Source organism: Salvelinus alpinus, chromosome 4 (assembly GCF_045679555.1).
Source record: "Salvelinus alpinus chromosome 4, SLU_Salpinus.1, whole genome shotgun sequence".
NCBI classification, from domain to species: domain Eukaryota; kingdom Metazoa; phylum Chordata; class Actinopteri; order Salmoniformes; family Salmonidae; genus Salvelinus; species Salvelinus alpinus.
In genome coordinates, this window is record NC_092089.1 from 44,174,326 (window position 1) to 44,245,075 (window position 70,750).

General features: G+C 41.7%; 5 protein-coding genes and 3 non-coding genes across 17 annotated transcripts in view; 3 read left to right on the forward strand and 5 right to left on the reverse strand.

Annotated features, from left to right (window-relative positions):
* LOC139573639 (pleckstrin homology domain-containing family F member 2-like) overlaps positions 1-6,381 on the forward strand; it is a 24,593-nt gene extending 18,212 nt beyond the window's left edge. For 4 of the 6 annotated variants that reach the window (XM_071397316.1, XM_071397318.1, XM_071397317.1 and 1 more), the window contains exon 2: positions 2,939-6,381. In XM_071397316.1, the coding sequence (XP_071253417.1) occupies positions 2,950-3,696 (747 nt within the window). In that variant the 5' untranslated portion in view covers positions 2,939-2,949 and the 3' untranslated portion in view covers positions 3,697-6,381. Of the gene's footprint in view, positions 1-2,902 lie in introns of all 6 variants that reach the window. The other 2 variants (XM_071397314.1, XM_071397320.1) reach the window with 2 other exon arrangements.
* A 6,505-nt stretch (positions 6,382-12,886) lies between these two features.
* LOC139572592 (serine/threonine-protein kinase pim-3-like) lies at positions 12,887-17,389 on the forward strand. Its single transcript, XM_071395291.1, has 7 exons — positions 12,887-12,920; positions 13,146-13,529; positions 13,615-13,709; positions 16,187-16,237; positions 16,385-16,763; positions 16,968-17,144; positions 17,298-17,389. Exons 1-7 carry the CDS (start codon positions 12,887-12,889, stop codon positions 17,387-17,389), a joined length of 1,212 nt encoding a protein of 403 aa, XP_071251392.1.
* Positions 17,390-24,194: 6,805 nt separating this feature from the next.
* LOC139573640 (T-cell differentiation antigen CD6-like) lies at positions 24,195-35,698 on the forward strand. 4 transcript variants are annotated; one of them, XM_071397322.1, is made up of 14 exons: positions 24,195-24,292; positions 24,397-24,503; positions 25,624-25,704; positions 26,871-27,170; positions 27,446-27,760; positions 30,594-30,653; positions 30,796-30,942; positions 31,464-31,577; positions 31,704-31,820; positions 31,963-32,109; positions 32,346-32,429; positions 32,546-32,680; positions 32,882-32,983; positions 35,554-35,698. In XM_071397322.1, the coding sequence occupies exons 2-14, from the start codon at positions 24,452-24,454 to the stop codon at positions 35,694-35,696; spliced, it is 1,797 nt and encodes a 598-aa protein (XP_071253423.1). In that variant the 5' UTR covers positions 24,195-24,292; positions 24,397-24,451; the 3' UTR covers positions 35,697-35,698. The 4 variants fall into 4 exon arrangements, with proteins under 4 accessions (XP_071253423.1, XP_071253422.1, XP_071253424.1 ...); XM_071397321.1 differs by having other exon boundaries at positions 24,258-24,503; XM_071397323.1 differs by having other exon boundaries at positions 24,258-24,503; positions 30,799-30,942.
* Positions 35,699-36,345: 647 nt separating this feature from the next.
* Positions 36,346-40,918, reverse strand: cfap418 (cilia and flagella associated protein 418). 2 transcript variants are annotated; one of them, XM_071397325.1, is made up of 6 exons: positions 40,579-40,918; positions 40,202-40,298; positions 39,844-39,899; positions 39,332-39,400; positions 38,671-38,766; positions 36,346-37,124 (listed from the first exon to the last, which is right to left on the reverse strand). In XM_071397325.1, the coding sequence occupies exons 1-6, from the start codon at positions 40,758-40,760 to the stop codon at positions 36,965-36,967; spliced, it is 660 nt and encodes a 219-aa protein (XP_071253426.1). In that variant the 5' UTR covers positions 40,761-40,918; the 3' UTR covers positions 36,346-36,964. The 2 variants fall into 2 exon arrangements, with proteins under 2 accessions (XP_071253426.1, XP_071253427.1); XM_071397326.1 differs by having other exon boundaries at positions 39,332-39,397; positions 40,579-40,915.
* On the reverse strand, positions 39,672-39,753 carry trnas-aga (transfer RNA serine (anticodon AGA)). Its single transcript has one exon. It is a non-coding gene; the product is annotated as a tRNA-Ser (tRNA).
* trnas-aga (transfer RNA serine (anticodon AGA)) lies at positions 40,918-40,999 on the reverse strand. The gene has a single exon. It is a non-coding gene; the product is annotated as a tRNA-Ser (tRNA).
* Positions 41,000-44,189: 3,190 nt separating this feature from the next.
* On the reverse strand, positions 44,190-44,261 carry trnae-cuc (transfer RNA glutamic acid (anticodon CUC)). Its single transcript has one exon. It is a non-coding gene; the product is annotated as a tRNA-Glu (tRNA).
* A 2,567-nt stretch (positions 44,262-46,828) lies between these two features.
* LOC139573642 (CD83 antigen-like) lies at positions 46,829-50,267 on the reverse strand. Its single transcript, XM_071397327.1, has 5 exons — positions 50,092-50,267; positions 49,633-49,760; positions 47,916-48,150; positions 47,643-47,746; positions 46,829-47,541 (listed from the first exon to the last, which is right to left on the reverse strand). The coding sequence occupies exons 1-5, from the start codon at positions 50,126-50,128 to the stop codon at positions 47,389-47,391; spliced, it is 657 nt and encodes a 218-aa protein (XP_071253428.1). The 5' UTR covers positions 50,129-50,267; the 3' UTR covers positions 46,829-47,388.
* Positions 50,268-70,750: the final 20,483 nt, after the last annotated feature.

Here is a 70,750-nt window from a genome sequence, read left to right on the forward strand (position 1 = left end):
ACAGGTGTAGACCTTACAGTGAAATGCTTATTTACAAGCCCTTAACCAACAAAAAAAGAGAGGTATAAAATAACAGTAGCGAGGCTACATACAGGGGGTACCGGTACAGAGTCAATGTGCGGAGGCACAGGTTAATTGAGGTAATATGTACATGTAGGTAGAGTTAAAGTGACTATGCATAGATAATAACCATAGAGTAGCGGGGGGTAGACTTTTGACTAGATGTTCAGGGGTCTTATGGCTTGGGGGTAGAAGCTGTTAAGAAGTCTTTTAGACCTAGACTTGGCGCTCTGGTACTGCTTGCCATGCGGTAGCAGAGAGGACATCTATGACTAGGGTAGCTGGAGTCTTTGACAATTTTTAGGGCCTTCCTCTGACACCGCCTGGTATAGAGGTCCTGGATTGCAGGAAGCTTGACCTCGGTGATGTACTGAGCCATACGCACTACCCTCTGTAGTGCCTTGCGGTCGGAGGCTGAGCAGTTGACATACCAGGCAGTGATGCAACCCGTCAGGATGCTCTCGATGGTGCAGCTGTATAACTTTTTTAGGATCTGAGGACTCATGCCAAATCTTTTCAGTCTCCTGAGGGGGAATAGGCTTTGTCGTGCCCTCTTCACGACTGTCTTGGTGTGTTTGGACCATGAAAGTTTGTTGGTAATGTGGACATTAAGGAACTTGAAGCTCTCAACATGCTCCACTACAATGAATAGCATTCTCATGTAGGTGTTCCTTTTGTCCAGGTGGGAAAGAGCACTGTGGAGTGCAATAGAGATTGCATCATCTGTGGATCTGAGGCGGTATGCAAATTGGAGTGGGTCTATGGTTTCTGGGATAATGGTGTTAATGTGAGCCATGACCAGCCTTTCAAAGCACTTCATGGCTACAGACATGAATGCTATGGGTCGGTAGTCATTTAGGCAGTTTACCTTAGTGTTCCTGGGCAAATGGGGCTTTCTGGTTTCATGCCATGGTTCTGTGAAGCTGCAGATGGATTTCCCTAAGGATAGAGAGAGTGAGGGAATTAGATTGGGAAAGACAGATGGTGTCTTCTGGGCAGAGAGCGAGGTTAAGGAGGCAAGCGAGTAACGGAGATTGTCATCGTTAGGAAAGTTAGATAGGAGCAGCTTGGTTTTTCTACTGGTACGTCAGAACCTGTTATTATATAATGTCACAGTGCAATTCTCTACTGGTACATCACAACCTGTTAGAATATAATGTCACAGTGCAATTCTCTACTGGTACATCACAACCTGTTAGAATATAATGTCACAGTGCAATTCTCTACTGGTACATCACAACCTGTTAGAATATAATGTCACAGTGCAATTCTCTACTGGTACATTAAAGGGATAGTTCACCCAAATGACATATTGGTTTCCTTACTCTGTAAGCGGTCTATAGACAAGGTATGACAGCAATCCATGCTTTGGTTTAGTTTCTGTTTCAACATTTTCCAAGTCATGGGACTGATATTAGCATTTTTTGTGCTTCATGTTCATAGCATCAATAAGTGACTTTATTGAGCTTTACAATCAAGATACTTTCAGATGATTTGGATATGATGCGTGGGGGGGAAAAGCTATCGGTCCCATGACTTGAATGGGATTTGTGCCAAAAATGCTAAAACGTTAGCATTTGGAAACCGTGCCAGACAAACTAAACCAAAGTATGGATTGTCATACCTTCTCCATCGACTGCTTACAGGGCATAATTAAGTAATTTCAGTGAACCATCCCTTAAAGACCCATATTAAACTCTTTCTGATTTTAACACCCATCTTCTGTGGACACCATTATTCTGCAGCTATCAACCTTCATTAAAATGGTTGTCCAGGTTCTTTTTTGCGGACGATGGGAGTTATTAATACTAAGCATTTGCTTCTCTGTGTGTTTGTGTGTGTGTTCCTTGAAGCAGTGTTTCCCCTATATTAATTTAGCAGCGGTGCCGCCACTGAAAAAAGAAATACAAATAAAATACAGATATCTGCCGAGACGCACTTTTAAGATCAGAGTGACAAGTTACAACAAGTTGCATATCTTCCTCAGATTTTCAGCAGCTCGCCCGAGAACCTCCAAGGTAACTTGAAATCCTGGAAGTGTAGCCAACCCATAGAGAGAGAGGATTTGAGAGCCCAAGAGCCCGTTTTAGCATGGGCAGCGCTATTGAGGACTTTCACCATTTTGAAGTAGTTAGCAGGGTGGGAATTCTCATGAGTAAAGGAAGGATCACATAATTCCATCCAGGTCATCAGGAGGGATCAGCCAATGAATTATACTTGTGTGAAAACATTCCATTACTGCAGGTGGCAGTAATGTATACCTGTTCAAACAGCACACTTCAGGTGGCAGTATGCACCCTTTCACTTTGTTACTTCAAAATGGAGATGGCATCAATGGCGCTACCCATGCTCTCACAGTTGCCGTAATGGGACAAATACAATGTTGCGTCCTCTAACTATCTTTTAGCCAACCTTAATAATAGCTGTATGTGATAATTGTTAGCTAAGATTACTTTTTGGGTTAATATAGAATGGTCTGGTGGTGTCATTGAGATCAAGAGAGAAAATGAAACTGTCCTCGATTTTCAGAAGCGTTTTAAAGGAAGATAACATAATTACATGTTAATGTATTTTGGAGTAGGATGTCCAATAAAAAATCCTCCTTTTTGAGTGAGCTTATCTTTTAAGTTAATAAAGCAGCTAAGTGAATGAGACTTCAGGCCTAGTCCATGGACATTTTTGAGAGGTTCTCAATTGAAATTCGTCTGTATTGCCTGACATATTTCCTATATCGCTTTTCATATTCTTAAAATACAATTAGTTGGATGACACTTTTTTTCCCACTTTCAATCTTTGTATCACAGCTTTGAAGGGGTATTTGCAAAACATTAAAATACAATAGTTTTCTCTCTCTCCCTCCTCTCTCTTTTTGATCCAGGCGAAGCTAAGATGGTGGACCGGCTGGCGAACAGCGAGGCCAACTCCAAGCGGATCCAGGTAGTCGAGGGCTGCTTCGGCGCAGCGGGCCAGCCACTGGTCATACCGGGCCGCGTACTCATCGGTGAGGGTGTGCTCACCAAGCTGTGTCGCAAGAAGCCCAAGGCGCGCCAGTTCTTCCTGTTCAACGACATCCTGGTGTACGGCAACATTGTCATCCAGAAGAAGAAGTACAACAAGCAGCACATCATCCCGCTGGAGAGCGTCACCATCGACACGGTGGCTGATGAGGGCGACCTGCGGAACGGCTGGCTCATCAAGACACCCACCAAGTCTTTCGCTGTCTACGCCGCCACCGCTACTGAGAAGTCAGAGTGGATGAGCCACATCAGCAAGTGCGTGGGCGACCTGTTGGAGAAGAGCGGCAAAGCGCCGACTGGCGAGCACGCAGCCGTCTGGATACCTGACTCAGAGGCCACTCTCTGCATGCGCTGCCAGAAGATCAAGTTCACGCCCCTCAGCCGCCGCCATCATTGCCGCAAGTGCGGCTATGTGGTTTGTGGCCCGTGCTCTGACAAGAAATTCCTGCTGCCCAGCCAGTCGTGCAAGCCGGTGCGTGTGTGTGAGTTCTGTTACCTGCAGCTGGCCTCCGCAGGAGGGGGGACGGGCTTAGACCCACGCTCGGACTCCTACAGCCGGTCAGGGTCAAAGTACAACAACGTGTCGGACGACGAAGATGAGGAGGACAGCAGTGACTGAGAATGGCCCTCCTGACAGCCTTCCATCTTCCCCTTTTAGTAATCAATTAGCAATATTCCATTTATAATTATCATTTTTTCTTCGCACAGCAGTGTTATGAAGAAAAGTTATTTTTTTCTACTAGCTGAAATAAATGCTTTTTAACGATAATATAGTGAAATGCCTGATGGGAATTGTAAGTTCGGTAAAAATATCCCACGCACTATTTGTAGTATGGCTGCTTCCTGTATGGCGTGCTCCACAGTCATCCTCTTTGTTCTCCATTAAACAGTGGACCTCACAACAGGAGAGAATGATGCTAGGAGTAATGTAGCACCTCTCATTGTCCTCTCTGCTAATGTCATCCTCTTCTATTATATTCTTGATTTCATTTCCCTTTTTTATTTTTTAACAGATGAACCTTAAGAGGTACATGCCTCAATGCGGATATTTCTGCAGGGAGAAGCGATTAGCATTCAGTCACACTTCACATGGTCAACCTACCCATTTAAATATTTCAGGTAAAATACCTATAGGTGCTTTTTTTTCTAGGTTTGTAGCTGCTTCAGTATTTTCTAGCCTAAATAACCCCTCCTTCACTAACCTCTCAAAGGATTACAGTATCAAAGCCAGAAACAGAAACAGCCTGATCTGTTGATCTGTCTTTTGTAGTTATTTGCTTATGACAAATCAGCTAAAGCTTTATGATTGTATGGTGAAGCTCCTCTAGGTGTGTATGTCTTAGCATACAGTGGTGGCCAACGTTCAGTTTTGAAGTTGAAGAGTTTTTCTACACAGCTTAGCTTGTAATAGCATGTATTTGAAATGCAAATATTCAATCATCCCAAAAATGTACCTCACACAGACCTTAATTTTCACACAGTGCCTTCTGATTAAGTGAGTTGTCTGGGCAGGCCTGTTTTAATGAGATATTGCATCAGAGTAGACCCTACTACTGTAACTTCTGTTTTGAGGCTGTGTTCTGTCGGTATAACCCTAAGCTGATTGGCTGTAGGGAGAAGCTTTATAGAGTACTGTCCAGTGTTGGAGATAGTTATGTGTTAGGTTTTGGTTCGTCTAGGGTATTTGGCAAGTTTCTGGCTGGAGTCTCCACTGAGTGCCTCTAGAGTGCTGTGAGAGCAGAAACTTGACCTGTGATGATCAGGAAATCAGCCCATTGTCTTACTGTGGTCTCCTCAGTATGTGACTGCTTCCTAACCTGCCCTCAAAGTTCCAGGGTATCCTGACCTGTCAGAAAATAAAGCTGAACTGAACTTGCCTGAACAGAGAACGGGAAATCATTGCATAACGTACAGGAACTCTACAGGAAGTGTCTACCATCAACTTCTCTGAGGAACCAAGACTGCCCCCCCCCCGTGTCCCTCTTCCAACTGAGCTTCCCTATAAGGTATGGCCATTCTGTGTCAGCTGACACTGACATGTGAAAGGCTTGTTGGAGGACTAATAATGACCTACCCGCAACCACCATCACTTTTTCACGCTGTGAAGCGAATGGGAAATGCACTAACCATTTCAGGTTTTACACTCTGGGACAGACAGATCTAATTCAATCACTTTCAGTCTGGGCATAGTTTATCTTCCTGTGTTTCCATGGGAATCCTTTCTCTCCTTTTTTAAAGCAACTTGTTTTTACACCTAAGCAGTCAGGCTCACAGGTGGCAAAGACTTGAACTAATTTGCAGTCTTTCAGTGTAATATGGAACGTTTATCCTGAGATGTGTGTATTTGAGTGACAGAACTGACAAAAGGGATCATTTCTTTCCTTTTTTTCTTTTTTTTTTAGCTTCTCTAAGAAGTAACTGTAGAGCCCTATAAAAGTCCATCTCTTTGGCAAGCAATAAGACATGAGACAAATCTCCTACCCCATTGTCTCTGATTATCAGGTTGTATTGTTGCAGAAGCAGATGCTCAAAATACTACATCCCTCACTCTATTGAAGGTTTATCATCATACTCAAACAACAAACAGATATTGGGCACATCTATATTAATGCAAATCCTACCATAATCTGTAGTTTCCTTAATCAACACTTTTTTTTCATCTTTCACCTCACTTAAGGAATATTTTGAAATGACTTCTGTTGATTTTGTATATTTGTATAGTGTTTGGGGTTTGTTTTGTACAGTATACTATGTAGTTATACAAATGCCGCTGTTTCAGGTCTCTTGTGCTCGTCTCACCTTCATGTATGGACCGGATTCAACACCTGCACTTTACTCCCTTTCTCTAGAGAGAGGTCGTAAACAAGAGCTACAGTGCCTCTGAGACCATAGACTGACAGGACTGGATTTCCTGTCTGACATCACCTCAGGAGAGTGAGCTAGGGGTACCTACACAACCTGAGAATTAACATTGTACACCCGTTAAGCAAAAATTATGTCTGAACACAGAACTGAGGGAACAATGTGAGATTTCTGAAAGGGCGCATACCATACTTTTTTGAGTTTGTTTTCTTTGCCTGCTTATCTGGTTTGGTTTGTTAACCTCAAGTCTCATGGAATTTAAGTTCTCTCCATTGTTCTCGGGTGGTGTTTTTTGTTGTCTTTAAGAATATTTTTTTTCTGTTGCCATTTAAATTCTCGTTTTCAAAGTCTTAAGGGCTTAAACCTGAATGTAATACAGCATATCATCATTGGATACTAATTGTCTCTGAATTGAAATATATAAATACCATATTGCCTAAAATCTGTCTCTTCTTTGGCTTGTTGGAAAAAGTCCTCATGGCTTCAGAGGGGAATGACTATTTACCATGGTGTTTAGAGGGAGCTTGCTAGGTGGTGGCGACAGTCTTCTCGGGGAGCTGAGAACTGACTGCCCCATGACCTCATAGGCTGCCTGATAGTCACATGGCCTGTAGTGCTCGTAACAATCATGCCATAATCCAGCAGCCAAACTGCTCTGTCAGTGCAGTTTTCAAGCTCTGTTTGTCCAGTGACTCAATGGGAAGCCCAGAAAATTCTCAGACTTATTTTGTTTTCCTTATGCATATCTTAACATTTGTGATCAAGTCACTTTTAGTTATGTAGTAGAATTTAATTAGCCACTGCTTTCTATTCCGAGCATCGCAGAATTCCTTGTGTCTCCGCATTGTGCAACTGTAACCAGTTCTTACACAATGTTGAGGAATCCTGCCAGGCTCTGCACCAAGCATTTCTGAATGCTATTTTACTCATTCTGAAGATGCCATGTTCATAGCTGTCCTTTCATTTATCTGTTCGACATCTTACATTCATCCGTTTCTGATGAATTATCAAGAGGCCCTCAACTGAGCCTGTGGTGTCTTAACATAAAGTCAAATAAAGTTAAGATTATAGGGATGGTTGTTTGTCACATTTACCAATCCCATTCCCTGAAACAATAAATGATGTATGAAGCTTAACTTGTCCAACAAGTGCAAAAAACGTTTGAAAAGATCTGGAATAGGAATATTTTACTGTCCATCTCCCCGCAGGTACAGGTCTATCAAAACGTTCAGGTTGAAGTTGGTTAAATGCCTCCAAATCCCTCTTGATACACCATCCAGCCCAAGTCCCTCTGATACACCATCCAGCCCAAATCCCTCTGATACACCATCCAGCCCAAGTCCCTCTGATACACCATCCAGCCCAAATCCCTCTGATACACCATCCAGCCCAAGTCCCTCTGATACACCATCCAGCCCAAGTCCTGCTCACTACAGCCCCTGGCTAATCTCCACCGTACAGTTCCCATGGAAACCGCAGAGGGCTGCAACCTGGCCTGGATTATGACCCCGTTGTTGCAACTTAAACTTATCCAGACAGAAGTCAAAGTGCTATTGAGTTTTTACTGAGACTTCACAGCAAATCATTTTTTTGAAATCCCATTGAGAAAATAGGAAGGTTTAGTATTTGTATGTTGATACTTTAGATTTTTGTAATAATGTTGCATGTGGTGTTATAGATAGCCCCCTTTTCAGGCCAGTATAAACTTGTGGTAGTTATACATCTTAAGATTTTTCTTACTCAAATGATGTCAAGGATATTGACTGGGACCAAACTAAACCTAATAGTCCAAGCTGGGGGGGGATTCAGCCCCAGCATGGCAACAAAAAATTGTGTACAACATCTTCAGAAAAGCAGTATTGATTGCTTAAAACCTACGACATCAAGCTGAGGAAACAACAGACAATCAGACTGGGAGCCATCTGCACTGATGTCCATCCGGACTCTAAAGACTGGAAGGTCGACAACCAAAGACTGGGTGGAGGAAGAGAAAAGAGGTATCGATTAAGCTAGCTGCCAGTGGGATGTGACAGTTTAACACGCCACTAAGAAAGCAAGATGTACTTGCTCAGGTCCGGTTGGGTGGTGTGATCAGCGGGGAGCTAGACCACTTTGTCTGTGAACAACATGCAATAAATGCACAGACAACTGTTGAGTGGGGTGTTCGGTGTAAAAGTGAGAACTGCTTGTGTGTGACTGCTCTCTTACAGATGGGAGCGATTGCTGGTCCTGATGCTGTAACTTCGAAAGCTGCAGGGCACTTTCTACTGGCAGACGCTTAAACTGGACGCATGTAGCCTACTGTCGCAGTCTTCTACTAGGGACAGTGTTCCTACTGAGAATAGAAATTGACATTACCGCAGAAGGCTGGTGTGTTAGACAGTTTATGCCACACATGCTATACATCCTCTATTGCAGCGGTTTTGAGCTGGGGGATGTTGGAATGCCTTCTCCTGGCGTTCTCCTTTTCTACTTTCTTTTTGACATAGGGGCGCAACAAAATGCGATATTTAAAACTCATTTTCATTTTCTATCTGAGAGTACCTTATTCGTACTGCTTTGTATGAGAAACTGATTCAAATGAATAGAGGTGGAAAAGCAGTTTTTAAAAGCAGCTGTATGTGTTCCATGTTTCATTCTACAAAGCCACATTGTTTCACTCCACATGTATTAATAGCCTTACTGTTGTAACAACTAAACACCCGTGCTCAGTTAGCCTGCCTTGTCTCTCCATGGTGGGGTATGTGATGAACTACCCTGCATCGGAAACAGAGGTGCATTGTTTGAATAGTGATGGCTGTAATAGGAAATGCTTTACTTTAGAAGTGACTTTTATTGTGAGACCCCAACGGGCAACTTCCTCATTTATTTTTGTGATAGGAAATGCATGAACATACATGGGGAAGTTACCCGTTGGGGTCCCACAAAAGTCACTTCAATAATATGTCAGATACATTTCAAAAGACAGAGGCCTAGAAAACAATACAAAAAGCTGTCAGAAAAGCTTCAGCTATGCAATTATGATCTTAACGATGTTCTTTACTGACAGAAATACAATGGAACGAACTTGTAAAAGAATGTTTTGACCATTAATAAACATAATAGTAATAGTGACTATGATTGTGTAATCAGCAGTGCTTCACAATGATGAATCATAGCTAACTGACAATAAGAGGTACAATGGCAAGAGAATGTTGTACTTTACCTACAACAGTACAACCATCCCCACACATTTTAAATGATGCCTCTGCTGTTTTCAAACATCTTGCATAGATTTAATTCCCTGTTTTCTGTCCATCACACTGATCTGACTTGACAGGTAACTGGCAAATAATGTATGTCTGTCCACCTCAGTATGAAGCAAATGACTGTAAAGCCAGGATCAGCAAGAGTGAAGCTGTTGCAGATAATTGGGGAACTGTAATTTCTATAGAAATACAGTAAATCAAAAATCAATGTAATTCAAAGTTAAACTTCCACTTTCAAAGAGTTACTTTGTCTCCGTCAAACAGATCAAATTTGATTAAATGGATGTCTTGTTAACGAGTGCAAAGATGTGTGAAGCACACCACCGACAATCACCCTTCGCCCGTCCTTGTCAATTAGCTCCAGTGAGCAACAGTAACAAGACGACTAAAGAGAGAGAGAGAGAGAGAGTCTTGACTTAGCTATTGCGAAGAAGAGAGACAGTGGAATGTTATTTTTTGACTAAGTGATTGTTTACTCTGGTCTTGTTATTCTGACCACTCGACACAGAACATCACAGCAACAGTTGGTGTAAGTGAGAAATTGTTGTTGCGCCAAAGTCCCTTCTTCTGTAGTTCTCTAGAAACCCTACGTCATCTATCTGGGTGTTAATCACCAACTTGCCATGTAACCCATGTGAGTCATTGTGGGTGCCTACTGAGGTATGTGATCTGTAGTACAGGGATAACGGTATATGGAGAGTTGTGAGGCAGGGGTCTGTGCTTTGTGATACACCAATCAGTATCATCATGGAGACCTGACCTACAGTATAGTACTGTAGGGACTCAAAAGGGTTGTGAACCTGGTCTGGAGCAGGATCCATTGGGTGGTGGGTTGCAGAGTTGTTACACAACCCTCCCCTATTGAAAAGCATGTCAACACTGACTCACTAACTAGTCCTTCATAGGACTTCAGGAGTGATGGTTGTCATGGTCACGATTCCACTTCTGCCACCAACGTAACAAAGCTTTGGCCTCATATGTATAATGGCTATACAGTATATTGGCCTTGTACAGTGTGTATAAAGGACACATTTTTGACAAAAGCACGAGAAATGGACATACATTGTTGTCTTCCTGGAACTGCTACAACATGTCAAATGAGTTTGGGCCAAGTTCTGGGCCCAGGCCTTCTACAGGCCCTTCTGACTGAAGGAGTCTGTGTTTGTGTATGGTGCGACCACGTCAATCTCATTGTCAAAGGATTCATGGTCAACGGAGGAGAACATCAGGGGTGTAATAATTAGTCCAAACAGTTTCTATTGGACAAATTCAGGTAGGTCCCTCCCTGTTTCATTCCGTACTGGTTGTGGGCGTACTGGAGGAGGTTTAATCATGTTGTGTATTCAATGACACTCATAGGATATTTGGTTACGAAATCACACACCTACTCCCTCCTTGGGCATTCGGTCCGAGGCAATATTGAACAGTATACCTGAGGTCTCAAAGTGGTTTTGGTTGTGGTGGGAAATGAGTCACAGAATATTTTTTCTAAGTAAACAGCCAGACTTAGCAGTCCTGTCTGCAGTCTAGCTGTTTTAGAGGGAGATGATAATGGTTTGTTGTGGTAAAAGTGCATTTGTAAATTGCTTGTCAATGTAGTAGGTAGTATATGAATGTGTTACAAAACTATTCAAACCAATAATTGACTCATTAATGAAATGTCTCATTAGATTATATAGGCACGTCTTCTATAACTTTCTCCAATTATAGCAAATTACAACCTTGTGTCTCATGCAAATCAGTCTGTTGACATCCACCCGGCCCTCGAGTGGTTCAAGTGGCTTTCCTGTTCAAACCAGAAGCCCCGTGGAGGTAGAAAATACATTTAGTTAGGGGAAAACCCTGAGTCTGATATCCAAGCCAGGGCTGAGTATCATTCCAAAAACTGTGGCCTTGTCCATCTGGCCTTAATTGCCTTAACCAACCTCTTTCACATTGGAAAAGACTGGACATTTGGCATGGGGGCATTGTCATGCTGAAACAGGAAAGGGCCTTCCCCAAACTGTTGCCATAAAGTTGGAAGCACAGAATTGTGTAGAATGCTATTGTATGCTGTAGCTTTAACATTTCCCTTTACTGGAACTAAAAGGCCTAGCCCAAACCATGAAACACAGCCCCAGACATTATTCCTCATCCACCAAACTTTACAGTTGGCACTATGCATTGGGTGCGGCTGCTCGGCCATGGAAACCCATTTCATGAAGCTCCCAACTAACAGTTATTGTGCTGACGTTGCTTCCAGATGCAGTTTGGAAGTTGGTAGTGAGTGTTACAACCGAGGACAGACAATTTGTACCCACTTCAGCACTCGGCAGTCCCGTTCTGTGAGCTTGTGTGGCCTACCACTTCGCGGCTGAGCCGTTATTGCTCCTAGTCGTTCCCACTTCACAATAACAGCACTTACAGTTGACCGGGGCAGCTCTAGCAGGGCAGAAATTTGACGAACTGACTTGTTGGAAAGGTGGCATCCGTTGATTATCACTGAGCTCTTTAGTAAGGCCATTCTACTGCCAATGTTTGTCTATGGTGATTGCATGGCTGTGTGCTCGATTTTATACACCTGTCAGCAACGGGTGTGGCTGAAATATCCAAATCCACTAATTTGAAGGGGTTTCCACATACTTTTGTATATATAGTGTATGATAACCACTTATTACTAAGAACAACATAGCAGTTTTACCTCCTCACTTTATATTTAGATTCTTGGAGGGTGGAAACGGTTTGAACTGTGTTTAGAGAGAGCAAATCACAGGTGCCTTTGTCCATAAACACACACACAAACACACACAGAGCTGTTTTTAATCTCTCTCCACTGCTTTCTTTCAATCTTGTCTGAGGGTCATCGCCAACAAAGTGCAAATTGATATTTGGCCAATTTTCTAAAATGTTTTCACATTGGGTGTTTATGCAGAGCTTAAAATGTATGGATATTGACAACAAAATCCATACCTAACTTATTTGTTGTGGATTCAGAGAGCTTAGGGGCATTTTTCTCAAAAACACTGAATTTACAAATATATATTTTTTTTAACCAAAATGTGAGATCAAGTAGGCCTAATGATGATGAAAAGTTTGACTGTATAGTGTTAGGTCATATTAGGCTTTTTGTAGCTGATTAAATTTGTCAAGGTTTTGTTGTTGATCAGCTATAGTTTCATCAGTTGGTATGGGTTAAAACAAAAGCCTGCACAGTATGTGGGTCTCTCTCCATGGACCAAGATTTCAAAAACAGTTGTAGGGGTGTGAAGATTTCGACATTTATAAAAAAATATATGTGATATTGTTAGCATATGGCGTCACAAAATGCAAGGTCGGGCTGCTTTTATCTTGGCTTTGAACCTTTCTCTTCGTTTCTAACCCATGGAATGGAGGAATGGGTCATCTCAGAAATCTTGGGTAAAAGCAACAATTTAAGGCGATTTTGAAAGATCTAACAGCGCCCTCTTTTGGATGTTCATGTACAGGCACAATTGAACTCGTAAAACAGGCGGTCATTGCTTGCAATAGGTGTGGGCCACCTGGCGCGCACGACTCTTTGTTTTACATCATGGCACGTCATAATTGTCTCTGTACATTACGTCAGAGCAATAGTGTTTTTTAAGGCCATGTGACAATCTGTCAGACGCAAATATCTGGTTTGATATCCGTTTCAGCCTACCTAAAATCATGGCTGATTTAAGAGGATAGAATTCAACCATGATGACTCGTAGCTCCCAGGAAGTTCTCTCTCCAGGTAAACGAAAATAAAAAGTAGCCTGGGTGCCTAATCTTGTAAAGTAGGCTAGATAAATACATTTAGGCTATATTGTAAATGGGTATATGGAAGGAGAAGGGATGGAAATGACAGAAGAAATGTTATAATCAAACTACATTGACCTTGTTGTTATTATCAAAAAAGTTAACCTAATATTTAAATATCTGTTTTAAAGGATGTTATCATTAACTGTTTGCCCTATAGTCCCCAAAAGCTCTGACCAGGGTTGGGGTCTGAATGGAGGCGGCAGGCGGAAGAGGAAAAGGTCTGGGTTCCACAACGCCAAAACTGCTTCCCCCGACTTAGAATGTAGCGGGTCCAAGGAGCCAAAGGCTTTCCAGGAGATATTTGCTGTGCCGGCTCCCCATGCACCCAAGGTCCTGTGCCGGCGTACAGGGAATGTTAGCCAGAGATGCAACGCTGTGACCTCCAGGGCCTGGGCCCCAGGCAGGGAGGGTTGGATGGAGCCTGTAGGCCATGGTCCAGCCCTGAACCAGACTCAAGGCCCCTGGCCACTGTGCCTGGTGGGGGCAAAAGATGACTGCCCCTCCACTTCCCGCCCTAAAGCCACTAAACGCCACCGCAAAGGTAAAAGTGACCACCAAACAGATTCAGAAATCATTTCCGGTTCCATCAGGAGGGAATTCATTTTCACAGCTTTGTTTCGTTTCAGCCCGGCTGGAAAAGCTGTATGTAAAGGGGCCGTTGCTGGGGAAAGGGGGCTATGGCTCTGTCTATGCAGGGACCCGCAAATCAGACGGCATGCCGGTGAGACAACACACAACTCTTCCCTTTCCTGTGAAAACACATGTTGTCTGTGTGACACTTAATATTGTTTTAGTGTCATACAAAATCTTAAGCCAGTCTGCTTACCCAGTCTGTTTCTGCCTCAGCCAACTTGTTGTTGTCCTGCTTGTTTGGCAAAGCAACAAAGAACTGATAAATTGTTGAAAGCAGAAACAGACTGGTAGTCTTATACATGTTTCTACTCTCACATTCTCAATCTTACACACTCGCAGAGTCCTCCTACTCACGCACTCAAGGGATCTAATCATCATAGACAGCCTCACTCCCTTGCAAATTCTTATATTCTTATCGTTTGAGACATTCTGTCTCATCGATGCTATAGCTTTTGATTGTCGGCTCTCTATGGCAGTGGACTGATTTGTGTTCCTTTTGCACAGTGCTTGACTTGGGCAGGAGCTCACTGGAGCTGAGTACCGGCTCCTCACATGCTTAAACTCCTTTTCCTTTTATAGAATATTAGCTCAAATGTATTGTGTTGCTCCTGCACCTAAATGTAAACAGTAACGGCACCCAAAATGAGTACCGGCACATATTTCAGTCCAAATCAAGCAGTGCTTTTGCATGAAGCTACTGTAGCTTATTTAAGCAGCCAAGGGTATTTAAAACAAAGAGGCTGCTCTCGATCCATCTTACACCTAAACTCCCATAACTCTTGTCCAGTGTCATGGATCAAGCACACACTCACCTTCCCTGGCCCACCAGGGGGCAAGATACAACTGAGGCTGGTCTTCTCATACAGTTGCAATGGTAGTCTGAGATATTTTCTTGGTGAGAGAATGGAGACTAAATATTCCTCTGGAGCAGTGGTTCTCTGCTGGACTGTGACATGGCCACCCAAAGTCAATGTGACCTGAAACAGGAACAAACCCAGGGCCCAGTGTTAAGCTATAACCCAAATTGGACTGAGCTGTGACTCACCATTTGAGACTGCTCTGCGGTAATACATGCCTTGGGCCATTGAATTGACAGGCCTATTCTCACCTAGGTCCTCCTGTTACAGTACATTTTATTTCCCTGTGGGCTGTCAGTCAATATAATTGCTCACCCCCCTCTCTGTCTTTCGCTCCATCTATCCTCCAGATTTAGCCTCTCTCCTTTCCTAACAGTGGCAGTGTAGGAAATGAGTTACCCAACCTCACTAAACTTTCCTTTTCAATAGAAAATCTCAACTTTCTTTTCATTTAGTGAGATCTTGCGCTGCTCCCTTGCAAATCAGGAAGAATGACCCAGTCATTAAACGAGCCTGTAATTATACTGAACAAATATATAAATGCAACAGGCAAGTATCTCAATGAGTTACAGTTCATATGAAGAAATCAGTCAATTGAAGTACATTCATTAGGCTCTAATCTATGTATTTCACATAACTGGGCAGGGGCGCAGCCGTGGGTGGCCACCAACTGGGGTGCCAGGCCCAGCCAGTCAGAATGAGGTTTTCCCCACATAAGGGCTTCATTACAGACAGAAATACTCATCAGCTGTCCAGGTGGCTGATCTCAGATGATTCCGCAGGTGAAGAAACCAGATGTGGAGGTCCTGGGCTGGCGTGGTTACACGTGGTCTGCGGTTGTGAGGCCGGTTGGACATACTGCCAAATTCTCTAAAACGACGTTGGAGGCAGCGTATGTTAGAGAAATTAAGATTCAATTATCTGAAAACAGCTCTGGTGGACATTCCTGCAAATTGAGCGCTCCCTCTAACTTTTGAGATCTGTGGCATTGTGTTGTGTTGTGTGTCAAAACTGCACATTTAAGAGTGCCGTTTTATTGTGCCCAGTACAAGAACCACCTGTGTAATGATCATGCTGTTTAATCAGCTTCTTGATATGTCACACCTGTCAGGTGGATGGATTTAAGCAAAAAATTAAGCAATAAGGCACGAGGGGGTGTGGTACATGGCCAATATACCACAGCTAAGGGTTGTTCTTAGGCACTCCGCGATGCGTCGTGCGTGGATACAGCCATTAGCCGTGGTATATTGGTCATATACCACAAACCCCCAAGGTGCCTTATTGCTATTATAAATTTGTTTCTAAAGTAATTAGAGCAGTAGAAATACTTTTTTTTGTCATAGCCATGGTATACGGTCTCATATACCACAGCTGTCAACCAATCAGCATTCAGGGCTGGAACCACCCAGTTTATAAGGGAAAATAACTCATGTCTGCTTTAATTGCACAGTGCAGCTAAGCAGCCTGACAACATTCCTTCATAATGGCTTTTTATGATGGTGTAACTGCTTTTCCTTTAATAACTTTCATATATCTTCACCTTGTCATTTACTTCTGTAAGCCCTTCATCATACCTGACCAACCTCAGCTGTCTCCTGTAGGAGTTCATTTTGTATTATTCTCATGAAAGCACTGAGAATGTTATAACAACACATTTTTGACATGTAACAGCTGTACTTAGACTGTTGTTGCTATTCATGTCCCACAGGTAGCCATCAAGTATGTGTCCAAGGCCCAAGCTGAGGAGGAGCTGGACATTGTGAGTGTTAGCCTACTGGTTGATTTTACTGTAGGGGTTATATCAGTTATCTCTACTAATGCTAGCCTAACTGCAATTGCTAACAGCAGTTCACTCTCCCCTTCCTCCTTTGCACGCGTGCACACGCACACACACACGCACACACAGCCTGGGCAAGAAGGGCCCCTGCCCCTGGAGGTGGCGTTGATGAAGCAGGTGAACGTGGCGCCACAGTGTCCCTACATCATGCAGCTGCTGGAGTGGTTTGACCAGCCATCGCGCTACATCATGGTGCTGGAGCGCCCCGAGCCCTGCCAGGACCTTATCGCCTTCTGCCAGGACCGGGGAGGCACCATGAGCGAGGGCTTAGCGCGCCAGGTGATGGTGCAGCTGTTGAGGGCGCTGAACCACTGCAGCGAGCGAGGGGTCCTGCACCGGGACGTCAAGCCAGAGAACCTGCTGATCCAGACTGACTCGCAGCACGTCAAGCTGTTCGACTTTGGCTGTGGAGACCTGCTGAAGAATACGGCCTACAAGGACTTTGCAGGTTAGAGACCTTAGAGAGTGTAAGGGAGGGAATGTGGTGGTTGAGAGAGCAGATCACTAAGAATTGCTCAGTGAGAGTGGAAGCAATATGACGGAAACTCCACTTAGCCCTATTGTTGATTTCAGCATGCAGCCTACGCTCTCAGTATGCTTTCAAAAAGGCTACTGAACAATACATTTCCTGTGTCTGTCCGCCCCCTCTCAGGCACCCTGGAGTACACCCCTCCAGAGTGGTTCCTACATAGACAGTACCTGGCAGGCCCAGCTACTGTCTGGTCGGTGGGCATCACCCTCTACAACCTGATATGTGGCTTCCTGCCCTTCAGCACCATCCGAGAGACCATCAAGGGCCGCGTGCGCTTCACCAAGGGACTGTCCCCCGGTCAGAGATAGAGGGATGAGGGAAGGAGGGTTGGATGAAGTAGGGGAAGAGGTTTCCATAAAGGGGTAGATGATGTAACCTCATACTACAATAGATGATTATGGAGTTATCCTCTGTCTAATCATATACCTGTTGTTACTTCCTCTCCACCAGAGTGCCGTCAGCTGATTCGCTGGTGCCTGAGCACTAAGGCAGCGGACCGACCAACCATGGAGCAGATCCAGCTCCATCCCTGGCTCCTGTGAGGGGCCGCCCAGGCCAATGAAAAATACAATTATAATCTCAGTTCATTCTTGTCTTAGTCATTTGAGTCACTTTTAAGCACTTTAACCGGGCACTTTATAGCGTGGTTTAAACCCCACCCCAAAAGACTAATAGCGAACGTGCATAAAGATGGCATTGTTTTAGCACTATCCAAAGTTTTTCAACAAAACCTTACACAAATGAAGATGGGTTTGGTGGAACTGGTGCTGCAGTTAAATACTATACTTTTGATTTATTTCCCCTGGAGTCTTCCATTCTGAAAATATCAATATTTATAGGCTTAGTGCTTCTACTTTTCTTTAGAAGTAAATTTTTTACAAATATCAAATATTTTATCTTTTTATGAATGAAATCCTGAAAGCGTAGCTTTTTCACAGAATTTTTTAAATAAAAGGAAACATGTCTACTGTCTCTTCAATCCTAATGACTGTGGGCACTTACTCTCCAAGACACCCACCCACCCACCCACACACAGGAAACAGGCAGGCCTAGGACATAGTTACACACAGACTGAGAAATGACGGGATGAACAGGAACAGAAGATGTGTCAACATAAATACCACTCTTATATCTGTCTTTACCTTCTCCCATACACCCACCATTACTATCATTTCAGTTAAGTCTTCAATTCATCTCCACCATCAATTCAAACTGCCACTCAATTACCATCCCCATCAATTCACAGCAACATCCAATAAACTGCCTTTACAGACTGTGGTGGGAAAAGTACTCAATTGTCATACTTGAGTAAAGATACAATACCTTAATAGAAAATTACTCAATTAAAAGTGAAAGTCACCCAGTAAAATACTACTTCAGTAAAAGTCTAAAAGTATCTGGTTTTAAATGTACTGAAGTACAGTGGTGGAAAAAGTACTATATTTTCATACTTGAGAAAAGTATAAAGTAAATGCTATACATCAAATTCCTTATATTAAGATTTTTATTTTATTTATTTTCTATGGACAGCCAGGCAAACACTCAGACATAATTTACAAATGCATTATTTGTGTTTAGTGAGCCCGAAAGATCAGAGTAGGGATGACAACCCGTTATATTGATAGGTGCACCATATTGCTGTCTTGCCTGAGCATTCGAAATGTAACGAGTACTTTTGGGTGTCAGAGAAAATGTATGGTAGTAAAAAGTACATATTTTCCTTAGGAATGTAGTGAAGTAAAAAAATATATAAATAGTAAGGTAAAGTACAGAAATCCTAAAAAACTACTTAAGTAGTACTGCAACATCACATAGTGATGCCAGGGGGAAATAGTTTCAGGGCCGGGATGTGGGGAGATGTCAGAGTTTTGACTGGTGCTCCTCAAAGCTGAGGGGAAAGACAGACATATCTGCTCTCTGCAGTACAATATAACATCAGAATGTGAGAGGGAAGCCTCTTGAACTGAGGGTGTATAGAGGGTGGGACGGGTCACTAACAGTCCGTGCCTTCCTTTTGGTTGACCGATGATTTAGCTGGCTGACAATTGTGGCCACCTTGTTTTTACTCCTCACATTGAAGTTGCTGTATCAGACTGTCATGTTGATGGTTAGGGTGCTGTACACCATCACCAGAGTATCTTGACCATCTTATTACCTTGCTCTCTTTCTTCCTATCCTTTAACCCAGATTTCTAGTTTGCAAAACACAGTCCTCACAAAACAGACTGCATATGTCCGAAAAAGGGAAGAATTAAGATAAAACTGAAAATACATTTTGACCTCAGTTTGAAAGTCTGGTAAATGATCTAGACGTATTCAGAGTGTAGACAGAGCTTGGACATTTCTCAAAAACTTTTGTTGGTTATTCAAGCATGACGTTGGCTCCAATCTCTACTGTTTTCTGATAAGTACTACCCCTCTGCAAATGCTGGGGCTAGTTCAAAAAGTGAGATATGTCTGTAAAATTAATGTTTGAGTTGTGAAAGACATTACTTAAATAAAGCATATAATCTATGTAAAACTTCAAAAAATAAAGATTGAGTCAAAAAGACAAGTTACAAAAAATCACAAGTTCTCTGTGAAACTAATTCTTTACAAAACAAGTCAAAACATGAATGGATGGAAGAGAGTTACTGACTTTTTCTCTGAGAGTGTAATCAACTCCTTTCATTTCTTTTTTCGATTCTATTTAATGTATTCAATTTTGCTGAATCTCGTTGATAATTATTTTGTTCACATTCTCGTATTACTTGGCAACATATTTGCTGCACTACCAAACCAACATGCTTGGTATTCAGTCTGTGTCCAAAATTATCAATTTAATTTCAATCGAGATGTGCCTCTGTCAGATGAAAGAGTTGATGATTTATATTAATGGCATCTCCGTGTATCTGCCTGCTGGGTTACTGGCATTTTGTGAAGCATACATTTCCCAGATATTCACTCAGAAATTGTTTTCCCATCAAAAACGGGAGAAGGTAGACATCACAGCTACACACGAGTCATTGATTTCCTAGCAGATAGCTGTCCTGTAGCACAACAGAGTAGACAACCAAAGAGTTCTAACCTTTATGCATTTGAGTTTATTGAAAACATTGTTTAGTTTTGGGAACAAAACAATTCTGCCAGTGCAAGAGTTGTTTTTATTAATACAATGATGTGATTGAATAGGGTTCCTAAATTTACAAAGGGACACCAACAGTCAGATTAAATGGGGGGTGAAAGAGGCTAATTGTAATTGGAACATAAATAATTAACTTGTCAAAACATTTGATTTCATAATGCTGTACTATTTTGAATGCAGAATGCAATATTCAACCTGTTTGGGGTTTTGTTAATTTTGATTAATATGAGTTCGTCTAAATGATCACTCTGAAGCTGAAACACTGTTTCTTTCAATAATCAATAGGAATGGCAGGAACAGTAATAATAATTGTAATAAAAGAGACAAAGTGACCATAGTTCCAATTTCATTGGGAGGAACAGTGATCATTTTAATAAGATGAGAACAGCTCAAGCCCAACTCTGTGACAGGTAAATCTCCATTGCCCATTGTCTGATTGTGACCACATTATGCTAATGACGGGTCGGCATTGCTTTATGCAAGGCCCTGAGGGCGGTGGGAGGCGATCAAGTCACCAGACTGGAAAGGTAGGTAGGAATTGTATTATCATATAAAAAGGAAGAGACATTTAGTCATGGGAACTGACCTTCATGGCATCATTTGGAGATATTCTGCAGGGATAACAATAAAAGGTACTGTAATACAAATTGAAGATATAAGTTTAACTCAAGTAATAATTAATGCTATGAAACACTAAGGATTTTCATTGTCCTCAGCTTACCTAACTAAAACAACGCTATACGGTTGTTGTATCAGTCATTAGGATACTCAGTTGATTATATATTTGTTCCCATCATTTCACAGGCATGTCTGCAGAGCTGTCATTTAGGAGAGACGTGATTGACACATGACTTAAAAAGTCTACTCCGCCCCCAGAAGAACTCTGGGCAAGTCACCCATCTGTCACATCCTGACAATCCTTTATTTACTTTGCCATCGGCGGTTTAGATGTTGTCAGTCATGTATTAAGCTAAATAAAAGCTGCCCCAAAAGATACAAAGGAACGAGATGTGGGGGTCAGAGAGGAGATGAAAGAAAGAAGATGACAGAAGTGAGGGTCATCATTGAAAATAATCCTGCAGCAACAGGAAATTAGAATTATTATGTGGATTATAATTCATAAAAAAATGTATAGGGGTTGATACATTTTTCCTAGGGGAAAATCAAGTCTCAAATTTCAAAGTGGAAATTACAAACTTCTGCCTTTTTAAACCTCAAATACACTACACGTTTTACAATTCCTGCAATGCAGGAAGGTTCTCCTGCAACAGGGTGATCAAATTAAGATGCTACATCTGTATGTTTACTGTATTTGTTATGGTTGATATAGTAGGAAGTTATTGTATTCAGTCAATCCCCAGGAAAGAAAAGCGAAGTCACCTCTCATTGAGTAGTGTACGTTTTCCAACAAACTTTCAGACTCAATGGAGAGCATTAAGAAGCCCACAGTCTTCTGTGGCGCTATATGATGAATCAAATGAAATGAGAAGCCAACTGAATAGAAAAACACAATTCTAAAGGGTGTCAGGGTGAAACAGGGTCAAGGTGTGTGAAGCATGATTCACTTTCTCTAAAGAGTTAAATGAATAGGGAGGTTGACTAGGCTGACTCTTGGGAGCTCTGCTGTGGTGGCTAAAGGCAGTTTGTATTTACGTCCCTAAACCTGCCTCCAGGCTGCAACCATAGAGCCAGGCCTGCACTGGCAGATTCAATAGTGTTAATTAGATTCACTGGAATAGGCCTGGGCTGTGTGGATGAGGAAGGTTCCACAATAACTTCCTGCCTGGCCCTCAGGTTTGTGAGGTGTCTTCAAGGACTGGAGAAATCATTTCAAATGAAATGACCTTGATGACCTTTGGTATATGGGTACTCAATTATATTCAAGGTTATGGTACAGCCAAGGCCTTTTCCATTTAAGTTAAGTTCAGTTGCCTCACATAAAGGGAAACTTTTACTTGTTTGAGGTAGTCTTTATTGGTAACAATGGTGGCCTCGCTTACTGAAGTTCAGGATGTTTGTGAAGTGCTATCATAAAATAGCCTTAAATAGATTCCATTACTGTGTATGGGGACAGCTTCTACTCAACTCCTTTATTTGCTAAGACTGTCGAGGCAGCTAGGCAGACCTTCCATGCCTTCCCCTACTCTGGGCCTATAATTTACCAGCTGAATGGTATTGGAGTTCGTCTTTGTTCACAATCACACAAACAGTGTTTAAATTCTTCTCCAGCCCATGTAAAACACTGATGAAAATCTCTTCGCTTCGATCAATGTTTCATTTAGACAGTAATAATGCAGTTTTAGTATTGCCAGCGGCTACAGCTTCTCTCAAAAATGTTCTGGCATATAAAGCTTTTCAAGTCAATCAATCAAATGTATTTATATAGCCCTTTTTACATCAGCCGATGTCACAAAGTGCTGTACAGAAACCCAGCCTGAAACCCCAAACAGCAAGCAATGCAGATTTAAAAGCATGGTGGCTAGGAAAAACTCCCTAGAAAGGCCAGAACCGAGTATAGCCCACATGCCTAGTATAGCCCACAAAGACCACCCCCACGGCACGAACCCGAGGGGGGCGCCAACCCGGACAGGAAGATCACGTCAGTGACTCAACCCACTCAAGTGACGCACCTCTCCTAGGGACGGCATGGAAGAGCACCAGTAAGCCAGTGACTCAGCCCCCATAATAGCGTTAGAGGCAGATAATCCCAGTGGAGAGAGTGGAACTGGCCAGGCAGAGACAGCAAGGGTGGTTCGTAGCTCCAGTGCCTTTCCGTTCACCTTCACACCCCTGGGCCAGACTACACTCAATCATAGGACCTACTGAAGAGAGCAGTCTTCAGTAAAGACTAAAAGGTCGAGACCAAATCTGCGTCTCTCACATGGATAGGCAGACCATTCCATAAAAATGGAGCTCAATAGGAAAAAGCCCTGCCTCCAGCTGTTTGCTTAGAAATTCTATGGTCAATAAGGAGGCCTGCGTCTTGTGACAGTAGCGTACGTGTAGGTATGTATGGCAGAACCAAATCAGAGAGATAGGTAGGAGCAGGTCCATGTAATGCTTTGTAGATTAGCAGTAAAACCTTGAAATCAGCCCTAGCTTTAACGGGAAGCCAATGGCTAGCACTGGAGTACTATGATCAAATGTTTTGGTTCTAGTCAAGATTCTAGCAGCCGTGTTTAGGACTAACTATAGTTTATTTAGTGCTTTATCTGGGTAGCCGGAAAGTAGAGCATTGCAGTAGTCTAATCTAGAAGTGACAAAAGCATGGATACATTTTTCTGCATCATTTTTGGACAGAAAGTTTCAGATTTTTGCAATGTTACGAAGATGGAAAAAAGCTGTCCTTGAAATATTCTTGATATGTTCGTCAAAAGAGAGATCAGGGTCCAGAGTAACGCCGAGGTCCTTAACAGTTTTATTTGAGATGACTGTACAACCATCAAGATTAATTGTCAGATCCAACAGAAGATCTCTTTATTTCTTGGGACATAGAACTAGCGTCTCTGTTTTGTCCGAGTTTAAAAGTAAAATATTTGCCGCCATCCATTTCCTTATGTCTGAAACTCAGGCTTCCAGGGAGTGCAATTTTGGCGCCTCACCATGTTTCATTGAAATGTACAGCTGTGTATCGTCCGCATAGCAGTGAAAGTTAACATTATGTTTCCGAATGACATCACCAAGAGGTAAAATATATAGTGAAAACAATAGTGGTCCTAAAACGGAACCTTGAGGAACACCGAAATTTACAGCTGATTTGTCATAAGACAAACCATCCACAGAGACAAACTGATATCTTTCCGACTGATAAGATCTAAACCAGGCCAGAACTTGTCCGTGTAGACCAATTTGGGTTTCCAATCTCTCCAAAAGAATGTGGTGATCAATGGTATCAAAAGCAGCACTAAGGTCTAGGAGCACGAGGACAGATGCAGAGCCTCGGTCTGACGCCATGTATTATTGTGTTCTCATGAATCCTCAAACAGAGTTATTTGGGTCCGATTCATTTTACATGCACCTCTTTATCAACATAAGGAGATAATAGTAATTTGGGTAAGCCTCTTTTAAATTGCATATGAATTTGAGTTTGTTTGTTTATTCAACCTTTTTTGAGTGTTGTGTTGGGAGGTTAAAATTAGTTGTTGAGGGTGTTAGCCAACAATTGAACATCTTGTAGTTGTGTTTAACACAGTGGGTGTATCTCACAGCCAGTCTATGTGTCTGAGAAAGTAGTGTGCTCTGCAGACAGAAGCCTATTTGATATTGTGTCAAAGACGATGCTCATGGAAACCACAAGTTGCAGCAGTGCAAACAGAAATAGAGTGAGTACACAAGTTCTGACATATAGCACACTGCTTGATTCATGATAAGATCAGTAACGTGCATTATTTCTCATTTGATTGTTATTAATATTAAAAGAACAAAGTTGTTTCTGTTGAGGAGTATGCTCAAAGGACCCCGGCCTGACTGTTTTCTGGGAGATGGAACTGTTCAGGACGGCAATACTTCTGCCAGTTCTGGTCCTCTCTCAAGGTAACACAGTTTAATCTAATATTTCTGCTTAGATTGTATTCAGTTCTATTATCTTCAGCGGCTCTTTTGATGGAAAGTATGACGGTTGTACTCTATGTACATCAAACACAGCATCAAATGTATTTTAGAATTGTTTGTATGAGATGTTTGATAATACTAAAGATATGCACATCAAAATAGTTGGCAGTGGAGTCACATTTGCTTTTTTATTATGCTTCTACATCACCATATTTTTTAATTAATTTCTGTTTGCTTCTTATTCATGTCTGAATAAACAAGTGCATGGCGTTTCATTCTACTTGTTGACAGCACGTGTTGGTGTGTTCAAGCAAATAATAAAATATTCATACATAAAGGGTCTGACCGTAGTGATGCCAATTAGGTGTAGGCTAAATGCTGCATAATCTTACAGAGGATTACTTTACTTCCCAATGTAAGGTGTTTACTGCAACAGCCAATACGATTCATCGAACACTAGCTAGCTAAAATTCAAAGACTGCTTGACGCAACATAAAAGTGCAGGGAATTGAAATCAACCAACCATAGTAAACAATGATTGGCTGAAGCGTAATAGTTTTTGTATGAATCACTAATTTGTCACAGAGTGATACATAAACAAAGTGATAGTTCAAAATGCATTGCTTTCTGAGGAGAGCTGTGACATGGGTTAAAGCATGAACAAAATATTATTTTGCTTCACAAAGATGATGCATGATCTGCATTGATTAATTCAACAATGAGCCACAGATGTTATTAATTGAATACCCATCTAACAACTAAATTGACCAATTGAGGCAGTTGATAATAGCTGTTATGAAAACCAGTGTAAATATAGTGATTTAAGGACTCCATATTATATCCTTCTAATTGAACTATTGTGTAGCCACCTTGAAATACCACCAACAGACAGTTTACAAAATGGAAAAGATTATTCTGATTAGAGCCAAATTCAATAACTTTTTTGTGATGTACTGCTGCGTGCCCTGGGCTTCATATAGCATTGACAACACAAAGTAGGCTGAAATAACTGATTGGACAGCGGCATGAATATTCCCATCTATGCATAACTGCAATAATTTATCATTTATTTTAGTTTAGTTTGTTGTTTGTCATATTTCAGCCTTTCTAAATAAAGACCACTCTGTTCCGGGGAACTTCTCTGGGTCGAGAGAGACTGATGAGCAGAAGACATCCAATCTAAGTGAGTTCCAATTTTATTTAAATGGTTGGTATTATGCTAAAAAGATCCTCAGAACCCGAGCCTCCAATCAAGCTTTATTTGGTCCGGAGGCCACTGCAATCTACATCGATCTTACTCTCTGAATACCACCCCCCCCATTCCTTCCTAAACCCCAAATTCCAATCCCTCGTGCCCATCCAGTCAAATTGCTAGGTGCTAAAATAGAGGGATGAATGGGTAAGGTGTCTGTGTGCTTCTTAGAGGGAGGAGACACAACCTCAAGCAACAATCCTGCAGAGAACTTGATTGCTCACAAGCCATTATACTGAGATCGAAATGAGATGAGGCAAAGGCTTTTTTTTTTTTACTATAATGATACAGGTCACCAGCAATTAAGCCATAGTGAGAGGATATTTTCATTGTTCTGAGGGTGATGATGATGCGTGATGATGATGGGAGGAACATCCCACACAAACATGCTCTCTCTAACACACAAACATACAATTAAAATAAGAAAATAATGGGTCAATTGTCATTCGTGTCATAGAGGATATCAAATGGTCCAGTGGATTCAGATTTTTAAGAAAAATACTATCAATCAGTTATTCAGTTATAATCATACTACACTAACCTGGTTTTTATTCTCTATTTGTTGAACCTAAAAAATAAAAAAGATTTAACCTTTATTTAACCAGGTAGGCTAGTTGAGAACAAGTTCTCATTTACAACTGCGACCTGGCCAAGATAAAGCAAAGCAGTTCGACACATAACAACACAGAGTTACATGAAGTGCAATTCCAACACCTTTAAACAGGGAAAAAAGTGAAGACTGAAGAGTGAAATGTAGTACCAAAGGCTCCTGTGTCCATTGGTTTGAAACTACAGTGAGTATTTGGTCCAGTGGTGTTTCTGGAATCAGGTTGGTCGACTTCAGTGTCCCCCTTCGAATTCACCACCCAGTGACATTTCCACAGGACATGACTCACAGGATGTGGTTGCTCTGCTGAACGTCTGCAAAGAGCACAGCAACCGATAGGCCAACAAACAGCTAGGCCATTCAATGTGTCTGGGTATGTGTGTGTATTATGCTGTATAACATGTACTGTACATGTGGCTACACTACATGGGGAAATATAAACATCTGTATTTCACTCTCATATTGATTCTGCATCTCTTCATCCCTCCAGCCATATCTCACCCCCCCAGGCTATCTCAGCACTGCTCTGGGGTTGTCGAGGTGCTCCATCAAGGGCTGTGGAGGCCAGTGACCTTTGACCTTGGGTCTGCAGAGTGGGCCAAAGTGGTGGAGGACATATGTACCAACCTGAGCTGCGGGGCAGTGTACGAGCGCAGACAGAATGGCACAGCTACATTAAACTACTCCAGCTCAACGTGTCTGAGCCAGTGTGTCTACAGAGACCTACTGGTGGAGAACTGTACAGAGCTCTCATACACAGACTGCTCTAACCTGACTGAGATAATCTGTGGTAAGACCCTCATTGCAAAGCTTATGCTTGGATCGGCACAATTTATCTTGAGCAACCACAAACACGTTGTTGCAGTAACGCCTGCAAATTGCATGCAATGGAAAGCCATCATATGGGTTGCTCTCCAAGTGTTTTGTGGACGCTTTGCAACAAGTTCCTCCTTTCAGCACGCTTCCATTTTCAAGCTGCTTTTTAATGATCCTGAGTGAGGCCCAGCTTCTATCGAGGTTAACTGATGATCTATGAACTGATTGGTTGATCTGTCCATTCCTCAGGGCACCAGGCCGTGCGATTGGCTGGAGGCTCACACCACTGTGAAGGACGGGTGGAGTTGTGGAGAGAGGAAAAATGGGGAACGGTGTGTGATGATAGTTGGGACCTGAGAGATGGGGGCGTGGTCTGTGCTCAATTGGGCTGTGGCTCTGCCCTAAATGTGAGCGGGCAGGACGGGTCTTTTGAAGTGGGTGTTGGTCTGGTTCTCTTAGATGAGGTGAACTGTGGGGGGAGCGAGAGGAACCTATGGGAGTGTCCCTCCATGGGGACAGTCAACGACTGTGGACACAAAGAGGACGCTGCAGTGGTTTGTTCAGGTAAGCCTGCAGCTATAATATTATCATTGTCAGTTACTGTATTCACAATCATGTCATTTAAAAATGACATTTTAAACGTGAATGGAAGCTAAGTCAATGTCATACCCACTACTTAAAATAGCTATGTTGTAACATAGTGTTTGTATATTCTCCTTAGATTGGTCTGAATATGGATAGTGCAGTAATAACATGTAAAACACATTACCATGATTGAACATCCGGTGTCTTGGTGGCGAACCAAGTCCCCATCATCTTAGCGCTGATTTTCAGCACGCTAAACGCTGTCGACAATCAGGGTTCTGATGATTGCGAATCAAGAATGATTTGGCTCGTGATCTTATCAGTGTGTCTGAATGGATAGCACTCAGAGTCTCAGTCACACTCAGCACTGATACTGACGAACAAGAATCAAATCCTCCTACAGTAATGCAGCGATCAGGTGATGTGAGAGGTCATAAGACGAAAAGAGACAGCTGCTTTGCATATTAATTATTGTTATTTTCATTAACGGGAAGGGAAAAAGAAACACACAGGCATCCCAAAAACACACAGGCCTAAGTAATGCATGTCACTCAGAAAGTAGACAAACCATGTCAATACCACGTCGCAACAGCTCTGTCTGAGGAAGACCCTCAATGAAAGATGTTCAACCTGGGAGCCAAGTTCAATAGTTCCTTGGTGAGAAAACATCCAAACGGCCTTGACCTCAACATGACAACAGTTGTTCGCCACTTCCATGGGTTTTAAATCTTGTATCTAAATGACATTTTTTTGTTGACCATGTTTTTGTTGTTGTTGTTCTTTTATAATTATTTATTACAAAAAACACAAGGAAGGGGTAACATTAAAGTATTAGAACATGAAGGACAAACAATACAGCATCAAGACACTATCAAACATGTGTCAGTCTTTCCGCAACAGAGCCATCCTTATGTGTGAGGGTGCGTGTGCATGATAGTGATATAAAATATGTCATAGTTTCCTTTTTCATGATCACAATCTTCTGAAACCCGAACCCTCCAAGATCCCCCCACAGTTCCCCAATAGCTGTCCTTTAACCATTCGAGACCCCTCCCACAGCCCCCCCGGAAGAAAAATAAAATAAATAATAAATCCATTCCCCACCCCCAAGAACCCCCCAATGCACCAACAACCAAGAGAACTAAAGAGAAAAAAGGAAAAGACAGAAGAAAACAGCAAGCAACAATGCAAATATATATATTTTTTATATTAAATTTAAAACAAAGGACATAAAGAACAACTGAAATCATAACAGCAATGCCTACTTTATATGTTTGTGTGATTGTCTGGCATTATTACATGTATATGTGTGTTCTTGTATGTGTTTATTTGTGTATATGCATGTGTACAAACACCTGCACGGCATCAGCCTCAGGCAAACCGACATTAGTTGTAAAAACACTGCCAATTAGTGTCATTCAAATGTACTTTTATTATGTTTTATTTAGACTTTTTTCTCTCCTTTATCTTTTGACCATTGTTCTCTCTCACACAGAAACTCCACTCCCACTTGTCTCCAATTCCACATAACAACCCTCAGCTTCCCTCAGCCCATCCCATCTATCTCTACTGGCCACCCACTTCGTGTTTCTACGCAACACATATCTTTCAACTATGCTATGATGTTTAACGTACAATTTCAATCTATCTAATCGAATCTACAGATTGCGTGTTGAAGATAAATACTTTTACTAAGTATATTATTAATTGACTGACCCGGTCTCTCCAGATCTCCTAACAGTACTATTTCTAGGATCAGTTTTAGATCAATGCTATGCATTTTCAGCCATTCCTGAACCTGAGACCAGAAACAGACTACCTGAGGGCAATACCAAAATAAATGGTCTATTGTTGGTGGCAAGAATTCTATATAATAATTTTAGCTGTAAAGCACAAAGTCTTGAATCTTGCGTTGTTTTATATATCAACTCATACACCCTGTACCATGGAATCGGTACATCAAAAATCTCTTCCCAACTATTTTGCAATCTGTATGGCACAGTTGTCAACATCCTGGTCCTCAAATGAAACTGGTATACTTTCTTATTTATGCTATTTTTATTCCTCCGCCAGAGATTTATATATCAAGCTATTCTTGAATATGGGTTGTCTCATCAATTATTCCATGCCTATTTCTAGAAAATATTTACTTATTTTAGAATATTTTCTCCTTTATATTGGGCAGACAGACCAGTTCCCTACCTCCTCCCACTGCCACCCGCCTCCTCCATTTTTGGGGCAATGCTGTAATCAATTGGTTGTACTCTTGGATTGAGCAGACCTTCCCGTACAATTCTGATAACTCCACGAAGGACATAACTCTACCATTCCAATTTACAATATAATTTAAGAACAAAATACCCTTTTCAAACATCTTTCCCATAAATATAGGTATTTTATCAACCAGCACATTTGTTGACCATGTTTCCGATTAATTTCGAACACCTCAAGTGATAGTTAATTATGTAGGCCTACTCAAAAGGCTACATCCATCAATCTGTGAGTCCTACACATTTCAAGTACATTTTTTAAGTAAAAACACACACATTCCTTGCAGTAATTGCCAAATGATTGACTGCAATGTCTAACTTTTGAATAAGAGTCAGATATTGGTTCAGTAGATCATTAGATACACAGATGGACAAACACAACTCCTCTTGGATTTTACATTTTTGAGCAAATGTTTTTTTAAACAAACCTTTTCCCCGTCTTTCAAACAAGAGTGCCTTGAACACTCAGGAGAAGTGAGCCATGCATCTCTTATACATTCTAGTTCTCTAACACCTCTAGGACTTTTCCATTTCCCTGACAGGAATTCCATCTCAACCAGGCAACGAGACAGCAGAACAGAACACCCAGACTTCAACCACAGGTACATTCAATAGATGCTGACACACATGACCCTCCATGTGTGTAATAATACAACAAGAGTGTCTGCTCTGCTCATATGAACATGTCAAGAAGAATTTGTTATCTAGTCTGTACTCTGCACTATGATTTGTTCTTGTTTCCAGCAGGCTCAGTTCTACTAGTCACCAGTGCAGAGAGCTGGTCCTCTCCTCCCACAGCTGCTGTCTGGGGCTGCATCGCATTGTCTATAGCCCTCCTCCTCACACTCCTCTCCAATGCTTCACTCTTCCTGTCTTACAGGAGGAGAGCTGGTGAGTCATCGTTTTTCTCTATTTTTCTTTCTCTTTCATTGCCTCATACTCAACTGTCACTCTTCCCATTTGTTCACACCAACAACAACAAACATGCTATCATCAATGAGCAGTAATTAACACTGAGAAATTGCTTTGTCTGAAGGGTATTACATATTCTTCTCAATGGTATGATAATACAACAACACAACGCAATGTGATTCAATACAGTACACAAAGAAAATCACCCAACTGGAACAGTATGCATACCACTGGGTTGGTTGATTGCTCATTAACGAGTCCCACCACCAGTGTTGTTTTCACACCAACTTAAAAAAGCAGCACATTTTATTTCACAGGGATGATAATGCTTTGAATATGTGTCATATGTGACAGTGGTCTAATTAAAATATTTAATTGGTTTTGAGATGTATTGTCCTTATTTTCTTGTCCAACATCAAAGACAACAAAGGCCAACAAATCTATTATCCTAGCTTCGGTAAAGAGAAGTTTCAAAGGCAAAACTTTCCCTTCATTACTAGCACTTCTGGTTCACCAAAGACAAGATGGACGTCTGCTGTCCATCCAGTCTCAACACACTGACCGAGGGGAGAGAGTCAACCTCCTCACAGTCACCACAGACACAGCTGATTACAGTGAGTTCCTACCGATGCACTTGTCATCTCTGTGCCCTTTAGTTACTTGCAATTTCAGGAAATGTCTTATTAGTTCAAGTGTCCCATTTGTCAGAATACATTTTCTCTATGTGGCCTTTCATGCAGCTCCACAGTACCTTTCCCAACAACCCTCTCAGAATGACACCGACGCCTTGTGTGACTCTGACTATGAAAACTATGACTTCAATGACCAACCCTCTGTTGCCATGGCTACTGCACTTGGTCAGTTCATCTTCATAGTTTTGGATAAATAGTGCAATTCTAAAAGAAAAAAGATGGGAAGTGACACATGGCTATTAAGGGAGAAAGTGGTCCAAGGACTTGCTCACAGTGCCAACCAAATGTTCTTTTATGTTTTCATTAGTCAGGGTCCTTGACAATGGAGTAAGCACAAGCAGAGAGCCATGGGAAACCACGCAGACAGCAGAGACTTCTGACGCTCCTGAGAAATATAATATTATTGCTGAGACAATCAACGGCATTGAAAGAAAAAACCCTGCCACCCAAAGTCGTAAGTTACTGTCGGGTTGGGTGAACCAGATTTTTACCATGATCATATTGTGTCCATGTCCGACAGGTTTCTTCTATGGACATAATGTCCACTTAAAATCTGAGACTTTTCTACAACCGTTTGCAGGACAAGGAATCAGAAAAGTTATAATTTGCTGAAACTTGCCATGGTGACAGAAAAGTTGAATAAGAGCCCTATTGTAACATACTAACACTAACAACCATTTGTATGTCCAGTGCATTCGCTGGTGTCATCCAGCACGTCTTCTGGGGAATGCTATGAGAACATTGAGACACTGGAGAAGGAGCTGCTGGACTCAGGTCAGTCTAAAATGCTCAATGGCAAATGCTGCAACAGAGTCAGTCAGTGCATCTATGAAATCCATTCTCATTAATCAACGATAACAGAGTAACTGTGTGGAATGCTAACCACCCAGGTCCAGATTTGAGAGAAACTGCCCTCACAGACTTGATCTGTGGAAGAGAGCCATCCTTGGGATCGAGTAGTAGTACATCATCAGGGGAATCCTACTACAACGTGGGGATGGCAGTGGAACAGCATCTACAGTCAGGTCCGTTCAAGTCAAAATCAGGGGAACAACAACACACAATTCATCTGGCTGTGTCTAAACACTGAATGGGGTAGACACAACAGCAAAGGCTTTTTGCACTACAGAACAGTACATGAAAGTATTGTCTTGAAAGTTTTTGGGAGAAAATATGTAGATTCGTAATTACTTCACAGGGAGCACATTTTCACATTTTCTCCTCAGAGAACACCTATACACATTCCCCTGTGCAATCAACCAGTACACACCAGGATCAGCAACAGCCTGTGAACAGTAACTGCCACCTACTGAGCAGTCAAAATCAAGGTACCTGATACATTTCTGATGAGTCTGTGCATGTGTGTTTCAAAGGTGGACAGAATTTCCATTGAACCGTGTAATGTTCCCTGCAGAGACTAATTCTCAGTCTCCTTGCTGGTGTCATATTGTGTTTCAAAACCTGCCAAATTAATTTGACGCCACCGGTGTAATCCCTGAAAGAAACAGAACAAATCATATTCAAAGGTTTCTCTAAGTTTATAAGCCAATGTGATTTCAAGTTGTGTCAAAACTCAATTCAAAGAACTAAGGTAGTCTGACAGATGGAGCCATTGGGTATGGGGCATAAACATCTGTGAGGATTTAAATTGTACTTAATTCCTTTAGTTTTCGCCAGATTTACTATCACAGTGAATAATGGAAAGGGTAGTATTTCTGGCAGGCACATGCTTGAATCCAACAGAGGGAGGGAGAGAGAGCGGAAGAGACTGTCCTCATTCAGATGGAGGAAATTGCCTGGCTCTGTTTTTCACTCTAATCTGCCATTAAGCTACGGAGAGCTACACCTCAGAATGACAGAGTCAATTAGATTACAGACACTAATACCCTTTATAGACAGACTTTACGGCATTTTGCCTGTCATTTTTTTTATTATCTGGCAATGTTTTTTAGAACCCAATTCACACAGTCCCATTTTTACCACATTCTTGCCGGGATAAGCCTTTTATATCTCCCGGCATAATTAGGAGTGGGAGTAGATGTGGGTGGATGTCTGTTTTAATAAATTAATTAAATATACACCATCACAAAGAAATCCATAATGAATTAGCTTTTTGGCAGGTCCTAAGAAACATTATAGGACCAATACAATTTATTTTCAAAATAATAGAATGGCATATTTTGAGTTTAATGATGTTACTGGTCTGTGCAGCCGATATGCTACATGGCTGTGCCATGCATATAAAATCAAGTTATTTTGTTCATTAAACAGACAAGACACTTGGGCTACACTGATCACAGTCAACACACATATATTTTGTAGTAGGCTGAGAATATAATGAAATATAACAGAATAAAATACATCATATTTTCCCCACACAACTTGCGTCACAGCAACGTGTGGAAGTGCTGTCATATAAAAAAAAGAGTGATTTTGAAACAGAGCCCAAGGCAAGCCCATGCTTTTTTGATCCATGTTTCATCTCTTTTCTACCCTCACTCCACTTTGATAGGGAGTAGGCGTAGGGTCTTACATTGAGAGTATCTTCATCATGATACTGATAGAGAATAATAGCAATCTATATTTTCAAAAGCATGAGTCTCCTGTTCATATTTCACCTCTGCAGGCTTTTGGAGTTGCCTATACGCTATTGAGCATAATAATAGGCCTTCGCTTGATTTAAGGTACATTATTGCATGCTAAATGTTTCTAATCAGTGATAGATGAGCAAACAAATAGACGAGTTACCACCTCTACTTATTTGCCCAGCCAGAGAATTAACCAAATATACAGATGGAGATTCAGTGAAACAAAATCACATTGACAAGTCACAGGCTTTCAGTTGGGAGTAGGCCTAGGCTGCTATGCGACTGTGAGTGAAGAGGAATATTTTTCTCTGCTCATATAGTAGTAATTAAGGCCTAGTTCACTAATTCTGATTTGTATGAATTATTTATGACTTAATTTAAATTTATTAGGGGGTGCTGCAGCACCCTCATTTCATCTATTTGCTGTGGCTATGCCGTTAATGCAAAGGGGTGATTAAAATGTTCAAACATTGATGCATTACGATTAAGGGTAGGTTCCCTTGAGAAAGATTAAGCCTAGTCCTTGACATAAAGGCATGTTCAATGGCGGCACCAAGTACCTGTATTCCCCTACACGGATCACAACTGTGCAGTAGATTCTAGAGTCATGTACTGTCTGTAATGTTCATTGCCTTCATAAAGTAGTCATACCCTTTGACTTATTCCACTTTGTTACAGTCTGAATTCAAAATGGATAAAACAAATTAAAAACACATACCCCATAATGACAAAAGTGAAAACATGTTTTTAGAAATATTTGAATTTTAATTATGAATGATCCCTTAGTGGTTTCCTTCCTCTTCCACAACTGAGTAGGAAGGATGTATCTTTGTAGAGACTGGGTATATTGATACACCATCCAAAGTGTAAGGAAAAACTTTACTATGCTCAAAGGGATATTCCATGTGTGCTTTTTTATTTTTACCCATCTACCAATAGGTGCCCTTCTTTACGAGGCAATGGAAAACCTTGAATGTCTTTGTGGTTGAATCGGTTTGAAGTTCACTGCTTACAGATAATTGTATGTGTGGGGTACAGAGATGAGGTAGTCATTCAAAAATCATGTTGAACACTATTATTGCACATAGTGTCTACAAACATAATTCAACTTTGACATTATGGGGTATTGTGTGTAGGCCAGTGACACAAAATCTAAATTTAATCCATTTTAAATTCAGGCTGTGTAACAACAAAATATGGAAAAAGTCAATTGGTGTAAATACTTTCTGAAGGCATTGTAGATGCAAATTGCTAAAAACATGTAGCCTATTGTGGATGTATGTAAATGGTAATGTGAGTCTTTTATACAGATGATTCAAGCAGCTCATCTTCCTCTGAGCTTTATGAGAACATAGAAGTCCAAGATGAAGAGGGGATTGGTGATGTTACCGTGAAAGAAGACCCGGACCAGTCTCTTTCTGACAGTGACTACGATGACATAACAAATTACTAGCATTTCATCAAACATAGCAGTGAAGTGAGAACTATAAAACAGAGTCATTTACATTTTAGCAGATGCTATTATCCAGAAAGACATACAGGAGCAATTAAGTTTAATTCCCTTGCTCAAGGGCACAGACAGATTTATTTTCACCTCGTTAGCGTGGGGATTCAAACCAGCGACCTTTCGGTTACTGGCCCAACGGTCTTAACCCCCTTCGCTTCTCCACTGCACAGAATGACCAGCATTGTGAACAAACAGCACTGTCACTGATATTGATTCATACGGTGACCTGAGCCACACAAAGCACAGTCAATCAAACTTTTTAAACTTGAAATTCAATTGCGTTAATATTATCAAGGAGAAAAGCAACAAAAATGAAGTGCATTCAACATTAATTCAACTATGACTTGATGTGAATAGCCTAGTGTATAAACGCATATGCAGATGTTTTGTACATAATATGAGCACGTTTTGCAATCCAAAATATCTACTTCTGACCGGGCTATCACAACAAATTAATGTCTTTGGAAGTTAAGCTTATTTTTTTTGGGGGGGGGGGTTCCCTAATGATGAATGAATTAGTAGATATATAATAAACTATCCACAGACTACTTCATTTGATTATGATTCATTTATAAAGTATCAACTACTAGACTGCCAGAGTGAAGTAATGCTTTAATGTTTAATGTTTGTCTAAATGTCTAACACAGATGCATCAGGAAAGGTTTGCGTCATTTAACTTCACACTAACCTCACCTTCATGTTATACACAATACATGAATGGTAAGATCAGAAATCCCTTAAAACAGAATGCATTTCACTCAAAGGGACAGAAGAGGAAATAAACAAAAGGACAGGGGAATTAGAAACTAAGACCGAGAAGGAAAGGCTACAGAAATGCATGTAACAGCATTGTATATGAAATACTACCAGATAATGGAATGTCTTCATTACTATTTTTTTTAAATGTATTTTTACATAAAAGACTCATTCAATTTCGCCTCATCTTTCCTAAGTACCGTTTTCACACAAGTATGGTCTGGCATATACTGTACCTGCTCTTAAAACTGAGCTAGCTAAAATCACATCTCTAAAGATAGCAGAAGACCTACCTTGTTCATTTACCTTTAAACCCAGAACACACTAAATGTAATGCAGAGAAAGACCTACATCATTCTCAAGGCAGAAAAATGTGTGTTGGGATGTCTATAACAAGAGGACATTGGTTTTCAAGTAACTGCAAAGTGATGTGTGTGTGTGAGATAGCGAGAAGGCTGTCATACTTCATGCTTCCCGCAGACCCACTTGAGCTGGTGCTGTTCTCTCAGGTCAGTGAGGTCTCGAGCAGAGTGCCAGCTACACTGGCAGGCGTACGCCCGCGCCCCTTTTCTTCTCCTCAGCTTGGCCCGCAGCTTCTGACAGTCTGGCATGTTGTTCCTGCAGAGATACAACGAGGCAAGGCTGGTTAGCTAAGCAATGAGCAGTAGGTGAATATCTCTCACAGTATTAGTATGTAGAGTTATAGATAGGACAAGTAGTACTAAATTCACAAAGTACTTCACATTTAAGTTGGTCATGTGCATGGAACAAAACCAGCCTCCAAGAACCCCTGAAAGATTGTGGAATGATTGGAAACATCACAAATATTAAAGAGTTAACCTGCAATTTACAGGTGAAGGAATTAATCTGGGTGGAAGCATCATTTGCACAATACGTTATGTTGCATTTAACAAGCACATTTGAATGATAAATGAATCCCCATGTCTTGTAGAGGAGCCCTGGGCTCACAGCAACTTAGTAAAACCTCTATACTCCAGCACAAAGCCTGAAACCACCTAAGTGTCCACCAGAACAGATAATTAGTTCACTGCTGTGATAACACCGACAGCAAAACCCACATGCTTGGAACGTATCACTCACTCTATCACCCACTGCACATGCTCTAGGAAGACAACAACGTGGTAGGGTCTTGTGAGTACTCCTTGCTCGCTGTTCTTGCACTGGATTTTCACTAGGCCTACTACCTCCATTTTGTCAACACAAAAGTCTGGATTCAACAAAGCTGTGCTGCTGCGATCCTACACTATGGAAAATTTCCCCAAAAATGTAAAGGCACTTGCTAAAGTATATTTTCGAATGAAAGAAAGAGGCTGTTCACAAAGTATATGCTGCTCCAAGTGCCATAATTTACCTGCACCAAAATACCAACAACATTGTGGTTGCGATAGCCTTCGTTGTTTTTCTATTTTAAAATGTTTTTCTCCCATTTGAGCACAGCCCTTCTGTCTATTGTCTTTCTTAGTTTGCATTTCAAGTCGACTCTCACCAATAGTATCAAATTCGTGTAGCCTAGAAGAATTTAATTCCTGTCTTGGTGTTAAGAGCACCAAATACCCACGCCTGCATACTTACAGCGCTACTGCTATGAGGTCTTCCACTTCACTTCATTAACTAAGCTTAAGTGTCAGTCTTTGTCATCATGGGCAAGCTCTCTGTCAGTGAAACAACACAATATTGAACCAGAGAGGCACCCAAGATGGCATTGTTGTGTTGTTTAACTGCCTTTCTAATGTCAGTCTCCATCTACTAGTACCAGTTGTCCTATGAAATTCCTATCTGCCATGCACCGATCTCAGAGCACGGTTAAAAAAAGTTTTCAATTAAACCACTGTGTATTCATATTTTTTGGAAAAAGGTTACCTGTTTCTCTGAAAGTGTGGATATCAATCAAGGTGAAAGTCATAATCCCTATTTAAAAGGTATTTTACATTAAGAATCAAATTAAGATTATTCCAGTTTATTTTCACGAAGTCCCAAAATAAGGAAGTTTACACTGCCCTCTTCTGTTCAAATCTGAGATATTTGGGATTTTTGGTTTTCTGTATCAACTTCCAACTTGTTTCAAGATAATAACAATATTTAAATTCCTCAAAGAGTTTGTTACCCCATAAAGATACATCAGGCCCAACGAGAGTAGGCTCACCTGAAGAAGAGGTAATCACAAGAGGGGTCCCATTCATGATCGTCAAACATGGCCACCCGAAAGTCACAGGAGATACATCTCAGCTGATCACACGACCTGTCAGCACAGGTTAAACAGTGAGTCAAATTAAAATGTGATCCATGCTTACACACACACACACACACACACACACACACACACACACACACACACACACACACACACACACACACGCACACACACACACGCACACACACGCACACACACACACTTAACATTACAACAGGGTTCCCCAACTGGCGGCCCGCAGGTGATTTTATTTGGTCCCGCACGTTTTCTGAGCAAAATAAATAAATAAATACATTTTATCCTTTTATTGTTGGACTGTAAAAACACCAGCAAATCAGCACCAGGTGATTTTAATTTTGGAAATCTGTTCCAAAGAATTCCCACGCATAATATAGAGATATACAGTATGTGATCATACACAAATGTAAGCAAGGTTTGATATTAGTCTGTTGTAGTTAAATATTATATCTGTTTGGGCTTCTTGCAGTCAAATTGCAGTTTACTAATTATCCGTAATTATGTTCTGACCTCCTGACCATCCGCTCAAGAAAAAAAATGGCCCGCGGCTGAATCCAGTTGATGATCCCTGCACTACAATTAAACAGCACTTTACCTTTGTGAAACAGCTGTTCCTACACCATTTGCAATCGAGCTTCCACCAAGGAAAACTGGGCAGCACCTGCTCACATAAGAACAAATGGGGATCGAAAGAGAGCTTTTATCAAATACATGCTTTACCAAAGGCTCACTACTAGATTTTATGGCTCCCCGTGAATTACCATTTTGTAAAACATACAATTACATTGACTGCATGTAACAGAGATATACAGATGTCTTAGATAACATTTACTGAGTTTCAATAATAATGAACACATCTTCCTTTTTGCAGTATACCACTGACAGAATGATACAACCAGATATTATGATTCAACAGGCTGCAACACAAAACAACCCGTTGTCGGCAGGATTCGAACCTGCGCGGGAAGATCCCAATAGATTTCTAGTCTATCGCCTTAACCACTCGGCCACGACAACTGCGTACATGTACTACTCGGACAGGACAACTAACTATGTTCGCATGAATTAGTGATGTTTTTTTTTCAAAAGGATTATTAGAAAACTTACTTTCTTGACGCCTGTGGCAATGACTTCGTCTTTGTCGTTTTAGGAAGCTGTCCAGTCTGCAAATGTGTAAAGTTAAGCAAATATGAGACTACCTACGGGACAGCCCTTTTGCAATGTAACGTTAGCTAATGCATTGGAGTCAGAAGGACAAAGATGATAGCAACCTTCCCATTGGAAACAGGCTAAAAACAATCAAACATAGCCTTGTATTTATCTAATTATAGCTAGCTAATACATACGTGTGATATCCAGCCAGCTAACGTTAGCTAGCTACTACTGGACAGTAGATGCTGTTAGCAAAACAAAAAAAAACAGCATTCAACATTGCAAGGCGGAGTAGCTGACGTTATTTACTCACGTTTAACTCAAGGGAATCGAAGTCATCGTCAAGTATGTCCTCAAGAAGGGCATCTATATCTTCGCTGTCCGTTTTTCTGGGTGTATCGTCAGTGGTGCTGGCGGTGTGAAGCGAGGAACAGTTTTAGCAAGCTAACGTTTCCTAGCTAACTACATGATTTAGCTAACATGCTTGATGAAATAACAATGCATTTTAGGAAGGCTGGCGTTTGCAACTAATTAGCTAACGTTACATAACTAGTTACGTTGCATAAGCTTCCATTGCGTCAGTTATGGTCAACAACTTGGTTTGCTAACCTTGCTTGCTAACGTTAGTCCATTCCCCCGTACTAGCTATCGTTAACGTTAGCTTGTTAACACTTGCATTTTACTACGCACCGGTGTTTTCTCTCTTTCCCAGTTTGCGTTAAACATTTCCCAGCCGTCGATAAATCTGAGGGAGCTTGAAGTTGTGGCGTCAACGAAACATTGCGACAGAACTTTGTTTCAACCTCATCTAGCAATTCGTCCAAATCGTCCGCCATAGCTTCAGGGTACTGCTGGTTATTAACTGTTGTCATGAACAGGAGTGCTTGATTGACAGACGTAACCTCATTTCAAGTAGGTAAAGGTTGATACCGTGTAGCTAGCGATTTATGTGTAGTGATACAATAACAGATACTGGATATCTATGATATAATGTAAACGCCTGGGCATTGCCACAGGAGAAAAATATCACGTTGTCGGCAGGATTCGAACCTGCGCGGGAAGATCCCAATGGATTTCTAGTCCATCGCCTTAACCACTCGGCCACGACAACTGTTGATATTATTGTAGATGGAAACCGGTAATATCCAACATCAAATGAAAAATATATCAGACTGATATCATGATTTATCAGGCTGCAGCACAAAACTCTAATTACGTTGGTAACCATTTTATCCAGGCTGTATCACAACCGGCAGTGATTGGGAGTCCCATAGGGCAGCGCACAATTGGCCATGCGTCGTCCAGGTTTGGCAGGTGTTGGCCTTCATTGAAAATAAGAATTTGTTCTTAACTGATTTGCCTAGTTAAATAATAAATAAATAAAAATAGCAATAAGGCACCTCGGGGGATTGTAGCATATTGCCAAAGGGGGAGATCAAGCTGATCCTAACTGTTATAGGCCTATTTCTATTTTTCCCTGTTTATCAAAAGTGTTGGAAAACTTGTCAATAATCAATTGACTGGCTTTCTTGATGTCTATATTATTCTCTCTGGTATGCAATCTGATTTCTCGGCTCAGGTTATGGATGTGTCATTGCAACCTTAAAGGTCCTCAATGATGTCACCATTGCCCTTGATTCTAAGCAATGTTGTGCTGCTATTTTTATTGACTTGGCCATAGCTTTTGATACAGTAGACCATTCCATTCTTGTGGGCGGCTAAGGAGTATTGATGTCTGAGGGGTCTTTGGCCTGGTTTGCTAACTACCTCTCTCAAAGAGTGTAGTGTATAAAGTCAGAAGATCTGCTGTCTCAACCACTGCCTGTCACCAAGGGAGTACCCCAAGGCTCAATCCTTATTGTTTAACCAGAATTCACAGGAGGTTGGTGGCACCTTAATTTGGGAGGAGGAGCTCGTGGTAATGGCTGGAAGCGGAATCAGTGGAATGGTATCAAATGCATCAAACACATAGTTTGATGCCATTCCATTTTTTTTATTTTTTTATTTCACCTTTATTTAACCAGGTAGGCTAGTTGAGAACAAGTTCTCATTTGCAACTGCGACCTGGCCAAGATAAAGCATAGCAGTGTGAACAGACAACAACACAGAGTTACACATGGAGTAAACAATAAACAAGTCAATAACATGGTAGAAAAAAAAGAGAATCTATATACAATGTGTGCAAAAGGCATGAGGTAGGCAATAAATCGAATAATTACAATTTAGCAGATTAACACTGGAGTGATAAATCATCAGATGATCATGTGCAAGAAGAGATACTGGTGTGCAAAAGAGCAGAAAAGTAAATAAATAAAAGCAGTATGGGGGGTGAGGTAGGTAAATTGGGTGGGTAGTTTACAGATGGACTATGTACAGCTGCAGCGATCGGTTAGCTGCTCGGATAGCAGATTTTTTAAGTTGTTGAGGGAGATAAAAGTCTCCAACTTCAAAGATTTTTGCAATTCGTTCCAGTCGCAGGCAGCAGAGAACTGGAAGGAAAGGCGTCCAAATGAGGTTTTGGCTTTAGGGATGATCAGTGAGATACACCTGCTGGAGCGCGTGCTACGGGTGGGTGTAGCCATCGTGACCAGTGAACTGAGATAAGGCGGCACTTTACCTAGCATAGCCTTGTAGATGACCTGGAGCCAGTGGGTCTGACGACGAACATGTAGCGAGGGCCAGCCGACTAGGGCATACAGGTCGCAGTGGTGGGTCGTATAAGGTGCTTTAGTAACAAAACGGATGGCACTGTGATAAACTGCATCCAGTTTGCTGAGTAGAGTATTGGAAGCTATTTTGTAGATGACATCGCCGAAGTCGAGGATCGGTAGGATAGTCAGTTTTACTAGGGTAAGTTTGGCGGCGTGAGTGAAGGAGGCTTTGTTGCGGAATAGAAAGCCGACTCTAGATTTGATTTTGGATTGGAGATGTTTGATATGAGTCTGGAAGGAGAGTTTGCAGTCTAGCCAGACACCTAGGTACTTATAGATGTCCACATATTCTAGGTCGGAACCGTCCAGGGTGGTGATGCTAGTCGGGCGTGCGGGTGCAGGCAGCGAACGGTTGAAAAGCATGCATTTGGTTTTACTAGCGTTTAAGAGCAGTTGGAGGCCACGGAAGGAGTGTTGTATGGCATTGAAGCTCGTTTGGAGGTTAGATAGCACAGTGTCCAAGGAAGGGCCGGAAGTATACAGAATGGTGTCGTCTGCGTAGAGGTGGATCAGGGAATCGCCCGCAGCAAGAGCAACATCATTGATGTATACAGAGAAAAGAGTCGGCCCGAGAATTGAACCCTGTGGTACCCCCATAGAGACTGCCAGAGGACCGGACAACATGCCCTCCGATTTGACACACTGAACTCTGTCTGCAAAGTAGTTGGTGAACCAGGCAAGGCAGTCATTAGAAAAACCGAGGCTACTGAGTCTGCCGATAAGAATATGGTGATTGACAGAGTCGAAAGCCTTGGCCAGGTCGATGAAGACGGCTGCACAGTAATGTCTTTTATCGATGGCGGTTATGATATCGTTTAGTACCTTGAGCGTGGCTGAGGTGCACCCGTGACCGGCTCGGAAACCGGATTGCACAGCGGAGAAGGTACGGTGGGATTCGAGATGGTCAGTGATCTGTTTGTTGACTTGGCTTTCGAAGACCTTAGATAGGCAGGGCAGGATGGATATAGGTCTGTAACAGTTTGGGTCCAGGGTGTCTCCCCCTTTGAAGAGGGGGATGACCGCGGCAGCTTTCCAATCCTTGGGGATCTCAGATGATACGAAGGAGAGGTTGAACAGGCTGGTATTAGGGGGTGCGACAATGGCGGCGGACAGTTTCAGAAATAGGGGGTCCAGATTGTCAAGCCCAGCTGATTTGTATGGGTCCAGGTTTTCCAGCTCTTTCAGAACATCTGCTATCTGGATATGGGTAAAGGAGAAGCTGGGGAGGCTTGGGCGAGTAGCAGCGGGGGGGGGCGGGGCTGTTGGCCAAGGTTGGAGTCGCCAGGAGGAAGGCATGGCCAGCCATTGAGAAATGTTTGTTGAAGTTTTCGATTATCACGGACTTATCAGTGGTGACCGTGTTACCTAGCCTCAGTGCAGTGGGCAGCTGGGAGGAGGTGCTCTTGTTTTCCATGGACTTTACAGTATCCCAGAACTTTTTGGAGTTTGCTCCATTCCAGACATTATTATGAGCCGTCCTCCCCTCAGCAGCCTACACTGATATAAAATTAACATAGCATTATAAAGAGAACATTGGTGCAAACTGTTAAAGTACAGAAATAACTGTTCAGAGCAAAGGAAAACAGTATGTTCCCTGACCGGGAATCGAACCCGGGCCGCGGCGGTGAGAGCGCCGAATCCTAACCACTAGACCACCAGGGAGCAGTTGTATTGCTCACGTCGACGCTTCGAACTTAAAAGAAAGTAACATGGCTCATGAAACAACAGCTATTTAACCAGAATAGTGATAAATGGCAACAGCTACTCAGCCAGGCAATCTGGTTTATTATTTGCATATCTAAAATTCATGATTGTAAATTAACCTGGACAAGTGAGAAGTTGAATTTATCCAAATATATTGAGTATCAAGCAGTGCTTGACTTGGGCAGGAGCTCACCAGAACTGAGTACCAGCACCTCCGATTTTCTACTGCATGAGGTCCTGCACCTCATAAAATATTAGCTCAAAGGTATTGTACAGTTCCTGCACCTAAATATAAACAGTACCGTCATCTATTTTAATCGAAGTCAAGCACTAGTCATTGTAAATAAGAATTTGTTCATAACTGACTTTCCTAGTTAAATAAAGGTTACATTTAAAAAAGCTACTTATACTGAACTAAAATAGAAATGGAACATGTAAAGTGTTGGTCCCGTGTTTCATGAGCTGAAATAAAATATCCCAGGAATTTTCCATATGCTCAAAAAGCTTATTTCTCTAAAATGTTGTGCACAAATTTGTTTACATCCCTGTTAGTGAGCATTTCTCCTTTGCCAAATAATCCATCCACCTGACAGGTGTGGCATATCAAGAAGGTGATTAAATAGCATAATTATAACGCAGGTGCACCTTGTGCTGGGGACAATAAAAAGCCACTCTAAAATGTGCAGTTTTGCCACACAACACAATGCCACAGATGTCTCAAGTTTTGAGGGAGTGTGCAATTGGCATGCTGACTGCAGGAATGTCCACCACAGCTGTTGCCAGAGAAATTAATGTTCATTTCTCTACTATAAGCGTTGTTTTAGAGAATTTGGCAGTACATTCAACTGGCCTCACAACCGCAGACCACGTGTAACCACGCCAGCCCAGGACCTCCAAACCGGCTTATTCAACTGCGGGATCGTCTGAGACTAGCCACCTGGAGAGCTGATGAAACTATGGGTTTGCACAACTGAAGAATTTCTGCACAAACTGTCGGAAACCGTCTCAGGGGAACTCATCTGTGTGCTTGTCGTCCTCACCAGGGTTGGTGTAGTAACCAACTTCAGCAGGTAAATGCTCACCTTCGATGGCCACTGGCACGCTGGATAAATGTGCTTTTCACAGATTAATCCCGGTTTCAACTGTACCGTATGACGTCGTGTAGGCGAGCGGTTTGCTGATGTCAACGTTGTGAACAGAGTGTCCAATGGTGGCGGTGGGGTTATGGTATGGGCAGGCATAAACTAAGGACAGCGAACACAATTGCATTTTATCGATGACAATTTGAATGCACAGAGATGCCGTGACGAGATGCTGAGACCCATTATCGAGCCATTCATCCTCCGCAATCACCTCATGTTTCAGCATGATAATGCACGGCCCCATGTCTCAAGGAGCTGTACACAATTCCTGGAAGCTGAAAATGTCCCAGTTCTTTCATGGCCTGCGTACTCACAGAAATGTTACCCATTGAGCTTGTTTGGGGTGCTCTGGATCAACGTTTACAACAGCGTGTTCCAGTTCCCACCAATATCCAGCAACTTCACATAGCCATTGAAGAGGAGCGGAACATTCCACAGGCCACAATCAACAGTCTGATCAACTCTATGCAAAAGGAGATGTGTCGTGCTGCATGAGGGAAATGGTGGTCACAACAGACACTGACTGGTTTTCTGATCCAGGCCCCTACCTTTTTTAAAGGTATCTGTGACCAACAGATGCGTGTCTGTATTCCCAGTCATGTGAAATCCATAGATTGGGGCCTAATGAATGTATCTCAATTGACTGATTTCCTTATATGAACTGTAACTCAGTAAAATCTTTGAAACTGTTGCATGTTGCGTTTATATTTTTGTTCAGTGTATATTGCAAAGTGAGGAGAAATTCAACTGTGGACATCGTCCCCCCCAAAACATCCTGCTGTTGTCAGCATGTAATAACCAACATACAATGACATAACATGTAGCTAGTACAACAAAAAGGATAATGAATTAGTATTAGAAAGTTCAGTAAACACAACTACACCTGGAATAGCAAATGTAAGTAGCTGCCATTGCCTATGCCTAATGAGTGTTAAGCTAGAAGGTATGTGTATTTTAAGTTTTTTTTTCTGGTTGTGCACTATTTTGCCTTTGTCTCAGCCAGATGTATGGTAGGCTACATTGATGCATTCAACAAGCCTACATAGATGCATTCAACAAAGGCATTTTTTTCATAGCCTGCACACCAAACCATTAATGTAATAGTAAGACTTAAAAAAAGGTATCTAATAAAAGTTTACAAATAACATGCAGACACTGCTTTAAACAGTTGAAACATGGTAGATTATGTGTGATTCACTTTTTCCAGCAAAGGAAACCTATGCTGGATACACCCACCTTAATAAAAAAAGGCATTGCTGTGTTAGACACCTGGCTGGTAAGGGTGGCGCTCATGCCGTACTGCATCCAACCAAAAAGCTTAACAAGAGCTTGTAATTGATGTATGCCTATTGGTAACGTTCAAATAAAAGATATTGAAATGCCTTTGAGTAGACCAAAGCTGTATTTATTTTGCAATCTTAGTCCACACCCAGGGATCCATCACAACCAGGGGCTCACACCAGTCACTGCAATAGAATATGATATATTGCATGGCTATACCTTAATTACAATAGAACACTATCACTGCATTCTAACAAAACACACCCTATTATTTTTTTGTCATAATTACCTCTCTTATTTTAGCCACCACTTACTAACTTAATGATTCTATAATGGGTGGGGAGCCGTGGTCTCTCTTTTATTTTAAAGACTAAGCTCTCACTTTAACTTTCATTCTGTGTAAGCTTGTCATAATGGCCCTGATACTTTCAATTTATCAGAAAGGGTGTAGGCTACTGTTTCTGTTTAATTTCTTTGAAAAACCAAGCCTTGGTTCTACAGGACTGGACAGAGGGTTGTCTGCCTCCATCTGCTCTAGATGTGAACTCTCTGGAAAGTAGACATGACTCTTTGGCTCCTTGCTCAGCTTCAAAAGTGCACTACTCTTTCTCTGCCTTTCCTCATTCAAGTATACAATGAGCCCAAACTAGCAGAACAGGGTCTCACACACAGACATGTTTTTTGGAAGCCTGTCCTGACCAGTTTGGCCCCAGTGTGTAGATCAACATGAAATCCTTCTTCTCAAAGGGTGCATCTAGAAGTTGTTCTTGTGGATTCTTCTTGATCCTTGGTGGTAACATATTCATAACGGTTACCTATGGTAAAAATAATATTTTTTTTGTAAATAAAATAAAAAACCTTAAATGAAATACATTGAAACTATCACCACTGAATGAGAGGATAGTGGACAACTCACATAGCTGATGGTGAATATCAGCAATGCTGCCACAAGCCACACAATGGAAAGAACTAGGATGGTATTGCTTTCTGATTGGTCTGTGGACATATTGTAAAGGCAACCTGCAAATAAAAAAATAATACACAAATCCTTGAGCACCACTGGAAACTTTAAAAGAGTATATATCAGCACAGAGGAACTCTCTGGGGGTCCAATTTAAAACATCCACATGCAATATACAGTTTGTTTACATACCAAAACAAGCACACAATGAGAATAGAACACACTCACCTGTCACTCTGAGGTGAACCTGGCCCTCCTGGTTCTGCTCTCCTACAGGTGCTGCCAGGAGACACTTGTACCTCCCGCTATCAACAGCCGTTACATTGGGCAGGAAGATATCAAAAGAATTATCAGCCAAAAGTTCCACTTTACGCTCCAGGCCTGCGTACCATAGGGTGGTGCTGTTAGGTGATAGCCTCTTCATCAATAGACCAGACTCCTTATTATAGGGCTCCTCACCCAGCTGGAAGAAGAGGGTGTGAGGTTACTTTATGCCCCTGACAGCTGGTCTGGAGCCAGTGCTGTAGTTTCAATAATGATGATTACAATGAGGACTGAGGACATCACAGATCGTAAATCACTAGTATGAGACACTTATGTGTGAGCAGCCAAAGATCTCCAGAAAAACAACAAAAGGCAGATAGTCTAGTAGTCAAATCAAATTCCATGGTTCAATTGCTGAAATTAACTCAGACAGCAGGAGACAAACCTGAGGTTAAATTGTCTGGGAATCATAAAAGTTATGAGTTCTGCTATCTGTAGATGGACGAAAGAGTGGACGAAGATTGATATGATTAAGTGGCTAGACAAAGGCAATCTACAATACTGGAAATGTACATTTCCTGAAGAAAATGTGGTGTGCTTGCTAACTTGTTTTAAACTATGGTTTTGAAATAAGTTAGTGTAGTGGTACTGACTGCAGTAGTAATGGTAATGACGGGTTATAGTTGGAAAAAGTAGGTAGCTGTAAAAATGTATTGATTGGTTTGGTGTCTCTAGTTTGAATGGTTCAAGAGTTACTGTTGGTGAGTTGCTTTATGCTAATTTATATAGTTATAGTTGTTAACCACTTCTAAGAATTTGAAGTTAGGATAGCCTAAACCTGTGAAAGTTGGTTTGGTGTATCTAGCATGAATGGTTCAAGAGTTACTGTTGGTGAGTGATTTAGTGCTAATTTGTGCAAATGTGTATAGTTATAGTTGAAGTTTTTAAGAATTGGAAGTTAGGATAGCCTGAACATGTGGAAGATGGTTTGGTGTCTCTATTTTAATGTGGTGTCTCATAATTATGTGAGGTTTTATGTGTTGTTGGAGGTGTGTTTTGGTCAGTTTAGCTCTGAAAATGTCGCCCTCATCAATCCGCCTAATCCTGCCTATAATGAGCGAACAAATGTTGTTCCGAAAATCTCCCCCCAGTCAGAATTCTCCCCCCTTATAATTTCATTAATTTTGTGACTATGGTCAAATACTTTCTGTGGAACACATCAGAGTCAAAAACTTTCTACAGAACAAACTTCACGTCAGGATAGCAAACCAAAATTAATAGTTAATGTATGTGCGTTATATTAAACATAGGAGTAAAATGTTGGCAAGCAATAAACATTTCAGAACAACTATGGCTGAATTATTATCCTTACACTTTAAAAAATACTAGTCGAATAAGACATGGGAGAGATTACGAATTTTGGCAAAGAGATTTATTTATAGACTAATACAAATCAGTAGCGGATTTAGGTACGGGTGAAATGTAGGCTAAACTGACAACAGAGTGAAGAGCAGGAAAGCAAGCAAGTAGGAGCAATAAAGAACGTGAAGGTGGGGGGAGAATTCTGCCAGGCGGGAGATTTTCGGCACAATACCAGCCCTGAGGACTCTAATCCTGGGTTTTAGTCAGCGTTAGCAAGCCACACTACTGCCCTGGAAAAGAGTAACGCAAAGTAGTTTACCTTGTACCACCTCACTGACCGGTACTTGACCCCAGGTACAGAATTTGCTTTACATCTCAGAACCGAATCCTCGCCGCATATCGACCTTATATTTTCAACATCCTTCATAATCCTGCTGTGTACGCAAACTGGAAAAACGGAAGGCAAATGTCAAAACGAATCTTGATGGACAGCCCTTACGAAAAAAAGATGGCTGTCAGAGTTCAGTATAACTGCAGTATGCTGCAAATACTGCATCCAAAATAACCTTTTTTTTTTTTTACTGCAGTAAATTTGCAATATAACTGCAGTTAGAGTGCAGTACAACTGAAATTCAACTGCAGTACACTGCAGATATTTTGCAATTACTGCGTAAAAACACCACAGTCGACTGAAGTTACTGCAGTTTCAAAACTGCAATCTTTTTTTGTAAGGGAGGACATAAAGACTTGTTAGCCCTAACATGAAATTTGAACTTACCTAGTGCAAAGGCATGGAGAAAGACTAGGGTACGCATTTTTTGTTCAGCAGCACAGCGTTTTCTAAATTTCGCTGTCTAATTCAAGGCGTAGATATATCCTACTAGAATATAAAAGTAAAAGTAGCCGTCAAAGTGAAAGTAAGAGAGGAAGAGAAAGGCCAAAATCTGCGGGAAATCTGTTTCCCTCCAGCAGGTGGCGTTTTTTCGTTGTTTTGCCCACCAAGCAAGGAGTGTTGGTATTAGAGTCAGTCCTTCTCAAATAGTGGGGCGCGCCCCCCTGGGTGGGCTCGGAGCGATGCCATGGGGGGGCGCGTGTGACCCCGGGGAACATGCTTTTTTTTGCCGCAGGGAGTAGTTTTTTTTTCACTGAACAAGAGCACACAGCACAGAGCAGGAGATATGAAGTGCAGATAACAAACCCTTAAGAGACACCATGGAAAAATATTTAACAGGGATGAAAAGAAAGGCGGAGAGAGACGGAGATAATGAGACAAACGTAAGTCTCCCGAAAGCTAAAACGAGGAAATATGACGACGCGTATGTAGCGCTTGGCTTCACTGTGACTACGGTGGGAGACGAGGAAAGACCGGTATGTTTACTGTGTCTAAAAATGTTGGCAGCGTACAGCATGAAGCCAAATAAATTAAGGCGTCACTGAAAGACATTACACCCCAATCACGCTGATCAGCCGCTTGAGTTTTTTCAGCGAAAACGTGCCGAATATTGCCAACAATCATCCCGCTTTGTTAATGCTACTTCAGTAAACCAGCGAGCACTGTTAGCATCATATAAGGTGGCGTACCAAATTGCTCAGTGCAAAAAAAACACTCCATAGCAGAGGAGCTGATACTGCTTCATTAGACATGGTCTCTGTCATGCTGGATGACGCAAGTGCTGCAAAAATAAAATACTGATCAGGAATCAGGAAATACTGATTCATTCGAGAACCTGCATGAATTTGTTGACACTACTGACTATGATGCCACCTCAGTGATTCCATATATTAAGGAGCATATTTCATCACTGATGTGATTCTTTAAAAAGTACTTCCCTGAAAACAGTTCCCAATATGACTGGGTGAGAGATCCTTTCAATGCACCAGCTCCAACTGGTTTCAGCTCTGCAGAGGAGGACCAGTTCATTGATATGACGTCTGACTCCACATTGAGACTGAGGTTCACATCACAGACACTGAGTGAATTCTGGCTGAGTGTAGAGAGGCACTATCCACTCTTAGGGCAGAGGGCCATGGGCATTCTTCTTCCTTTTGCAACATCTTATCTTTGTGAGACTGGCTTCTCTGCTGTTGCTGCACTGAAGACCAAGTACAGGTCCCAGCTAAACATTGAGCAGGAGCTGAGAGTTGCAGTATCATGCTTCAAACCCCGCTTCGAAAAGCTGTGCTCTGCAAAACGTGCTCATTGTAGCCATTAATCCTGACTTCCTCATTTTGATTTTAAAAAATCAGCACAAATTGTTTTATTCATTTTTGTTTTATAGGTCAAAGTGTTTCATATATTGTGCTCCTGAGTTAATGTTGCTGATCAATTTGAATTTATTATTATTTATTGATTATATTTTATTTTTCAGTATCAAATGGTCATTAACAAATTACAGTTTAAACAAGGCTTGAATTTTTTTTTGAATTTCAGGCAAATTGATGCACTTGAAGTCTTTTCTGTTACAGACTAAAAAACAATGTTAATAAAGTTATTCTTTGTAAGTTGATCTATATTTTTATTTTTTATTTTCTTTAATGTTAATAAGGATACAATGTTATGCAGAGGTGTACTTATAACAATTTTATAAACAAATTATACTATTTACAGTCGCGGCAGGGGGAGTTGGGGGGGGCGCGAAATGTTTACTTCTTCCTAGGGGGGACGTAACAGAAAATAATCGAGAAGGACTGCCGGGAAGGGCCCGTCCACACCCACTGTGACGAAGCACAAGCATGATTTTAGTCCTAAACACAAGCATGATTTTAGTCCTTTGCTTTCGTCACTCTACGGGAATCCCCATAGTTTCACTTCCATTTTAGCCTATTAAATAAACTGATTGACTTCTGTTCTGGATCGTCTTCATTGCTGTAGTTCTACAAATATGTTTGTTCAACTCGTCTGCATTCTAGGTATGTTGTCATTTCTTTTAAACAATGACTTAGACTGATATCAAACTGTGCAGGCTCACCTGAAATGATGATTTACTTTGCTTGTCTATAGCTGCCTACTTGCAAGGTGGGCTCACACAGGATAGACACGAGGTGAAGTATTTTTAATCCTTCGCAGACTGCACTCTACGAGAATCCCCATAGTTTCACTTCCATTTTAGCCTATTGTAACGACCCTGGGTTTATAAACGCAGATATCGACTCTGCGGCTTGAGCATGCTTTTGCGGCACAGTCGATAGCGCGCCGGACCTCGCGAGGGTTCGAGGCCTGCTCCCTGCTCCCTGCTGTTTCATTACACTATTATATAAACTGATTCCCTTCTCAACAGGACTTGCATTTGTTGAACATATCATGGCGATACGGGGCATTGTCCTGATGTGTTTGGGTAGGTTGTTTGTCATACATATGTTTTCATTCATAGCGTTACAATTAAGAAAACGGAAATGTACCATTGTCACTGGATGTTATTTCTGAACGTTAACTCGTTACTTTATTTCGCAGTTTATTAGTAGCTGGGCCAAAGATGGTGGATAAATTAAGATAATTAATTCAGGCCGTTTACCATTGAAAAATTAAAGGTAAGTTCCTGTCCTATAGACACCGTTGTGATAGCAGCTGGGCCCCGTCGACTTAGTTCATTGACTTCAATTGAGCCAGAAAAAACGGAGTGGGGTGTCTCGTTTCCTCATCTGTCTCTGGCTAGGCGTAAAATTAAATTACATTTTATTTGCCACATGCGCCGAATACAACTGGTGTAGACCTTACAGTGAAATGTTTACTTACAAGCCCTTAACCAACAATGCAGTTTTAAGAAAAATAAGTGTTAAAGTATTTACTAAATAAACTGAAAAACAAACAAATAAGAAAATAGAAACATAAATCATTTCAAGAGCAACAATAAAATAACAGTAACAAGGGCATATCAAATGAAATGTTATTTGTCACATGCGCTGAATACAACAGGTATTTCAGGTACCTTACCGTGAAATGCTTACTTACAAGCCATTTAACCAACAATGCAGTACAAGAAAGAGTTAATAATAACATATTTACTAAATAAACGAAGGTAAAAAATAATAAAAATAACACAAAATAACAATAATGAAGTTATATACAGGGGTACCGGTACCGAGTCAATGTGCAGGGATATAGGTTAGCCGGGGTAATTTTTTACATGTAGGTAGGGGTAAAGTGACTATGCATAGATAATAAACAGCAGCAGTGTAAAAACAAATGGAGGGAGGGATGGGTGTCAATGTAAATAGTCTGGGTGGCCATATGATTAATTGTTCAGCTGTCTTATGGCTTGGGGGTAGAAGCTGTTAAGGAGCCTTTTGGTCCTAGACTAGGCGCTCCGGTACCGCTTGCCGTGGGGCAGCAGAGAGAACAGTCTATGATTTGGGTGACTGGTGTCCTCTGACACCGCCTAGTATATAGGTCCTGGATGGCAGGAAGCTTGGCCCCAGTGATGTACTGGGCTGTATGCACCATGTACTGAGCTTACGGTCAGATGCTGAGCAGTTGCCATACCAGGCGGTGATGCAACCGGCAGCTGTAGAACTTTTTGAGGATCTGGGGACCCATGCTAAATCTTTTCAGACTCCTGAGGGGGAAAAGGTGTTGTTGTGCCCTCTTCAAGACTGTCTTGATGTGTTTGGACCATGATAGTTTGTTGATGTGGACACCAAAGAACTTAACTCTCGACCCACTCCACTACAGCCCTGTCAATGATAATGGGGGGCCTTTTCAGCTGTCTTTTCCTGTAGTCCACGATCAGGTCCTTTGTCTTGCTCACATTGCGGGAGAGGTTGTTGTCTTGGCACCACACTGCCAGGTCTCTGACCTCCTTCCTATAGGCTGTCTCATCGTTGTCGATTAGCTTGTGTTTTGTCTTTTAAAACAGCGGATTGCCAAATTGGTGCAGCAACTTTCCTGCATACGTTTCCCCAGAATATGTCGTTGACCAACACAAAGACGGGCTTTTCTGTAAAGGACATTTTGGACCTCCCTGACACAATGATGTGAGTCATGACCAGCCTTTCAAAGCACTTCATGGATACAGATGTGAGTGCTACAGGTCGGTAGTCGTTTAGGCAGGTTACATTGGTGTTCTTGGGCACAGGGACTATGGTGGTCTACTTGAAACATGTTGGTATTACAGACACGGTCAGGGACAGGTTGAAAATGTCAGTGAAGACACCAGCTGGTCAGCGCAAGCTCAGAATACACGTCCTGGTAATCCATATGGCCTTGTGAATGTTGACCTGTTTAAAAGTCTTACGTCGGCTACCTAGTGTGATCACACAGTCGTCCGGAACAGCTGGTGCGCATGCATGCTTCAGTGTTGCTTGCCTCAAAGCACACATCTGGTAGGCTCTTGTCACTGGGCAGCTCGCGGTTATGCTTCCCTTTGTAGTCCGTAATAGTTTGCAAGCCTTGCCACATCCGACGAGCATCGGAGCTGGTGTAGTAGGATTCAATCTTAGTCCTGTATTGACGTTTTGCCTGTTTGATGGTTCGTCGGAGGGCATAGCCGGGATTTCTTATAAGCTTCCGGGTTAGAGTTCCGCACCTTGAAAGCGGCAGCTCTACCCTTTAGCTCAGTGTGAACGTTGCCTGTAGTCCATGGCCTCTGGTTGGGGTATGTACGTATGGTCACTGTGGGGACAAGGTCATCAACGCACTTATTGATGAAGCCAGTGACGGATGTGGTGTACTCTTCAATGCCATCCCGGAGCATATTCCAGTCTATGCTAGCAAAACAGTCCTGTAGCTTAGCATCTACATCATCTGACCACTTCCGTATTGAGCGAGTCACTGGTACTTCCTGCTTTAGTTTTTGCTTGTAAGCAGGAATCGGGAGGATAGAGTTATGGTCAGATTTGCCAAATAGAGGGCGAGGGAAGGCTTGTACACGTCTCTGTGTGTGGAGTAAAGCTGGTCTAGGGTATTTTTTTAATTCTTTTTTTTCTCCTCTCCTTGCACATGTAACCTGCTGGTAGAAATTAGGTAAAACAGATTTAAGTTTCCCTGCATTAAAGTCCCCGGCCACTAGGAGCGCCGCCTCTGGATGAGAATTTTCTTGTTTGCTTTTGGCCTTATACAGCTCGTTGAGTGCGGTCTTAGTGCCAGCATCGGTTTGTGGCGGTAAATAGACGGCTGCGAAAAAATAAAGATAGACTCTCTTGGTAAATAGTGTGGTGTATAACTTATCATTCGATACCCTTAATATTATATTTTGTACACCAGCTGTTATTGCCAAATAGACAGACAGACACCCCTTCTTACCGGAGGTAGCTGTTCTATCTTGCCGATGCATGGAAAACCCAGCTAGCTGTATGTTATCCATGTCGTCGTTCAGCCACGACTCAGTGAACAACAGTTTTTAATGCCACGTTGGTACGATAGTCTTGATCGGAACTCATACAGTTTATTGTCCAATGATTGCACTTTGGCTAATAGGACCGATTGTAGAGGCAGGTTACCCACTTGCCGTCGGATTCTTACAAGGCACCCCGACCTACGTGCCCTATATCTCTCTTCTTCATGCGAATTATGGGGATTTGGACCTTGTCTGGTGTCTGAAGTAAATCCTTCGTGTCCAACTCGTTAAAGAAAAAATCTTTGTTGAGTACGAGCTGAGTAATCGCTGTTCTGATATCCAGAAGCTTTTTTCGGTCAAGAGATGTTGTCAGAAATATTTGTTGACGTTGAGTGAGAGGTTATTTTCCTGGAATGTTTTACTCACGTCGGCCACGGAGAAGGAGAGCCCACAGTCCTTGGTAGCGGGCCGCACTGTGTTATCCTCAAAGCTGGCAAAGGTGTTTAGCTTGTCCGGAAGCAAGATGTCGGTGTCTGCGACGTGGCTGGTTTTCCCTTTGTAGTCCGTGATTGTCTGTAGACCTGCCACATACGTCTCGGGTCTGAGCCCGTTGAATTGCCACTCCACTTTGTCTCTATACTGATGTTTTGCCTGTTTGATAGCCTTACGGAGGGAATAACTACACTGTTTGTATTCGGCCATATTCCCAGTCCCCTTACCATGGTTTAATGCGGTGGTTCGCACTTTCAGTTTTGCGCAAATGCTGTCATCTATCCATGGTTTCTGGTTAGGTTAGGTTTTAATAGTGAGTACAACATCTCCTATACACTTCCTGATAAACTCAGTCACCATTCCAGGCATCAGATGCATTTTACGCACGCTCACACATGTGTCAAGCCCTGCCACATAAGACGAGCGTCGGAGCCAGTGTAGTATGATTCAATCTTAGCCCTGTATTGACGCTTTGCCTGTTTGATGGTTCGTCGCCGGGCATAGAAGGATTTCTTATAGGCTTCCAGGTTAGAGTCCCGCACCTTGAAAGCGGCAGCTCTACCCTTTAGCTCAGTTTGAATGTTGCCTGTAATCCATGGCTTCTGGTTGGGGTATGTACGTACAGTTACTGTGGGGACAACGCCCTCGATGCACTTATTGATAAAGCCAGTGACTGATGTGGTGTTCAAACCAGCTACCTTTTCAGTTACTGGCCCAACGCTCTAAACCACTAAGCTGCCTGCCGCCTTTGTTCTATAAATTACTATTTAAAAAATAAAAAATGTATAGTGTCACAAGGTGGAAAGTGACAGGTTCTAGGTCTGGTTTGAGCAGGCAGTGTGAAAGCAGAGGCAGAGAACAAATGACAGTTTAACATTGATTTTGTAAGGCATAGTTTTCAATCAGTTTCAACTTGTCAGTTATCAAGTTTCAGTTTCCAAACATTTCATAAATATAATTTCCTCTTACATTTCACTTTTTAAACCAGGATAGTTAAAAATAATAATAATCACAAACACCAACAAACTAAAGAAAAAAAAAGGGGGCATATGAAGTGGTGCAGCCCAGGAGGGAGGTCTCCATTTTCTCCAGTTCTCCATTAAAGCTCAAACATCATTAGCCTTGTGCTCTCACCAAACATAACCATAAGCTCTCTGCCCACTCAGCTCCGCTATGCCTCCAGACAACATTCACATCCTGTGGGCAGCTGCCAAGAAACACACATCGGGGGTTAAATACGTGAGGGGGCCTCCCGGGTGGCGCAGTGGTCTAGAGCACTGCATCGCAGTGCTATGCTGCGCCACCAGAGTCTGGGTTCGCGCCCAGGCTCTGTCGCAGCCGGCCGCGACCGGGAGGTCCGTGGGGCGACGCACAATTGGCTTAGCGTCGTCCGGGTTAGGGAGGGTTTGGCCGGTAGGGATATCCTTGTCTCATCGCGCTCCAGCGACTCCTGTGGCGGGCCGGGCGCAGTGCGCGCTAACTGAGGGGGGCGGGTGCACGGTGTTTCCTCCGACACATTGGTGCGGCTGGCTTCCGGGTTGGAGGCGCGCTGTGTTAAGAAGCAGTGCGGCTTGGTTGGGTTGTGCTTCGGAGGACGCATGACTTTCGACCTTCGTCTCTCCCGAGCCCGTACGGGAGTTGTAGCGATGAGACAAGATAGTAATTACTAGCGATTGGATACCACGAAAATTGGGGAGAAAAGGGGATAAAATTTAAAAAATAAAAAAATAAATAAATAAATAAAAAAAATACGTGAAGCTATAATCACATGACAAGTCAATTAGCCAATGAAATCACTTGTTAGATTAAATATGCTAATAGTCACACTTATGTCAATCCCCTCAAAAGGGGTTCCACTATCGCTACAACCCTTTTTGGTGCAGTATACAAACAAATGTTATGGTTCTTTATAGAGTCTTTGTGGACCTTTTTTTTATAGATACTTTCTCAATGTAGAAATAAGCTTTTGACGAACAAAACAGTTTTTTTTTGTGGTTAGCCATTATATTGTTACATTTCCATAAGTTCTGTTGTTGTGTTAATTGATTTAAATCAGGTGTGCAAACTCTGGAACAGCTTGTGCAAACTCTGGAACAGCTGAGGGATACTGAGAAGTGGTTTGAGAACAACTGATTTAGACCACAGTTCTCATTTGATGCAAGGTGTCTGTCACAAGACACCTTCACTGGCCATATTTTTATTTCTTTATTTTCTCCCCAATTTCGTGGTATCCAATTGGTATTAGTTAAAGTCTTGTCTCATCGCTGCAACTCCCGTACGGATTCGGGAGAGGCGAAGGTTGAGAGCCATGCGTCATCCGAAACACAACCCAACCAAGCCGCGGTTGCACAAAAAGAGATCTGAGCAAACCACACCCCAAAATATTTGAATGAGCTGCCGCCCCTACAGAGAGGAAGAGGCAAAGCGAGAGGTTTCACTCGCCAAAATCTGTCCAAAATAAGCCCAATGCGTTTCTATGGTCTTATTTTGGACCTAAACTTGTCGCCTGCCTTTCCGCCTTTGGGACAACGACTCCCATTGTTAGGGTGGAAACATGAGCGTCTCGCCATTATTAACAGATATCTGTTATCACTAAAAGAGCAAAAACACTTTTTGTGAACTGCAAAGAACCATTGAAGGGCTCAAAGGGTTATTTGTCATTATGGTTCCACACAGAACCATCACCCAGTTTCTTAGTGTGTGACTGTGTTCGTTCGAGTAATTGGGCTGTGTCAGATTAGGTTACATCTCTCCTTCGCCTCTCCCGTGTGTTGTTAGGCAATTTCATAAAAAAATACATCCCGAAAATAGTTCACGCATGCTCAATGGGGATATCAACAGCCGCCTAGTCATACCTCATTTAGGACATGCCGTTTGCATTGTAATGTAGCTAATCTCACTCCCAGACACTTCCGCCCAAATGCGCGAAGAGTCTGGTGGACCAACCCGTCAAGCTTGGCCTTTATTAGCCAATACAGAAAGATTGCGAGAAACTCCTGACACATAGGCATCGGTTTAGTTGGCTTAATCTACCAACCAATCATCTCCTACAACACCTTCCCCCTAACCCTCCATGTACACGTCTTGTGCGCACCACAAGTTCCTGTCCGGTGTAATTGTAACAGTTTAACTTTACGTCCGTCCCCTCGCGCGAACCAGGGACCATCTGCACACATCAACAACAGTCACCCACAAAGCATCGTTACCCATCGCTCCACAAGCGCCACAGCCCTTGCAGAGCAAGGGGAACCACTACTTCAAGGTCTCAGAGCAAGTGACGTCACCGATTGAAAGGCTATTAGCGCGCACCACCGTTAACTAGCTAGCCATTACACATCCGTTACATAATGATACTGATGGTTTGTATGGTTGTTGCTACCAGTACCAGTTGTTGACAACTGTAGCATTTTAACTATGCCTAACCCCAACTCTTTTCCTAACCTTAACCTCATTCTCCTAACCTGCTATGTTAATTATCTTAACCTGCCACGTTAGTTCTCCTAACCTGCTATCTAGACAAACCTTCAGTTTGTGATTCACAAAAATTCAATGATGACAACTACTTTACTCAGTAAAGTCACTCCCATTAGAATTCTATTGTCATTCCCAATAAGGCCAACTTTGAGTCATTGATGTCCTAGGCTTTTATGTTCTGTGCGCAATAACCTGGGGACAAGCTTATAATGTAAATACTCTCATTCTTATTCTGTATTTCAATACCTGACATGACTGTTGACATCTTATGTCAAGTGTCTTGTCAATCATTGCAGTGTTCCCACAAGGACCACCTGTCATTTCAATAAGTATACAGTAGGCTTATGTACTGATGTAACCAACTGGATTTGAGCCTAGGTTGTTTTCACAAGACTCTTTTAGCCCTCTGAACTTATGGCTTCGCTTGGAGGAGCTAACACAAGTGCTCCGCTTTCTTGACAATTGGGCCAGAACAGAGTAGCATGGCAGGCCCTTAGATGTACACAGAGAGCCAGCATTGATAATATGCATGTCAATCTCTCCTGGCTCAGGGTGGAGGCGAGGTTGACTGCATCAATGCTTGTTTTTGTCAGAGGTATTGACATGTTTAAATCACTGAGCTGTCTGTTTAACCGACTAGCGCACCCCCATACATACCCCACAAGACATGCCACACCAGAGGTTTCTTCACAGTCCCCAAGACCAGAACAAACTCCGGGAACACTAACAGTAATACATAGTCATGACTACATAGAACTCTATTCCACATCATATAACTCAGTCAAGCAGTAAAATCAGATTTTAAAAAACAGATAAAACAACACTTTATGGGACAGCGCTGTGAAGAGACACAGGCACACACACAGCATTCACAAACACATGCTAACACTCTACACACACATACATTAGAATATTGTTATTTTGCTGTATTATGGATTTTGTATTGTAGATATGTTATGGTAGAGTAGTGTGTTGTATGTATTTGTGATTTGACCCCAGGAAGAGTAGCTGCTGCCTTGGCAGCCACTAATGTGGATCCAGAATAAATACAAATAGACTATAGTGACCACCTCCGTTAAGCTGACACTGCCTAGTATGCTGCATAATACAGTGGATTTAGGTCGACATTATCCTTTCTTGGTGTTAGGTGGATTCCCAATCCCTCATGTCCTTTTTCTTTATTCACTTTTCAGTCTCCGTGTCCTCAGTCTCAGTGTCCGCAGCCTCAGTAGCGGAGAAGCTAGTTTCCTACACATGTCAAGAGGGTACAAACACACTTGAAGCACCATATGGAGCAGTGGATCCCCAATGTGATCAGAGCTGGACCACTGGCAAAAAGGTAATCTATTTTCTACAGTATGTGGTCATGACAAGTAGATACAATGTGAACTCAGATATCTTTATTAGAGCAATCTTTTTTTACATATCACCATTGACAGTATGAAAATTGCTGCACTCACTACTGTAATTCACTCTGGATAAGAGCATCTGCTAAATGTCACAATTGTTATGGCAGGGGCCATGTCAATTGATACATGACACGTGAAAGATTATTTTTTCACTACAGCCCGTTGCCTATTATGAAAATGGCCAAGGTGAATGCAGTTTTTCATGCGAAGAAGTGTTCTCTGGCAAAGTCATCCTCCGTGAATGTCCCAATGTCACATTAACTACTGGTTGCACCACCAAGGTAGGTCAACTCATACAATTCACCTTCCTCTCCTCTGTTACTGCCTACCAAGTGCCAACCTAGTAAACATTTTTTAATATTTACACCTTTTTCTTTCACAGGATGGGGTTTATGAAGAGACCAGGCTGCACTTCTCAGGTATGGTTGCTCCTGATGTTATTGGTGTATAACACAACCTACCATTGATGTTCATATAAAGCGTTGTTGTCATCATATTGCTCATGTCACTCTTTTTGCTCCATCAGCGATAAGCAAACCAGCTGTCTCTATGACAACCACTAACACTGCAAACGGTCAACTCGCACATTATGGTAAAGTATGTTTTTTTTAAGATAATGGATTACATTTTGATTGCACTGTTATCAAAATATACATTACTAGCGGCACCCCACCCTTACGGGCAGGAAATCATTGGAAATGTATATTTCGATTCAATGAAATTCCCCCCTCCTGCAAAACAAATAGCCTAGGCTACCAACCTTCTCAACTCCGGAGCATTTACAAAAACTTGTAGGCTACTGTATTTGTAGGCACTTGCTTTCAAGACCAATTCAACACCCGTATTTCTATGTTCATATTTCAGAAGAACATATGGATTCTTTAGACCACTTGTCAAACTCATTCCACAAAGAGAGAGTGGAGAGTCTGTGGGTTTTCGCTCCTCCCTTGTACTTGATCGATGACTTAAGGGTACTAATTAATTAATAACTCCCCTAACCTGGTTGTCTAGGTCTTAATTGAAAGGATAAGCCAAAAACCTGCAGACACTAGGCCCTCCATGGAATGAGTTTGACACCCAGAATGGAGTTTAGACATTCAGAATGGTGAAAATAATTATGCTGAGGGTAAATAGTGTGGTGGTTATTTCTTTACTATCAAATGAAGAGAGACAAACTCATCACACAAGTCAGTTATACTTAAACTAAATCTTTATTCACTTATTAATAAGGAGAGTATGTCAGGCCTCCTGGGTGGCGCAGTGGTCTAAGGCACTGCATTGCAGTGTACCACCAGAGATTCTGGGTTCGAGCCCAGGCTCTGTTGCAGCCGGCCGTGACCAGGAGGCCCATGGGGCAACGCACAATTGTCTGGGTTAGGGAGTGTTTGGCTGGCAGGGATATCCCTGTCTCATCGCGCACTAGCGTCTCCTGTGGCGGGCCGGGCGCAGTGTACGGTGTTTCCTCCGACACATTGATGCGGCTGGCTTCCGGGTTGGATGTGCAGTGCGGCTATGTTGGGTTGTGTTTTGGAGAACGCATGGCTCTTGACCTTCGCCTCTCCCGAGTCCGTACGGGAGTTGCAGCAATGAGACAAGAAAAAAAACTACTACCAATTGGATACCACGAAATTGGGGAGAAAACATTTAAATTTAAAATACCACCACCACAGACACAAGTGGTGGTGGGTGCTCTACAATAACGATGGCTGGTTGACGAACCACACTTAGATGATTTATTGAGAGCCATGAGACAAAGAATACAAACACTTTTTATTGCAAAGTCTACATGACAAACAACAGATGTGTGGTTAGGATTCGTGTGAATTATTAGTATCTGCTGTAAAGACTGTTCTCCTTGTGTAGAAACCAGGGTCTGGCCCCCAAAACAAAGTTCCTCTCATAATTATCCATACCCGAGCCATCTCTCCCTGGTACCTTCCAGTCAACCCGGAGCAATCTCCCTCACATGAATGGAATGTGGCCTAAGGCATCGTACATCTACTGTCAGCATTAAGCCCCAGAGGCCCACTCTCATTTCACACAGACACAATACAGTTCTAAGAGACCCCTATTCTGTTGCATAAAACAACCATTTGATGCAATAACAGTTTTATAACAATCTTGTAATTTCGCTCTCACAAGAGTCACTCTACAAATTATCACGAACCCAAACAGGTCTATAATAGATTAAAAGACAAAATGTGTTACAACTTCCCACGGTCTTCCCACGGTCTTATTAATAGTGAGCGTACAACTTTCAAACGTTGTCCCCTACTCTACCCAACACCGAATCATCTAAATTCTGATGAGCACGATAAAATGAGGATATTTTTCTATAAAAATAAAAGACAGTTACTTTACGAGTAAAGTAGGAAGCCCAGGTTGCAATAGGCAAAAATATATTGTGTCATGTAAGGAGTGTGGATATTTGGCCTGGCGAAGCGGTTTTATGGGCTGACTGAATGGGAGCTGATATTTGAGTTTTTCACTCTGCTGGTCTTGGCAGATTACCAGTCCTCATTGTCCGAGACAGAATCAAGACTGAGTAAAAATGTATCCGACACCGAGACAATCAATACAGATGTAGGATCTTTTTGCAGAGGATTTGCAGAGGATTTGCATGCACAGCTTGTAATTCCCACTTTTAAAATGTCAACTTCATTTTCCCTAACGAAACATCTATAAACCCCTACAGAAAATGTCCATTAATTATAATCCACATTTATAATCCACATAGTTCAAATGTCCTCTTAATTAAGGATTATTTTCCTGCTGTAGCAAACTGGCTCAAATTTAAGATCCTACATCTTTGTGGTCTCCAGACCAGACTCAAGTAGTACACTGTTCCAAACACAAAAACCGAATATACAAAACACAGTGGGATATAAAGTGGACAATACCAGGTGGGAGGACGACACACTTCTTTTGAGTTTAAAATGAAGAAAAATTGTAGGAGGAGACCCTCCCACAGTTTAGAATCATTAGCATATTTAAGCAATAATGCCCGAGGGTTGTGGAGGGAAAGAAAGTTGGCTCCACTTCTCTGGTAAGGTTTCCTTCGATTTCAGTGCCTTATACCATAAGTCTTCATAGCCATTATTTTATCATATTGCTCATATTATTTATTTTCTCCTTTTATAGGGATAAGTGTCAGCAACCAATCTTTGCCTCCGAAAACTGCCAGCACTGCCTCTACAAACGTTCAACATGCTCATTATGGTTAAGTATAGAGTTTTATGTTATTCGTTACACCAGTGGTCTCCCAACAGGTCGATCGCAAGCTACCAGTAGCTCGCCAAACAATTCTGAAAGTACATGCAATTGTCACGTGTTCCACGGCAAACTGTCATAAACAAATCTCACAAGTATCAGACACTGCAAACTCCCAGCTACTTACTATCTAATCAACGCAACATTGACATTATCCCACCCCTGGTTATCCACTATTGTCTTAAAATGCCAAACCTAACACAATATATGCCTATTAATATATGCCTATTAATTTCCAATATATGCCTATTACCTTATTACCTATTACCTATTACCCCAGTCTGTCTATTAATCACGCTGTGTGTAGTCAGTGGATGTGATACAGAAATACTTTCCCCAAAACATTCTCAATTAAGTTTTAACTGCAAAGTAGGCTTACCTGGCAGACTAGTCTATACCATGGTTAAGTACAGTGCATTCGGAAAGTATTCAGACGCCTTGACTTTAAGGCTGTAAAGTGTTTTTTGTTTTTTTATTCTAAAATTGATTAAATATTTTTTTCCCCTCATCAATCTGCATACAATACCTCGTAATGACAAAGCGAAAACAGGTTTTTGGAAATGTTTGCTAATTTATAAAAATTTAAAAAACAGATTACTTACTTACTTACGTATCCCTTTCCTTTGAGACCCGAAATTGAGCTCCGGTGCATCCTGTTCCCATTGATAATCCTTGATGTTTCCACATGTGGTAAATTCAATTGATTGGACATGATTTGGAAAGGAACACACCTGTCTATATATGGTCCCACATTTGAGAGTGCATGTCGGCGCAAAAACCAAGCCTAGAGGTCAAAGGAATTGTCCGTAGAGCTCCAAGATAGGATTTTGTCGAGGCACAGATCTGGGGAAGGGTACCAAAAAATGTCTGCAGCATTGAAGCTCCCCAAGAACACAGTGGCCTTCATCATTCTTAAATGGAAGAAGTTTGGAGAGCCTTCCAGAAGGACAACCATCTCTGCAGCACTCTACCAATCAGGCCTTTGATGGTAGAGTGGCTAGACGGAAGCCACTCCTCAGTAAAAGGCATATGACTGCCCCCTTGGAGTGTGCCAAAAGGCACCTAAAGACTCTCAGACCATGAGAAACAAGATTCTCTGGTCTGATGAAACCAAGATGTAACTCTTTGGCCTGAATGCCAACCGTCACGTCTGGAGGAAACCTGGCACCATCCCTACGGTGAAGCATGGTGGTTGCAGCATCAGCGGCAAGGACTGGGAGACTAGTCAGGATCGAGGGAGAGATGAACGGAGCAAAGTACAGAGAGTTCCTTGATGAAAACCTGCTCCAGAGAGCTCAGGACCTCAGACTGGGGGGGAAGGTTCACCTTCCAACAGGACAACGACCCTAAGCACACAGCCAAGACAACGCAAGAGTGACTTCAGGACAAGTCTCTGAATGTCCTTGAGTGGCCCAGCCAGAGCCTGGACTTGACCCCGATTTGAACATCTCTGGAGAGACCTGAAAATAGTGACGTTCCCCATCCAACCTGACAGAGCTTGAGAGAATCTGCAGAGAAGAATGGGGGAAATACAGACGTGCCAAGCTTGAAGCGTCATACCCAAGAAGACTTGGTGCTGTAATTGCTGCCAAAGGTACTTCAACAAATGACTGAGCAAAGGGTCTGAATACTCATGTAAATGTGATATTTCAGTTTTTTATTTTTAATAAATTTGTTAACATTTCTAAAAACCTGTTTTTGCTTTGTCATTATGGGGTATTATGTGCATATTGATGAGGGAAAAAACTATTAAATCAATTTTAGAATAAGGCTGTAACAAAATGTGGAAAAACTAAAGGGGTCTGAATACCTTGCGAATGCACTGGATATCATTTGTATCTATTATGTTATTTGCCAACTTTACCATGAAATGAGCAGCAGCCGTACTGAACTATTGATTGACCAGCACATTAGATGGCACATTCCTCACTTGCTAGATGCGCAATTAAAGAGCCAGATGTGCAATTAAATGGGGAATTACACTCAACAACAAAAAGGTTGTTTTCTACCACACTTTAAAAAACATGGTCTTCTGATGTAAGGTAATCATTGACATGGAATCAGAACATCCAAATGTTTTGTTTCTCTATGAATAATTGTAATTTTGTGAGTGAAAAAGCAAAACAAATCTAAAACCAGGAAAAATATAACTAAGAACATAATTTGGGAAAATATAATACAGAAACCGGGGGGGGGGGGGGGGGGGGTGAAGAAATCACACATTTTGTAGGGCCCCTCTTAGAGTTGTTTATTAACCATTATTTTACCATGTATATTGACAGAAAAACAGTGACTACTTTATCTTGTACACTAAGGACCTGGGGAAGAGTTGCAGGGTAGAGGAAAAGAATGTGCCTATTTTTGAAAGCTAGAACAAATGAGCTCATGACATGTTTTATGCTTTACACATTTGGGGATAGATTGATAGCACAAACATGTGGAACTGTTATGTAAATATAAGTGGAATGCAACAATGTGACTATCAGTTTAAAACCATCTACTCTATTTAACTGTATTGTGTATCATGAATCTGCTCCACTCCAATATCTCAGAAATTCTTGATGTTCTTCACATGGATATATTAAAATTAGATGTTTTTAAATACCATACAAGAAGCCTTTTTGGAAAAATGTTGTACTGTCATAATAATAATAATAACTTGTATTTAAGTGCTTTTCATACACTATGCTCAATGTTACCTTATTTGGAGGTGATCTTCCTCTCTTGAAGCCTCTCCAGTTCCATTTCCCATTCATTTATTGACAAATGTTATGCTCCGTTTATATTTCAGGATTAATGATATTGTTGGTCCTGTCATCTCTGGTTATTGTGATCAGCGTGATCATCGGCTGTTACTGCAGATCTCGTCCAAAGGAAGGTGAGGAGGCTTCATCCATTGTGTAGGCCCCCCAAAAAAACTAGATGACGTCCTGTTGGGACATCTATCCTGCCAATGAAGAACACTGAATGAGGCATTATCTTAAAATTGAGCCAGTAGGATTATTGACAGGTTATCCCTTTCGGGACTGCTGCTCTACCTCTCAAAAGGGAAAGGAAATCAGCTTTTAGACCATGTAGGTTTTTAGTTTCATTGCAGACCGATGAAAATTATGTAGTTCTGTGAAGCACTCAATGTTATGCACTTTCCTGCATTCCCTTTTAATTCCAATACTCCAATAACCCCCTAAACTTGTTTACCAGTGATGCAGGAGACGTTGAGTCTTTTCACCTAAGAGAGGAAGGAGAAAAGCCATAGATTTTTTTTGTGAAAATGTGTTCTTGCTGCTAACATTTGAAACTGCACTGCATCACAATGCTGGGACATATAGCTAGTGTTGTAGTATTAATGTAGTAACAAGTATTTCCAATCTATTTATTACTGAAAATAGATTTACACTTATACATATTACTGATGTATAAGTGTAAAATGAAGGTATGGTATTTCTAGGTATTTTTGCCAACATTACAGTAATTGTTACACTGTACATTGCCATTTCTCTCTTACATATTTGTGGGAAAAACTGTTAATATAACAGTTAGCTACAGTAGATGTTAGCAATGCCAAGCAGTAACAGAAAGCACTCAATGTTCATCAGTTCACCTTGGGCTTGGAAGTGATGAAATGAACCAGCAATTGGCGACTTACTCGTCTGAAATCTTAATGCCATTGAGTAAGGTACTCAACCTGTGGGACCAGTGTCTATGGCAAGACTTGAAAATGGCTGTCTAGCCATGATCAACAACCAACTTGACAGAGCTTGAAGAATTTTTTTAAGAATGTGCAAATATTGTACAATCCAGGCGTGCAAAGCTCTTAAGAGACTTACCCAGAAAGACTCACAGCTGAAATCGCTGCCAGAGGTGAAGCTAACATATACTTATGTAAATTAGATATTTCTGTATTTCATTTATTTATTCTAAAAACAGGTTTTAAATTTGTCACTGTGGGGTATTGTGTGTAGATGGGTGAGAGAAAAAAATCAGGCTGTCACAACAAAATGTGGAATAAGTCGACGGGTATGAATACTTTAGGCACTATCGATTTTAGAGATGCAGTAACAGAAAGTGCTCAAGGTTAATCGTTCATCTTGGGCTTGGAAATGATGAAATGAACTGGCAATTGGAGAGTTGCTGGTCTGAAATCCTAATGCTGTTGTGACATGAGAAAGGTACTGTGGGACCAGTGTCAAAATTAGCAGGATAAAAATGTTAAAAGCATTTTATTATTGGTAAGGAAATACATTTCTTGTTGGTTGATATCACATTTCATGGAGACTTACCAAACATCTATTCTAATTCCTCTTATATTAACTGACAAACTGAATTTGATACACACTAGTATTACATGAGCTGCAAATAAGCTCTATTTCTTTTTTAGGTCTGTTGCTTTGCATTTGTATGCAACAACTTCATTGTATGCAACAACTTCTAACCATGTGTATGTGACCAATAACATTTGATTTGATTTAATTCTGTTAAGATTATTATTATTATTGTGCAATAATGTGTTGTGTGCTATGATCACACAGGTGTCATGAAAAAATGTCACTGTTATTGTATATGACCCATATACATGCACTCCTCATGTCAAATCTGTCCTGTGATATGGTGATGCAATAAAAAAACAAATATTTTGTTCTATAGTATTACATTTTTGAAGCTACATGGAATTTTGTAAAGGATTTTCATTTTCAATGTTTAGATCAGTGGCGTAAAGTACTTTAGACCAGGCACCACAGGTTAATAGGGATTTTTTAAATTCTTTAGTCTCATCAGACTGAAACTTTACCAGTTGAAAGTATACATAAATACAAGATATTATTGTATTACAAGTTCTACTTATTTTAAAATAAAAATATGCAAATGAGGCAAACCGTCCTTAAATATGCACTAATTTGCATATTACGAGAATCCGTTTTTCAACACATTGCTTCAAGGTAGAATGTGTTTTTTAAAATTATTGTGATAAGACATTCAATGGTCAGACTTTTACAGATCAGTTAATCGAAATATTGTCATTTCATGGAATTCTTTAAACACTTTACATGTATGACGGGTGAATATTTTGCATATATTTAAACATAAAATGACACTTAAGATTAAAACGACACAAGATATAAAAAAAGCCTCAAAGTCTGACTATAAGACCTAAGAACCTGTGTGTGGAATAATGTGAATGTACGTCCTTTGAAGACTGAGAAAAATGAATTGGCGCACCGGGAACATGTCATTTATAGTTATGTTATCCTATCACTCAGTTTATTTATTTATTTTTATTATTTTTTTTGCCTCCTTTCTCCCCAATTTTCGTGGTATCCAATCGCTAGTAATTACAATCTTGTTTTATCGCTACAACTCCCGTACGGGCTCGGGAGAGACGAAGGTCGAAAGCCGTGCGTCCTCCGAAGCACAACCCAACCAAGCCGCACTGCTTCTTAACACAGCGCGCCTCCAACCCGGAAGCCAGCCGCACCAATGTGTCGGAGGAAACACCGTGCACCTGGCCCCCTTGGTTAGCGCGCACTGCGCCCGGCCCGCCACAGGAGTCGCTGAAGCACGATGAGACAAGGATATCCCTACCCAATTGTGCGTCGCCCCACGGACCCCCGGTCGCGGCCGGCTGCGACAGAGCCTGGGCGCGAACCCAGAGACTCTGGTGGCGCAGCTAGCACTGCGATGCAGTGCGCCACCTTGGAGGAAGGAAATAAATATTATTTATACACAGCAAGTCACCTGACAATATTGGGCAACTCTCCCTTTTTATTTACCTGTCATTCTGTCATGTCTCTGATATGAGCTGAGACGCAAGAAAGGAATCCTTAGGTCTTTGCTTATTTTCTTTAGAGCTGCATAACCAAGTCCAAGTTCATGGGCTAGAAGAACCATCCTCATATTTATATCAAATGCCCCTCTACCCTGGAGCACTCCTGTAGCCTCCTGGTCCCGCGTGGCTCAGTTGGTAGAGCATGGCGTTTGCAACGCCAGGGTTGTGGGTTCATTCCCCACGGGGGGACCAGGATGAATATGTATAAACTTTCCAATTTGTAAGTCGCTCTGGATAAGAGCGTCTGCTAAATGACTTAAATGTAAATGTAGCCTGGAGGAAGTGTAAACACTCCTAAATGCATCACGATCAACTTCACAGTCTGCATATTCTATCATGACATAATTACAGAATCACTGGTTGGTGGGGTCTATGGTGATTTTCAGTCCAGTGTTTAGACACTTAGCGCAAACCAAATAATGTACAAGTTAGTTTATTTGTGACATAAAAATAAAAGCCACTGTTGACTGGCTGCTGTCTGGTTGATCGCTGCTAGTACAACTACTCGGTACAACTATTAGTCATGGGAGAGATGACGAATTTTGGCAAAGAGATTTATTTATAGACTAATACACTTGAAACAAATAGCCAAACCGAAAACTGCATTACTAGTGCCTCCCCCACGATCAAACCGACATAAAAATCTAATGAAACGCAGCCTAACGTGATCAGAAATCTCAACTAGCAAGCAAGTCG

Bases quoted from the DNA above. Each gene is read 5' to 3' on its own strand.
- LOC139573642 (XM_071397327.1), bottom strand. From the start codon at position 50,128: ATGCGTACCCTAGTCTTTCTCCATGCCTTTGCACTAG. The intron at 49,761-50,091 runs GTAAGTTCAAAT...CCGTTTTTCCAG, and splicing joins TCTCCATGCCTTTGCACTAG to TTTGCGTACACAGCAGGATT. The intron at 48,151-49,632 runs GTAAACTACTTT...CTCTTCTTCCAG, and splicing joins GGTCAGTGAGGTGGTACAAG to CTGGGTGAGGAGCCCTATAA.
- LOC139572592 (XM_071395291.1), top strand. From the start codon at position 12,887: ATGACTCGTAGCTCCCAGGAAGTTCTCTCTCCAG. The intron at 12,921-13,145 runs GTAAACGAAAAT...TTTGCCCTATAG, and splicing joins CCAGGAAGTTCTCTCTCCAG to TCCCCAAAAGCTCTGACCAG. The intron at 16,238-16,384 runs GTGAGTGTTAGC...ACGCACACACAG, and splicing joins CTGAGGAGGAGCTGGACATT to CCTGGGCAAGAAGGGCCCCT.
- cfap418 (XM_071397325.1), bottom strand. From the start codon at position 40,760: ATGACAACAGTTAATAACCAGCAGTACCCTGAAGCTATGGCGGACGAT. The intron at 39,401-39,843 runs GTAAGTTTTCTA...TTCTTATGTGAG, and splicing joins TTGCCACAGGCGTCAAGAAA to CAGGTGCTGCCCAGTTTTCC. The intron at 38,767-39,331 runs GTAAAGTGCTGT...CTGTGCTGACAG, and splicing joins GGAACAGCTGTTTCACAAAG to GTCGTGTGATCAGCTGAGAT.
- LOC139573640 (XM_071397322.1), top strand. From the start codon at position 24,452: ATGGAACTGTTCAGGACGGCAATACTTCTGCCAGTTCTGGTCCTCTCT. The intron at 27,761-30,593 runs GTAAGCCTGCAG...TTTCCCTGACAG, and splicing joins CGCTGCAGTGGTTTGTTCAG to GAATTCCATCTCAACCAGGC. The intron at 30,654-30,795 runs GTACATTCAATA...TCTTGTTTCCAG, and splicing joins CACCCAGACTTCAACCACAG to CAGGCTCAGTTCTACTAGTC.